A 72089-nucleotide genomic window follows, 5' to 3' on the forward strand; every position below is an offset into this window, starting at 1 on the left:
TGATAATTGATGCACCTATTGATGAAACTGTAAAAACCTTCAGTATTGCTAAGAAGAAGAAGCAAGAGGTTGAAACGGAGTTCAACCGGAAGAAGACAAAAAAGAAGCAAGGCAAGGCAAGCAAGTTTGTGGAACAGGTTTCACAGGACATCAAAGCATTAATTTATGTTGTTCTAAAAAAAGGAAGGAAGAGGAAAGAGCCTAAAATATTCATTGAGCCAATTGCAGTAGAATCTGGATCTGATGATGACACACCCTTAGCATTCAAGAGGGTATTAAGGAAGAAAGGAGAAGAGACTAAGGTAGAAGAAAAGAAGCAACTAGTTAGGAAAGTTACAATCAGGGTACTGACACATAAATGACCTCCAAAGGAAACACCTTCTGCCCCATCCAGTACTGGAAGAAGAAAGAAGAAGGATGACATTGATCTTGCACTTGTATCTAGTAATGTAACTACTATTTCACCCAAGACTTGTGCAGAATTGGTTGATGAAATCACTAAAGATGGTATGCTGAAAAATGTGCAATTTTATTATGAGAATTTAGATGATGATGAACAAATAGCAGTTGAGGAATCAGTTTTGTTGTATTTGGATATTTATAAGAAAGCCTTGTTAGAAATTGAAAACCAAATACCAACATAGTTATATGACATATTAGATACTAGAAGATTATCAGCAATGAAAGAGGACAAGAATATAAAGATTCAGGAGTTGTTATCTATTTATGTTTCTATTACTCTAGAGGAGATGGATAAGACACTTGAGGTTGCAGATAGAAAGATCTTTCACAAAATAGTAAGTCTTATGTTAGGTAGGGTTAATAAGATAGTCAAGGAGACCCACAAGGTACGGGTTCAGTTTTTGGCTACAAACCGTGGTTTTTATACTTCACCAGAACCTAAGACAGATACTAAAGACATCCTGGTTGAAGGGAAAGGTAAAGTTATTGTGGGTACTTCACCCTCAATTTTGAAAAAATATTAAGATATTGGATATAGAGCCCCCAGTAGAAACTAATGTACAGGAAAATGTTGAGATACCAATAAAATACAGAGAGTGTAAAGGTTGCAAGTGTACAGGTTACTAATGTTGAGGACAATAGTCCTTCAGATCAAAATGTATAGGATGAGGACACAATTCCTAAGGAGGAACCGGTAGTAACTATTACTGCACTAAGTGGCAAAGCCACCGATGTAAGTGAGGAAGATATTAAAGTTAAACCATCAGAGGAGAAGAAAGGGGAATCTGGCAAGAAATCGGTAGTGAGCCCATCATTGTTGTCAATTGACACCTCATAGGTTAAAAAGAAAAGCATTACCGAGATGAGTTCTATTGAGGTCATGATGATGGTTGCACATAAAATGATGAAAGAAGGATCTATGGATAAAGGTTTTATTGATCAGTCTATCACTATTTTGCATAGACTTGTCTTGGAGTGCAAATTTGACAAAGAAGCAAGCCCATCCGGCAAGCTTAAAACAATAACAGAGCACATTTCAAAGGAATTTCAGTCTTTACATCAGATATCAAACTGAAAAGAACTGCAAAGGTTTACACAGGCAAAGAGAGCTACATTTGATCAGATGATTGAGTCGAAGAGGAAGGAGATTAACGATAATTTGAAGTTGATTGATAATGCATTAAGGTAATGTACTAATATTTACAGAGTATCTTGTAACACAAGTTTACTTACTGCAGAGACAAACAAAAAGATTAAGGATATTCAGGAGGAGATTGTAGGTATAGTCAATTCTTTTGATGGTTCAAATTCATTGACTACATCTATTGATGGTCAGATTTTGGTTTTGGAAGCCCAAGTTTTAGCTCTTCAAAGGGAAAAAGATAAAATCATAAAGAGAGCCAGAGGTCTTAGAGGATTGGTGAGTCCCTGGTTGGATTCATTAAGTGTACATAAGAAGGAGTGTATAGATATGGTTGGTAAGCCCACTCCGGTAGAGCTTAATGAGAAAGAGTCATTTTTCCATATGCTAAATGGACTTGTGATGCATTCAAATCAGGTTGGGATACCTATATAGAGATTTTGGAGAAGGCTTATCCAGATATTTTTAAATATATTCAGCTCCGATAAGGTATTTTTGGGACATTCATTGTACAGTATTTCATTCTTCATCCCGGTTGTTTGTATTTTTTGGTATTTTTGGCATTGATGTCAAAGGGGGAGGTATAGGTGAAAAATATATTCTTGGCATTGGGAGATATGGATTATTTTGTTCAGATGGATATTTAGCTCAGGGGGAGTAGACTCAGGATGAAACCGATAGACGGAAACCATTATCATTTTTCACATGAGTGTTGCCGTCAATGCCAAAAGGGGGGATGTTGGCAATTGACACTCAATTGGTTGGTTTCAATATGCTGCCATTGATGGAAACATGGCAACATGTTCCGACTTCATATTTTGGTTTAGTAGTGTACCAGCAGACACTTCACTAGCACTGGCATCAGCACCGACACCAACACCGACAGGTTGGAAGGAATTCTTTGGTTACCGGCATTGCAAGCGGATATGGTTTATATTCAGGTTATCGATATTGGAGGCCGACATCATTTGGGAGATCCAGCATTGATAATTGTTTTTGATATTCATGTATTTATGTTATTTAGCCGACATGTATATTCATATTGTAATTATCCTTGTAAGTTGAAATAAGGCATGATGGATTATAAAGGGGTATATAGGTCAGTTGATTAAATCATTTTATAATATGCAAGGATATGGATATGTAAGGTTATGGAATGTAGTGGAGATGCGAAATATATGAGAGAGATCATGTATGTGAGGATATTTATGTAAGAGGGTATTCCAGTAAGGGTTTAGGGTTTCAGACGGAAACAGACAGAGCTTAACCAGAACTGTATTTAGGCATAGAAGATGCTATCATTGCAGTTCAATCATTTCTCCTGATTGTAGTTCAGACTTGTATGTAGTCAATGAGGCTCCTTTTGTGATTGAGCAGTGTGCTCTAGGCTGTAAGCCTTCTTATAAGTGCAGGCTCCTATATTTTGTAATATCTCTTCATATGGCCAATGGATTGATATTGTGGGTCACAAATACCACCATGGTTTTTCCTCTTTGAGGTTTTCCACATATAATTCTCTATGTTATGGTATTTATTTGTGTGATTGGCTTATTGGTTTGTTTACTTATTTCAATTCTATATGTACCAGGTATACCTATTGGTGAATGCATATTTTAATAAGGTTAAAATTGATCATTCCAGTAGAACACTGATTCACCCCCCCCCCTCTCAGTGTTCTTGTATTCCAACACACATCACCTTTGAGCAAATTCTAGGATTGGAAAACAAAGTTTCTAATTCAATGGCCACTATCACCTCACAAATTCCAAATAAACATAATCGTTATGAATTCCTGGTGGAGCAATTGTTTTTCCCAACCTATGATAATTTCGCATCCCAAGTCATCTGTGCCCTAACCGGTTCTTATTCCCCTCTATACGGGAAGATCTATAAATATCTCAAAAACAATACCTTCCACCTGACCTATCTCGCAACAAAAAATGAAGCTTCATACGACAAGTCGCACGCTATACCTTAATTGCTAACACACTTTACTATCGAGGTCTAGATGGTACTATTCTTCAATGCCTTGATCATAATGAATCTGACTCCACCTTATAGGAGATTCACAAAGGTATTTGTGGTACACATTCAAGTGGTCCTACTCTCTCCAAGAAACTTCTGAGAATGGGATATTACTGGCCGACAATGGAAAGAGAGTCATATAAATTTGCTAGAAAATGTCCTAAATTCCAAATTCATGGTAACCTCATACATGCACCAGCATAGGAGCTACAACCATTCACCACATCTTGGCCTTTCTTTCAATGGGGACTTGATCTGGTAGGAAATATTCCATCCTTCCTCTTCAAATGGGCATAAGTTCATTATCACCACCATAGAGTACTTCACTAAGTGGATCAAAGCAGTCCCAATGACCACCATGACTGGAAAGAAGATCTCATCATTCATCCTCAACTATCTCATTTGCAGATGTGGCCTTCCTAGTTCCATCATCACAGATAATGGACGTCCTTTCAATAATCAAGATGTGCAAGAACTATGCGAATGATTCAAATTCCAACATCACTTTTCCACACCATAATACCCACAAGGGAATGGCCAAGCAGAAGAATCAAACAAAACAATCCTAAAAATCCTCAAGAAAATAGTGAATGGTGTTGGAAAGGATTGGCATGTACAACTCAATCCGGCACTTTGGGCCTACAAAATGAGTATCCGCACACCTATAGGGGATACACTATATTCATTGGTGTATGGTTCAAAAGCAATTCTGCCTCTTGAGGTAGAAATCCCATCTCTCTGAGTATCTTTGAAGGGCCTCATACCAGATGAGGAATATCAAGTGAACAAGTTGTTGGAACTAGAGCTTCTTGATGAAAAATGATAACGTTCCTATCAACATCTCAAGGCATATCAACAATGAATGTGCAGAAGCTATAATCACAAAGTTATCCCAAGGGTTTTGATCTAGTCCTAAAAGAAGATCCCAGAAATCAGCAAGATTGAGAAAACAAGGCAAAGTTTGAGCCCAACTCGTTGGGACCATTTGTCATCATATCAACCTATGGATCAAGAGCATATCAGTTGTCAACTTCAGAAGGGGACATGCTCAACGAACCAACCAATAACATCAATCTAAAGAAATTCTACACTTGAGTCGTCCAATGCACGAATTAAGCAAAAAAGCAAAAAAAAAATTTAAAAGTATCAAAAATCGTCACTAAGGTGAAAACCTGGAAAACAGGCACCTTGTGACACAAATTAACCAAACAAACAGAAAAAAACAAAAAAATGAAAAACAAATCAAAAAGTGCAATAAAAACAAGTGGTGAAAACTTGGCAACAAGCACCACTTGTGAGAGAACGGGTCCTCCATCTATCAGTACTTATATCATATCTTTGATCCATCTAATCTAAGCCCATAGTCACCACCAAACACTTATACACACCATATCATCCTGGGCATACTTATCATAGTCACTGTCCCTGATAATCTAAATCATATCCCACCATGGCTTGGTGATCAGTTTAAATATCCATATCGAGTATTGTCTATAATGGGGGCAGGTTTGTGACCTCGCTGGGGGCATTTTGCCTTAAGGGTTTTCAACATCAGATCAAATGTGTAGCAAGACAATAAGGATTAGAACAACTAACAAATGACAATGACAATGCAAGAAGACTGGATATCATAGAATAGAACTGATTGGAATTGACAAAAGATCTATTTGCAAGATATTTTATTTGAGAAGAATACATTCCCAATAGCATGCATGCTTACTTATGGTTGTTTATTTTTGCTTATGATATCTCTTAAGCAACTCAAGGATGTCTTATGAATAGAGAAGCAAGGAATGAATATGATGTTTTCTTTGTCTGGTGTTTGGGAGTGAAGTCTTCTACTATGCAAATTTTGTCTTACAACATGATCAGGCAACATATCATTGAAGACATTTCGGATGTGTATAGGACAAAGATTAACTCTTGTCTATTTTATGCAAGCAACACTCGGGTCATCTTGGTTCAATTATACCTCAACACTTGTGTCATCTTGCAATATCAAAATCCTTGTAATTCATACTCAAGTCGTTATGGTTCAATTATACCATCATGCTTGTATCAATGTTCAACAAATCAAGGCCCGATGATGAAAACAAAGGAAGCACTGGCACTTTGATCAAAACGGATGGCAATATTAAGAACAAGAATACATATTAAAATATTTGAATTAGTATCATATCATTATCATCTTAATCTTGCATTAGGTTTCATATCATTTCATGTTCATCTTGCATTAGTATCATATCATTTTAATATTATAACATGCTAATCTTGAATTAGATTGCATATCATTGTCATTTTTGCTTTGCATGGGGTTGCATACAAATCATTAGGTGCATTCTCATTATCATATTTTGTATTATCATTTATCATTTAGACCATGTTAAAATCTTGCATATAGTTACATTCATTGCATTAGTTCACAATATCATTATCATTTCATACATCTCATTTTCAAGATACATCTCACAATATCATTATCATTTCATACATCTCATTTTCAAGATACATCTCACATTATCATTATAATTTCATACATCTCATTTTCAAGATACATCTCACATTATCATTATCATTTCATACATCTCATTTTCAAGATACATCTCACATTATCATTATATTTCATACATCTCATTTTTAGTATACATTCGCAAATCAAAATCACATGATTATCACAATGCATCCCATACATGAGCATCATCATATCAAGCATGTAATATTCTAGATTGCATTATCCTTGACACACAAAAGCACAAAAATAGGTTAGAAAAATTTTCACAAATTATAAGCATCTTCATATCACCTTCCAAACATATAGTACACTACAATCGTCATATAAAGCATATAAATCACCCACAACACACACATCACATTATCTACATCAGCATCTACAAAAATCATCTAGATCAAAACCATATCATATAGCTCATCAAAATCAAAGTAGTTGCATCCATTACATATCATCATATATATGTGTGACCACATGTTGATCCAAAAGAAAAACAAGGATACACGTCAGAAACATATCATCAGTGAAGTAGTCAAAACACCAAAGTCCCTGGATATATATCAATAACAAATGTCCATCATATGATGTGGCACCAGTATCAAGGAAATCAATAAGATCATCAAAACATCATATGATAACATCGCTGAGTAGCATATCAATAAGATCAAAGTACAACAAAGTACCATATCAGGAGGTCATCAAAATATAAAAATATATGTACATCAAGATACAAATACAAAATCAATGATCATGATCATGGTGCAGGATCAGCTTAACCACCTCCAGGACCTGTCAGCCGAGAGCTCGAGCTACCCGCGCCTATGCTACTTCTAGGAGCATCTCTCCTAGGACCCACAACCACCTCACTGCCTCTCTCTCTCTAAGAACCCCCATGTTGAGAACTAGCAGCATAGGTAGGAGCATGTCGGTTCGATGGCACAACCTAAAAGTATAGAGTCCTGTAATACTCCACCTGCCATGTCTACTCAATGAGACTCCAGATGGTGTCCCTTGTAACACCATGTGTGGCTACCTGTTGCAATGATCGCACTGTCTACTCTGCCTAGCCACGTCGCTCTATCTTTTTATCTCGCTCTAGCAACACTGTCACCACCTGTCTCTGTAGTTGTGCAACCTGTGCCTGGTCCTGTGTAATCTGACCCTATACCCTATGCAACAAGGATTGTAATGTTGCTATATGTGCCTATTGCTGATACGGAGGCACTCTAATCTGCAAACCTTGTGGCTGCAAGGGTTACAAATCTTGCACACCAACCTATAGAGGGGCAGGAGGGGGCATATCAATCCTCCTCCATCAAGCCAATGGTTGCACATCCTCCTCCTCTGACTCCTCCTCCATTTTTGCGTCTGCTAATCCCATCAAACCTACTCCTCCACCAACCACCTCAAACTTTGTATCCTCATCAGAAAAATCACCACTCTTCTCCTCAGATCCATCATTGTCTGATCCCTCATCAACCCCCATGGCAGCAGTATCCTCCGCCTACAACAATCCTCCCTGCCCAATCTGATCCATCCTCCATCCTCCTCCTCTACCTCGCACCACTCCTCCTCTACCCCTCACCACTCCTCCCTCATCAAATCCTCCTACCCCACCACCACCTCCTCCCTGACCATGTCCAACCGCACCACCAAAAACAATCCTACCACCCCTCCTCCCTCTACCCCTCCTCCCACCTTGATGACCTCCACCCTGATCATCATCATCAACCTCCTCCAGTGCAGGAATCAACTCTCCTGGCCCTATCAATCGAGGGAACCTATGTGTCAAAAAGTATTACATATACTTTGTAGTCATCCCTGCATCCACTATATCCTCAAACATACTCTATACATAAAAAGGTAATCAGCCTGGGATGTCACAAAATCCAATGTGGGCCCCCAATCTATCCTCTCCTTGTGTACCCGAGCATACACAATCATCCCCTTTGGCATTGGCTACACGCACCCAAACTATTGGTAAACCTTGTTGGCATATGGACACCCCAATGAGATATTGTGTGTGATTGAAGTTTTTGTCATTGATGGAAACCTTGCAATCCTATGGCACTGGCAAGACATTATACCGGCAAAGCATTACACAGGCATTCCGAGCAAAGAGGCAAAGCACTTCAGCAATCAATCCATCCAAAGGTAGAAAAAGGTATTTATCATCATGGCATCTTCCTCTGCACCTGAATTCATAGCAAACCCTACAATAGTCGAGGTTATAAAATGACCTAGGCCCGTGTTTCAGCTAGTTCCCAAGGTAGCTAAGAAAGATGACAACATAGGTGCTTTTTCAAAAATTCCAAAAGGTGTTGTTTATGCAGAAGACCCTAGAATGTATATTCATTGCAACATAGAGGAATTAGGTGATGAAGAAATCAAAAACATGTATAAATCTGTTATATGTGACAACTCCGAAAATGTGAAACCTAAACATAAAATTGTTGAAACCCTAGGATTCACTAAAATCCTCTGCATTCCTGAATTTCCCAAGGAAGTGGTTAGGATAGTTTTAAGTAGGGTACATGGTTCATCCTTTTGGCTTGACTCAATGCATAAAATTACAAAGGAAGTTGTGAAAGCAGTAACAGGGTTACCTTCCACCGGTAATAGACCTGATAAAACCAAGAAGGTCTCCAATGACTTAGTAACAAACTTAACTGGTGCAACATCCGACAAGAGATCATTGAGGGTTAATGATGTGACCGGTACAAATGTTAGATTTGTTAGCATGATTTTAGATTACAAAGCAACTCATGCTAATAGGCTTAACTCATTTTCCAGTTTATGATAAAGAGTGCTTATGACATGGTTAAGGACAATGTAAAAATTGATATCTATGAATGGTTAAAGGATGAGTTAATTGACAATTTAGCAAAAATCAAGAAGGATAAGAAAGGAACCTTTAGATTTGGAAATTTACTTGTATGCTTAATGCTACATATAACCAAACAGGCTCCCGGTATAGGCAACAAGGATTTTGGATTTGACATACCGGTAGGAAAACAATTATCTGACTTATTCAACAACATGGGTGAAAATAGAGAAAAGAATATCAATGAGTATTTTCAAGCACTAAAGGTTAGAATGAATAAAAGAATCAGACTATCACAGGAAATTGTCAACAAATACAAGGATGATATATGTTTTGTAATCAAAAAGGATGAGATCTGGATGGAAGCAGTCATCCCAAGGACAATCTGGGTAAGAGAGATGGGGTATGAAACAAATGACCACATAGTGGAAACTTATGCCAAAGCACTTCTGGAAGCCCCCAATGAACCAAAGGAAGAAGCATTTGGTAGTGTTGAGACCATCAAAAGTCAAATTCAATCTAAAAAGAGAGTGAAAAAGGTTGAGGCATTTGTGAGAAAAGGAACCAGACAAGAAAAAGCCATAAAGGAAGATGTATTAAAGAAAATCGGCATAACTGAAGATGAGTTGGCAGCCCAACAACCTGAAACTCATCTATCACCGGTATGTACTTCCTCAGAAGGTGATATGCCAGCAACTTTCAAAAGAGTTGTCAGGAAAAGAGACCCCTCACCGGTAACCACTCCTTCACCTAGAAGGACAAGACAAAAGCAACAAGCCGTAAGATCTCCGGTCAAGAAAGTCACACCTAAGAAGAAGTTGACCCCCAAAAAGAAGAAGAAGACAAACACTGACTTGGCCCCTCTTGACATATTACTGAATGAGATCACAGAGGAAGGTAAATTGAAAAACATAGGGAAAATCTATGACACCCTATCAGATGATGAGAAAGGAGAAGTTGAAGAGAGTATCATATTACACATGGACATGTATAAAAAGTTTTTGTTGCAAGTCCTAAATGAAATTCCTGATGACCTATATAAAAGACTTGAGGCCAGAAGGCAAGGAATAATTGAGTTGGATAAGAAAATTAAAATAGAAAAACTACTTGCAGTATACCTAGTTCACTCACCTAAGGAAATTGATGATCTGATTGCTCAGGTCAACCGGACAATTTTTTCCACTGCACACCGGCAAATTTCACTAATGGCAGGTAGAGTTACAGAAGTTTCAAAGGAAACAGAAAATGGTTGGGATACATTCTTGGTTGAAAAAGAAAAACAAGAAGAATATAGGAATCCCAAGCCTATTCTAGTATATCAAAAGGACAAAGGGAAAGGTAAAGTTGGTAGACCACCAAGTATCAAGATTAGAGACAACATACCCCCACCTCCTTTAAATACTCCACCGGTAAAAACAACAACCACTGAAGATCAACCAGCAGCTGAGAGTATGGATACAAAAGATAATAATCCTAATCCTGAAGTCCTATATACTGTGAATGTTGATACTCAAAAGATCAACATAGTGGTAGATAAGGATACACCAGATAAATCAGAAAAGACAGAGCAACCGGCAGTAGATACAAAGAAAAAGATGGAATCTGGAACACAAACAGAGAAACCATCAGAGCTAAAGGCTCCAGAACAGATGCCACCGGTAAGAAATGATGCAGGAAAACCAGTGCTTAAAGAGATGGAGACACAAATAGAACTACCAGAGGTCAATACTAGCATGGTCACTTCCACCAGCACCCAGTTTGTTGGATCACCATCAAATGTAACAGAGGTATTGCTTGAATCTATCAAGAAAATAACTGATTATAGCTCACAAGCTTATAAAGCAATAGATGATTCAATTCCATTTTTTAAATCAATAGCTCCTAATTGTAATACAAACAATATAGATTCTTTAGGCCAGTTGGATACACTTTGTAAATATATTTCTAAAAATTTTGAGCAAACAAAAATAGAATCTGTAAAGGAAAGTGTAGAAAAAGAGAAACAGAAATTCTTTGAGGAGGGAATAAAGAAGTGTAACAGGGAATTTGACACACTTCTACTGGAACTGTGCAATTTATAGAAAGAGCACAAAACTCTATACAAAGACACTTGTAAGATAAAAATTTTGACCATAGATGTAGACAAAAAGATGAGCAAGGTACAGGAAGAGATAAATAAACTTGCAGATAATTTTGTTAACTCACCTGATGCATTATCAGTTTTTGAGGAAAAGCTAACAAATTTTGAGGAAGAATTGCTCAAATTAGAAAGAGAGAAAGAGAAAATAATAAACAAGGCAAAATTCTTGAGATCTAAACTAAGTCCAAGATTGGACTATTTAGCATCTTTGCGGAAGGAAATCTCAGAGGCACTAACTCAGGGAAGAAAAACATCGGCAGAGCACTTGCAGCATCTCACCGGTACAGTATACAGAACTGAGACAGCAATAAAAGATAGCAAGAAGTTTATGGATGGTATAAACTTAATTTTGGGAGATATTCTTCAGATAATAACTACCCAACTACAAGGTTGAGGTTATGAATTGGTACAACTACAAAATCTACTAACCTTTGTCATTGATGCCAAAGGGGGAGTAGCAAAAATTCAAAACACAGGGATCACATGCTCAGGGGGAGCTCTCACATTTTTGGTAACATTTTTTGGTCTACACTTTTTGGATATCTTTTGAAATTTCTCATGAGTGTTGCCATCAATGCCAAAGGGAGAGATTTTTGGCATATGGACACTCCAATGAGACATTGTGTGTGATTGAAGGTTTTGTCATTAATGGCAACCTTGCAATCCTATGGCACCAGCAAGACATTAGACCGGCAAAGCATTAAACAAGCAACCTTGCAAATCCTATGGCACCGGCAAGACATTATACCGGCAAAGCATTATTCAAACAAGACAGTGCACCGGCATCAGCAAGATCACTCTACACCGGCACTGGCACAGAAGATGTACACTGGCATAGAAGAGAACATGTATACTGGCACAGAGGCTGACAAGACTTTTGATATGTAATATTTTGTTTATTATTGTAAGCCGACTTGGAAAATTGTAAAATGACTCTTGTATATAAAAGAAATCATTGTAGACATTTGTAGTATATGGATAGGAAGCATAAATAAATTATAAGGCAGACCTAATGTGCGAATTGTAGGTCAAGGGTATATGTAAAGAACAGAGCAAGAACCGGTACTGAATCTGGCATTGAAGATGCTATTGTAAAGCAGTACAGAATATTGGATTTGTGTAAATCCTCATTGGAAGTCAGTGTGACTTCTTATTGAGTAGTGAGCTCTAGGCAGTTGGCCTTCCTGCATGTGCAGGCCCCTATTGTAAGTAATATTCTCTTATTGACCAGTAAGTGAATATTGTGGGTCACAAATCCCACCGAGGTTTTTCCCACACCGGGTTTCCTCGTGAAACATCTTGTGTTATGGTGTTCTTTTCATGTGGATGTTTTTTATTTTGTTATTTACATTAATTCTTGCATACCGGTATATTGTTACTTTATGTTCTACATATTTAGTTTTAAGAAAATTACATTACCAGTCAGATACTGATTCACCCCCCCCCCCCTCTTAGTATATGTGGGAACCCTAACAAACCCGAGGAAGGATAAATCGCTCTATCACATATGGGGTGCGACCCAAAAGGAATCTACATTATCAGAGAGAGGTTTATGTGCGAACAAGTGATTCATCCTTTGATGTTGTGTTTGAGGAGAGTTTGGTGTTGCAGGGCAGATATTTGTGCTTAACCAAAACTGTAATTAGGCATTTGGAGATGTTATTCTTTCAGTTCATTTCTTCCAGATTGTATTCTTAATCTTGTTGTAAGTCAATAAGACTTCCTTGAGGGTTGTAACCTTTCGGGCCATTATCTTTTGAGCATTGAGCTCTAGGCAATGTTCCTGAATGCATGTGCATTCCCCATTATAATATTTTCACATACTACTGCAGAGTATCATCTTACTATGGGTAGGCTCCCACCATGGTTTTTCCCTTAACCGGGATTTCCACATCAAAATCTCGGTGTTGTGTGTTATGCTTTCAATTTGCTTCTATGTCTTATTACTGTAGTTTATCATATCTATGTTTTGTGTTTAAGTTTAATATTCTGGTGAAGATTGATTCACCCCCCCCCCTCTCAGTATTCCCTCTTGGTTGTTGCTAACAAATTTAACCTCTAAATTAATGTAATTCAATTGCATTTATGATTTATAAGTATAAATATGAGTATTTAAGTGCATACAAATTAGATCTAAGAATGAAAATCATAAATGAGCATGAGGTATATTAGGTTCACCAAAATGTTTGGTGGTAAAAATCAAGATTGTTATTATTGTCATTGATGTCAAACAGTGTGGTTCATATGGCTTCCAGTTTAGACATCGATAGAGTTGAAGTATGTGCAGTTATGCCTTTCAAGCGAAGGTTGATATGAATGGTTATATGGTTTGGACAGGTTGTGTTGGCAGTTGATTCGATTGATATCAGCCTATTTTTATGGCGAGGATAGTTGGAAGGTTAATCTTTGTGGTCTAGGTGTTTCTTGTTTTGGTCCAGACTTTTGAAAGTATGAGATGATATGATTGGTACGTGTGTTAAGCCATGATATTAAAGTTAGATATAACATATATTTCTTGGTTTGATAATTGCATGTGAAGTATTTCATTGGTTTGGTGTTGCTTTTTTAGGTCTGACTTATTCTCAATGTGTCTTACATTTTGGTCCTATGATTTATCTTGGGTCAAAAATATGCATACATGTTATAATCTTTTCTTTTGGCCAACTTGGTGAGGATATTTTGTTTTAGCTTGGTATATATGTGATGATTTGTTGAAAAGAAGAGATATGTGTGAGATATGTGTATGGAATTCAATACTGAGTATATGCTACTTAATGTAAGGATGTCGATGTGTTTGAAGGGTTCGCAATTGTAGAGGTGACAATTGATAGCAGAGGAAAGATCTAGAGATTTGGAGGTATATATATTTGAGTAAGGTCAAAGACTGTGCTATAACAAAGATTGTGATCAACATACTAAGATGCTTTTGTTTATCATTTTTCTATAAGCTGTAATTTTGCATCTTGTGCTATTGCAATTAGCTTCAGGTTTGCAAGTCATATTTTTGTATCTTTCCCCAATAGTAGTTAGCCTTGATCTACAAGTCTGGAGCAGTGAGCTCTCTCTTTTGTAAAGCATTTCTATATAGTGGATTGATTTTATAAGTTGGCTCTCGCTGTGGTTTTTCCCAGTTTCAATTTTCCACATATAAAATTTTGGAGTTCTTGTGTGTATGTTTTATGATGTCTATATGTATTTCTTCTTGATGTGCATATATGGAATGAATTGGTTAATGCAAAATTGGAGTCTGGAATTTTAGTTTATGTTGATTCACCCCCCCTCTTAGCATATGGTGTGTGTTCAACAAGTGGTATCAGAGAAACGTTCCTCTTGAGTAAGCTTATCTACTTAAGGTAGATCCAGAGTCTTGAACACAATGTTTGAAGAAGAGTTGAATGATATGGATGCTTTAGATCAAGGTGATTGGGATGATGTTTAAGGAGTTGTTGATATGGAAGGTGAACTAAGATATACATTGGCTGATATGGATGAGTGCAGGGACAAATATAAGAAGGCAAATGAGAAGATTGCTTTCTTAAAGGGTTTATTAGACAAAGGAAAGAAGGCTATTGATGAATATCAAAAAAACTTGGATGAGAAGACAAGAGAATTATTGAAGTTAGAAGAATAAGTGACAAATGTAAAAAGAGAAGTCAAAGATCTAAAGATCATATTAGTAATGGCTTAAGTCTGAAACATGGAAATGAGATACAGAAATCTCTATTGTAGTTTCATAATAATGGAGAATTCAATGAAATTTCAAAGGTCAAAGAAGGAAAGAACAAAGGAGTGAAGAATGTTACTAATAATAAGAACTTCATGCCTAACTAGAGTTTTAAAATGTATGTGATGAGCCAGAGACCTCCTTCTGGTTCTTCCAAGTATTTATTTTTCACATGAAAATTGTTTTTCATGTAATGCAATAGGGAACAAAGAAAATGTATGTAGAAGTGAAATATGAAATTATTCTTTCAATGGAAATTGGCATTATTGCAACAAGTTTGGACACAAGTGTAGTGAATGTAGAAGGAGAATGAATATGAACATAAATGTTAGATCTTTCAATGGATATTGCTATGTTTGCAATGGATATGGGCAAAAAGTTGTTGAATGCAAGATGAATAAGAAATTAAGAAGGAATGAGAATGGAAGTGCAATGTAGAGTGGTCTGGTGTGCTATAATTATAATGTTGTTGGGCATATTGCAAAATTTTGTAAAAGCGGTAAAGGAAATATTGTTGGTCTGGATAATGTAGTGGAATCTAAAGGAAAAGGAAAGTCGACGTGAGTGAAGAAATATGAATAGAAGATTGAAGGTAATTCTAAAGGTGGTGGATGGCATCTGTTGTGGATGTAGTTCCTTCTTCCAGTTTTTTACTTAGACAATAGGGTTTGAGGGGGAGATTTAATGAAAACATCTTTCAACTCCTCTTGGTTTGATGTTGAGTTTCCTATCAGCATGGTTGATGGGTGTGGTGATTTTCTAGAGGTTCTGATCATATCTCATGGTCTGGAGGTAATTATTGAAGGTTGACCAAACAGTTTATCAACATTTTGAACCTAATTCATCAATATTTATTTTTGTGATTCTGATCATTTGTGCACTGGCAATTGGGAAAGTGAAGGAGAGTGAAGGAGAGAATTCAAGTGAAAGTGTGAGTGAAAGGATTGCAAAGCAATGATTTGGCAATATGGTAAAAATTACAAGTATCAATGATAAACCCAAACCTGACTATGAGTTGAAACCCTTTATTCCATCAAGTGTAGATGAGGTTGGAGATTTTTTTGGAATCGATGATCGTGTTATTCATAAGGAAAATGTTTATCAGTATATTCATGGTTGTCTAGAAGAATATGATAATGAGAAGATTAGGGATTTCAGGCAGAATTACTTGGTTGATGATTTGTAGAGGTTAAAGAATGAATTTGATGGTCTAGGACACAAGGGTTTGGACACATGGAATTATTTTTCAATGATAGACGATGAAGAAGTTATCAGAATTGTTCACAGTAGAATTCATGGTGAATTGTTTTGGCTTGATAAACCATTTTAATTTCAAAAGAAGTGTTGCAAATTGTGACAGGATTGTGCACGAATGGAGAAGTACCTGTGTTGAACTCTATAAATAATGTTGAAGTGAATCATCTGATTGGAGTGATTTCAGATGGAAGAGCTTTAGAAATCGATACCATCATAGATATGGATGTTAGGTATGCAGAAATGGGGATATCTTACAAAGTCTATTATAGAAATAGAGAAGGTTCTTGTGCGTCTACCAAAGTATATGTGGCTTACAAGATGGTTAACAAAAATGTTGAATATGATATGTGTGAGATTATACGACGACATTTGTTAGACAATATCAAGATGACAAAGAGTGAGATGTATCCATTCCAATATGGTTCTCTAATTGTCTATTTAGTTTTCTATTTTTTGAATTCTTTGCCTAGAGTTGAAAATATTGCATGGAGAAACAACATGACCATTGGGTCACAAATTAGGGGTTACTTAGATGGATTGGATGATAGCTCAAAAATGTGTAAAAACTTATTTGAGAAGCTCAAATGTGTTTTGATCTTTAGGAACCAGATTCCTCCTAAGGTTTTAGACTAGTATGAGAATTACATTGTATTCTTGGTAGATAAAGCTAATTGCTTCTTAGAAGTTGTGGCTCTAAGAGTTCCTTGGATAAATTCGTTATCCTATGAATTTTCTGAAGATGAGTGTATGAGGTTAGCAGAAAAACTACTAAAGATGCCAAAGGATCTGAATGCAGAGAAGTTTGGAACAAAGGAAGAGATTATTGGAAGGTTCAAAATGGTGAAACTAGAGAAGAAAGTAAAGAAATATAGAAGACTATTTGTAAGGCCTCTGCCTCTAGTTCTAAAATTTAAAAATATAGAAAAAGAGTTTTGAAGAAGAAGGATATTTAACTGGTGACTATAAATAGTGATGATGAAGAAGAGAAGATAAATCTAGAACAAGAGGTTACTCAGAGTAAGGAAGCGGAAAGGGAGTAGAAGGATTCTGAAGAGATGTATGATGATGATGAGCTTACCAAAGAAAAGGTGCTTGAAATGATTAGGAAGCTTCATGGAGTGGAGTCTATTGGTAATTCATATCATATTAATGTTTCTTATGAGAAAGATGTTATTGAGAAGGAATTTGTAAAGTAATTAGTTCATAATGATTTGGTTGCTACTGATGTTGCTAGTATTCTTTCAGAAGAGCTTGTAGAGATACTTGTAGAATAATGGCTAAAGGAGAAGGCAGTGGTACTAAGGAAGAGCTTACAGAAACAAATTTGTAAGAAAAGTTATTAGAGAAATGCAAAAGAGCACATCAAGTGTTGATTCTTAATTTAATGAGTTTCAATAAGTCTATGGAAGTAGCTAAAATGTTATACAAATTTTGTTTGAGGTGGCATACTGCCACATAGAAGTTCAAAGATGAAATTGATTGAATTGAGTCTCAGCTAGTGGAAATGGCAAATGATTAAAAAATATATGAAGATGTTTATGGCAAGGAAAGAGATAAATCTTGTGGATTGCATGCTCAATTAGCATTGAGAAGGCGTCAAAGAGATGAGTATATAGGATGTTTGGAGATTTGAAAGTTCACATAGAATTAAAACTTTCCTCCTACTCAAAAATGTTGGCTGATGTAGAGAGTGTTAAGAAGGATGCTCAAAAACACACTCTTTTTTATGATGTGGTAAACAAATGTATTCAATATGAATGTAAAAGGAGGATTCTAGATGTTGTTACTTGTGCTTGGAATGCCTTGGTGATCAAGTTGAAGAAATAGTTCAAACATATTTGGCCGAGTAATTCTAAATAATTTATGTATTGTAATTTGGCATTTTCCATTGATGTCAAAGGGGGAGAATATTAATGAAAAATGTTTTCTATTTTCTTTAGAGGATTGTTATATTTAAGGGGGATTTGTCTGATTTGTGAAAAAAAATTGGTTGTTTGCCATCAATGACAAAGGGGGATATTGTTACAGATATACGCTTTATTGTCATTGATGTCAAATAGTGTGGTTTGGATAGGTTCTGGTCTAGGAATTAGTAGATTTGAAGTATGTGTAGTTATGCCTTTGAATCAAAGGTCGATATGGTTGGTTCTAGCTTTTGGACATGGACAATTTGTGTTGGCAATTGATTTGATTGGTATCGGCCTATTTTTTATGGCGGGGATAACTAGAAGGTTAATCTTTGTGGTCTGAGCATTGCCTATTTTGGTCTCGAATTTTGCAATTATTAGATGATACGATTGGTGTGTGTGTTAAGTCATGATATCAAAGTTAGATATAACATAAATTTCTTGGTCCAATAATTGTGTGTGAAGTATTCCATTGGTCTAATGTTTCTTGTTTAGGTTCGGCTTATGCTTTATATGTCTTATATTTTGGTTTGGTGGTTTATCTTGGGTTGGAAATATGCATACATGTTATAATCATTTATTTAGGTCAACTTGGTGAGGATTTTTTGTTTTAGCTTGGTATATATGTAATGATTTGTTGAAAATAAGAGATATATGTGTGAGATATGTGTATGAAATTCAACAATGAGTATATGCAACTTAATGTAATGATGTCGATGTGTTTGTAGGGTTTGTAGTGCAGAGGTGATAGTTGATAGAAGAGTAGAGATCCAGAGACTTTGAGGATCAGATATTTGAGTAAAGTTAGAGACTATGCAATAACAGATATTGTGATCAACATACTAAGATGCTTTTGTTTATACAATTTGTTTTTCTATAAGTTGTAATTTTGTATATTGTCCTACTGCAATTAGCTTTAGGTTTGCAAGTCCTCCTTTTGTATCTTGACCCAAGAGCGGTTACCCTTGGTTTGCAAGTCCAAAGTAGTGAGCTCTCTCTTTTGTAAAGCATTTCTATATAGTGGATTGATTTTGTGAGTTGGCACTCACCGTGATTTTTCCTAGTTTGGGTTTTCCACCTATAAAATCTTTGAGTTCTTGTGTGTATGTTTTATGATGTTTATATGTATTTCTCCTGCATGTGCATATCTAGAATGAATTATTTAATGTGAGATTGGAGTCCAAAATTTTAGTTTATGTTGATTCACCCCCCCCCCCCTCAACATCTAGTGTGTGTTTAACAAGGGTTTCACCAATTAGGATAGTAAAACCACTAACCTCATCAAATCAATCTTACATTTAATAGGGTAGGTGTAAATTCAATATATCTAGCTACAATTTAATTAGGGAGAAGGGTTGAGATACTAATTAAATTTCCTTATTTGTCATTTCCCCTTTTAGAGTAGAAATTGGATTTGAATTGTAAAGTTTTGGGTAAAGCAATGTAGAATTGGAGCAAAATAGTAATAATAGAGTGTTCTATATTTCCAATAGAGTCATACACAAAGATCTTAGAAGGGAAAGTGAATCAAAACATGTAGCTAAAGAATTGGGTTGAATTGTCGAGACTAGGGTGGTAGGGCAACCTGGTCTTACAACTTTTGAGCATGCAAGCGAGATGCTTTCTAGATAAAAAGAGACACACAAGATCCACTGTCAAAATAATGAGTAAAATTCTTGAGACCAAGATGGTGGGACTACTTGGTTCTTTGCTTTTCGCTCCTATAAAAGTTGAACATGTTTGTTGTCATCTATTCTATCAGAATCTTCAATTGCAACACCTGAATCAATTTATTACACAAAGAGAGAGATAAAAAGGGTTATGGACAAGGATTTTCCTTAGGAAAACCCCAATTTAGGAATTAACCTTGAAATTGAAATGAAAATAAAATTGAATTGCAACAAGATGTTTTCTTTTTTAGGGAAATGCTAGATTTGAATTTGAATGCTTGAAGTTGATACCTTAATGAAGCTTGCTTGCATCTTCATGCCAAGGGTTTAGGATGTCATGTAGAATGTCTTCATGAAAGTTTGATCATGAGTGCCATCTTGAATGCTTAAACTTAACTTAATCTCTCCTTCAATACTTGGTGAATGCTTGATTACTTGCTCACTTGAATTGAATTTTCTAGAGTGTAATTGAGAGAGAGATCCAACTTAGACTTATCCTTCGAATGAGAGGGGTAGGCTATTAAAACTAAAGTGGAAATAAGAGGGGGGTGAATCAATCTAAATAAACAATTAGTGTAACACAAACAATTAACAAACAACACATATCAACACATAAACACCAAGATTTTCTATGTGGAAAACCCAAACAGGGAAAAACCACGGTGAGCACCTGCCCACAAAAATATATCCACTATGAATAAAAATTATTACAAAAGGGATCTCATTGCTCCGGACTTGCACACCAAGGCTAACTACTCACGGGGTAAGATACAAAGAGGACTTACAAAACCTGAAGTTAACTGCAATCAAGGAAAGATACAAAAATTATCAAAAAAGAAGGATCTCCTTATCATGAAGTTGTCCTTAAACTTTGCACCAAGAAACCAACATCAACACACAACTCTAATCTCAACTACCAACACACTGGCTCAACTCTTTGTCACATTCTTTGTACAACTTCCATATCATTTTAACACAACTCTTCTTTTTCTCTTCACTGGACCTCTCTGATTATCTTCGCTACACTCTACACGTCATCACATCTCTCTCTCTCTCTCTCTCTCTCTCTCTCTCTCTCTCTCTCTCTCTCTCTCTCTCTCTCTCTCTCTCTCTCTCTCTCTCTCTCTCTCTCTCTCTCTCTCTCTCTCTCTCTCTCTCTCTCACACACACACACACACACACACACTTCTTCTCTTCTCATTACTCAAATACCTCAACATCCTTATATACAAAATAGATCATCAAAGATTAAACCAAGTCAACCTAAATCAAAATATACTCCCGAACCAAAAATACACACATTGATCCACTCCAGGAGAAAGATAGGACCAAAACACATATTGCAAAGATAAATTCACTAGTCCTAAATCACAGAAACATATCCACATGTTATGCATCCATATAAGCAATTAACAATCAAAATATACTCTCCAATGTAAATAACTCTAATCTGGATCTCCACATGCTAGGGTGAGACCCATAACATATCAAACATGCTTCCACAAATCATATCCAAACCTAAGGATAGGTCTAACATAGAATCTCACAACCAACAATGATCAATGCCACAATACCCAGAGAACACAAAGATATTTTTAGACCATAAAACCATCATGACCATGATACCGAAACCATATATAATAAATATAACAACAAAATTCAACATCAGTAATAGATTCTGGACCCATACATTCTGAAACAACCAATAGAACAATTGCACTAACAACACAACATGATAACGTTGCACCACAAACACTCCAAACCAATTTGGAATAACAAGTTTCACATCAATGAAAACCACAACAACACATCAATACATACTTCTAACAATCTCACCCTTTGTCATTGATGGTTACACTTGATAACACTTGATAATACCTACACCTAACAAAAACTCAACCTGCAACCAAAACTCAAAGAAGAAGAATACTGCTCAATATCTCTAAAAAATATACATCTCATTTATGTACTATCTCTTCCAATCTCAATCTCAAAACTCAAACTTCTCAATCTCAAATCCTTTGCTACAACTTAATCTCTTCCCCTTTTCCATCGAGGACAAAGGTCACAGTAACATGACACACACCACTACTCCTCCTAAGAGAAGTCATAGCATCAATCCAAGAAAAAATAAATAGGCATGAAAACTCCCCTTGGAAATATGCATCCCATTATGCACCTAGCTAGAAGAAGGAGAGGCAATCACCCCAAGCTTCTCCAAAAGAAACTCAAATGTATTTTTCACCAATGCCTTAGTGAAAATATCTGCAACTTTCTCCCTTAAGTAATAATGTTTGATTGAAATATGCTTTGTTCTTGAATGCATAACAAGATTACTCGAAATGTTTATTGTGCTTGTATTGTCACACAAAATAGGAATTGCTTCATCATATGTTACCTTGATATCCTTAAGAGCCTATCTCATCCACATCACCTGACTACAACAAGATGTCACTGCAATATACTCTGCTTGAGCAGTAGATAGGAAAACTAACTCTTGTTTCTTGCTGAACCAGGAGACCAATCTGTCCCCCAAAAAGAGTGCACCATCACTAGTACTCTTCCAGTCATCAACACTTTCAGCCCAATCATAATCAGTATAGGCTTTCAACATAAATTCTTTACCTTTTTTATACCAAATTCCAAAGTCCACAATACCTTTCAAGTATCTAAAAATTATTTTCACATCTTGCTCATGTGTCACTTTCAAATTCACCTGAAATATAGCTACTAGACTGACAACCTACATGATATTTGGTCTTGACATAGTCAAATACAACAATCCATCAATCATCAATCTGTACTTCTCTATTCAACTTTTGGAGACTCGTCATCTTTTCTCAACTTGCATCCAATGGTTAAAGGATTTGAAACCAATTTGCAATCATCCAAACCAAACTTCTTTAGCAATTCCTTCACATACTTGCTCTGAGAAATAAAAATTCCATCTTCTGATTGAATAACTTGCAACCTAAGAAAGAAAGACAACTCACCAATCATTGACATCTCAAATTCATTCTACATCTCCTTAGCAAATTCTTTACATAATTTGTCATTTCCTCCAAATATAATATCATCAACATAAACTATAACAATCAACAACTTATCTCCATCAATCTTGAAATAAAGATTAATGTATGTTGTACCTTTCCTAAAATTTTGTTGAAGTAAGTACCTGTCCAATCTTGTATACCAGGCTCTAGGTGCCTATTTAAGTCCATACAATTACTCTTTATTCTGCACACCATATCTAGATGGGTGAACCCACAATAGTGGGTTACACTTTTTTGGATGAAAGAATTCCACTTTTTTTCCAAAATTGATTTTTACCCATGTTCTATCGAAAGTCACTTTCGATTGAAAGCAAAAATCACTTTCAATCGAAAGTATTTTATGGGAAGCTTTCAATTGAATATGTTTCGATTAAAAGTCATTTTCTTTTTATTTTAATTAATATTCAAAGAGGTTCGATTGAACCCCTTTGTTTAGGGTTTTTTTGAATAAAAAGCCCAAAAAATCCCTAACTCTCATTTTCAACAGTTAGGGACGAATTTTTGGTAAAAGTATGGACAGTGATGTCAGTGAACCCCACCACCGAACCATTGAACCAGGTTGGGGTTTTTTGGTGATTTTTTATGTAATATTTCATTCTCTATTAGATTTAAATCAATTTCTCTGGTGTATATACATATATCTACGAGTATATATGTATATATACATGTATACATGTATATATACATATATACCTATATATATACATGTATATGTATATATACATATGTATATCAAATATATATGTATATATATAGGTATATATGTATATATACATGTATATGTGTATGTGTATATATACATATATATATGTAGTTATGTGTGTATATATATGTATATTTATATATTTATATATTTATACACATATGTACATATATGTATATATACATGTATATATATAGTTATGTGTGTGTATACATTTATATATATATATATATGTACATACATATATACATATGTATATATGTACATACATATATACATATGTATATATGTACATACATATATGTCTGTGTATATATGTGCATATATGCATGTACATATATGTGTGTGTGTGTGTTAATGTTTTTTGTTTTATGTTTTATGTTTAATGTTAGGAAAAAATGTATTTACATGTATGTTATACGTTGTTTTATGTTTGATTTAAAATATTATATGTTGGACCCGTTCATGGATTCCCTGGGGTTAATCCTTTGTGTAATGTTTCTGAAATTGAAGAGGTGGGTTGGTCAAAACCTGAGAGGGGCTAGGTGAAGATTAATTTTGATGGGGCGTCAAGGGGGAATCTGAGCACCTCAGGAGCAGGGTGTGTCGTCTATGATGATGATAGGAAGATTCTCTTCAAAGGTGCTAAAAGATTATAGGATGGAACTAACAATGAACTCGAGGTACAATCGGCTTTATTAGCTACTAACTTGGCAATAAATATGAAGGCTTTGAAAGTCCACTTAGAGGGGGACTCCCAAGTGGTGGTTAATGCTCTTATGAAAGGTGACACCCCATGTTGGAGATTAAATAAGTTCATAACCATTATCTATGCAAAATTAAAATATTTCCAAGACATTTGTGTTTCCCATGTAAAAAGAAGCAAAAATGTGTTGGTTGACGGTCTGTCTGACATGGCTTGTGAGTTGTCCAAGGGTGAGGTGAGGTAGTGGGATAGTAATGACTACAATGTGCGATGGAGTTAAGATGTCCTACCAAGGAAAGTACTTTTGCATACTTGATATGTGCGATATGCAGCCTGCATTTTATTCAAGGTGTTGAGTCTGGATCGTGCTTTATGGGCAATTAATGTCGAATGTTTTTGCAATGGTGGCGGTTGTGGTGTGTGCCTTCTTAATTGCTAAAAATGGAATTTACACTCATTCAATATGGTAGTTGAGCATGTATGGTGGGGAAGATTAAGGTTCTTTTGCAGAGCTTGACGGTTTGGAGAGGCCTCCAGCATGAGAGCTAATTTTACACTGAAATCGTTGAAGTTGATGCCTACTTTCTAGGGTCTTGTTCCTACGAGGCTTGAGAACATGTTTTTGGCAAGAGATCCCCTATTTTTGAAAGCGGTTCAACTAGTTCTTGGTGAGGAGGTGGCCGTGATTGGCCACAGATATTGTTTGAGGGTTGATATCTACTCTTTAATCATGGCTTGGGGACTTGACTTGGGTTATTCATGTGAGGAGGTTAGAAAAGTGATGAGGATGATAGTCACTTGTGATTATCTTCTAAACATGGAGTCTCTGCTGGAGTGGGTAGTACCGAGTTGGGGTTTCAATGTCTCTGAAAGCATTCTAGAGGAAAATGTAGAGCTCTGGGATAGACACATGAAGATTCCCTTTTTGTGACGTCGTGAGGAGGTCAAAGCCAGGTTTCGAGATGACGTGAGGAGAGGGTGGGAAGTTATAGTAATCTATGTTCAAATAATGGAGTTGGAAGAAATTATCAGACAAGTGAGAGAGTAGGCTAGGATGGTGGAAAAGGTGTAGAGGAGGTGGTCGATTACCAGACATCTTTCAACAGACTTAGCAAGACAAAACGAGTTGGGCGGTGCAGTTGGTGGATTAAACATGTTGGGGGATGCTTCACATGAAACGAATGTTGATGAGTGAAGACTGATGAAAAATGGCGAACAATGGTACTAAAATATTTCATTTTAGTTTTAGCTACTTTTAGTTTTTCCATTGCACAGTTCTGCCATTTTGGCACAATGTAATTGGACATCTTTTTTATAGTAGTTGTGGGGGAGGGTTTTGTGTTTATGTTTGATGAACAAAATGGTTTTGGAAGGGTGGATTGGTGTACAGAGGGCGGTATTTTGGGTGGATGATGATTTATCATGTACTATTTTAGTTATCTTAATAAAATCATAATATTACCGATCAAAAAAATATATTATATGTTGATTAGAAAAGGTTGAAATTATTACTATATATATGTTAAGGTTTTATGTTTTATATTTTATGTTTAATATTAGAAAAAATTGTATTTACATGTATACATTATATCATGTTGATGTTTTATGTTTGATTTTAAAATGTTATAATATGTTGATTAGAAAAAGTTGAAATTATTAGTTATTTTAAATCAAACATAAAATATTAATTTAATCTCTTTATTAAACTAAATCAAATGAGACATAAAACATTAAAAACATAAAATATATATTTACTTAAGAGACTTAAAAATACATTAAATATAGAGAACTTACCAATGAAAGAACTAATTAACCAAATAGATCTTTGTTAAAATGTGAACTCTTTAAATTTGTATATTTTCATCATATTAGCCTTGATTTAAACCACTTAATACTTAAATATGTCCTTAAAAACTTATGTTTTGATCATTTTCCTTAAATTTGTCAACTCACATGGGTCCTCTCTCTCTCTCTCTCTCTCTCTCTCTCTCTCTCTCTCTCTCTCTCTCTCTCTCTCTCTCTCTCTCTCTCTCTCTCTCTCTCTCTCTCTCTCATGTGCATACATTTAATACTAATGTCACGCATGTTTAAATTTATACATGATTGATGTATTTTTAAGTTTGATGCACGCACATGTACATTTACATATTAAAATATGTCTGCTATGTTCTCACATGTGTACACTTGATGTATTCTTGGTTTCTTTAGAACTTACTAGATCTTATATTTAGAATAAAATTAAATTGTTCATTTTAATGGACCATATAAATTTAAATATTAGATCTTAGAATTAGTTTGAATACATATTTCCAGTAATTTTGTCTAAGTCAATGTTCATGTGACATTAAATTATCCTTTTGGTGTACCAAATCTATATATTATCATCACATTCATCATGGAAAATGATGCAATCCCCCCTCAAGAACTGTTCTCATGAACAAACAGTGATATTGAAAGATTGAGAGCATCCATAAATAGTAGTTGTAACATAAGTGTCTATATAGACACTTGTCAGAAAATTCTTGATAGCCTTGTGAAAACCAAGGATGACATTCAAGGCACTAGTACCTATTATATTGATGCTATACAGGTTGTTATTGCAAAGAAGTGGCAAGAGGTTTGTCATGGTTTGTCCCTCATTGAGGTTCAGAGTTTAGTGCTTAAGGAAAGAGCGTTGTTTCCCATCATACTTGGGGAAAAATGTGGTGAAGGAATATCGAGTCACCAGATGTAAGGATGAGGACAAGGTTATTGTGATATACCCATGTTTCCTTGTTGTGCATGGTCATTATCCAAATAATGACCAAATTCCACTTTAATTTGTGTAGCAGTTGTATGTTGAGGTTCACCTAAATCAAAATGTGAACTACACTAATTTGCCACCATATCTAGGTCAAGGTCATGGTAGGCTTGCTGACAAGGACCCTTATCATCGAGTCATTGACAGATTCCATCACATAGGGCCATTGTTGGTCAAAGGGTACCAACTATTGCACCTTTGTTAGGTCCTGAGGAAGATGAGGTTGTTCGTAGTACCCAACTTTGGGAGGCCATACATAGAGTTGGTGATATTGCAGCTACGACTACTTCAATATCTAGTGATCGAGTCGGCCAATATTCGATAAGTTCTTGATGCTCTAGATCTTCATACAGTGCAGCACACCTTGGTAGTAGCTCAAATGATCCTTATGTTGCAGCAGGCATCCCTTCACACGCTAATTTAGAGGGTCTAACATGAGACATGGCACATGTTACTCTGATGAGTTTAGCTAAGGATCTTTTAGATGCATATGCATTTATTGCATCTGAGCATCATATCCCTATAGAAAACATCATAGGTTGCATGGGATCCATCTTTCATGAGCCACATCCAAGGAATCATGATCATTCTTATCAGTTAGGTGGCCCTGACATTAGTGCACATCAGGATCCACCTACAAATCATTATGTTGCTGGCACAGAGGGAAAGGAATGGGGTATAGATTATTCAGGAAGCGCAGTGCATTGTACATCTGATATTGGCTTGGAGGATGTTGAATTCAGCATAAAGATGGCAGGCTATATGGATTTGTTGACATGTTCAGAGTCATCATCAATGCCATCTCACTTGCATAGTCCCTTACATTCATCATTATTGGGACATGTGATGGCCACTCATGATGCAGATGTACATTTGAGACTAGATGAGGTTGATCAACATCTTGATATTTTAGTGGACATGATTGTGGCTAGAGAGACTGAGTACTATCATATACCACCTTCTACACAGGTAAATTTTATTTAAAACATCATCCTCATTAACTGCAAATTTCCAATTTATAATTTAAATAAGTTTTAACTAAATTCAAATTTGATTTCATGTAAATATATATAAATTTGGTAGATGGAGATGTCTCTTGTTACTCCTTCTTTGAGGTCTGATTGTGTACGTTGGTGAGACTCACTTGATGATGTGACCACTAGTGGACATGTGAATTTTAAATTTTTACATACATACATGGTCAAAAAAAATTAAATGATTATAATTTATGCATATTTATAAGTATATCTTGTTGGAAATTGGCACTCATTGGAATCATATGTTGTCATTGATGGCAACAAGATTCTATTGAAGGCATATACCAGCACTTGGAGGCATACACTGGCGGATACTGACATTGAGTATTCAGGGTCATCATTGGTAGCGGCACTGACATCCAGCATTTCAGTGAAGCCGACATCAGTCTGGATCCAAAAGGTTTTATTGTAAAATCATCTTGTAATTATTGTGTAAGGATGACATAAGGCATATTGTTTGTAAGGGTATATAATTCAATCTGTTAGGTCATTTTGAAAGAGTGGCATAGGAGAATAATAGCAGAACTGTGTGATGTGAAGGATATGTATGTAGATCATTTGTATGTGAATGTAATATCATGCTATGATTAGTAGATAGTTTGATAAATCATTCTTGGAGGAAGAGGAGATACTGGTAGAAGGTTCAAGGTTTATGAACCGGTATAGAACAGAGCTTTAACCGAAACTCTTTTTGGCATTGCAGATGCATTTTGTGAGTTCACCAGTGCAGTTTTATTTCAGGAACTTGTAGTCAGTGAGACTCTTTTGTGTTGAGCAGTGTGCTCTAGGTAGTGTGTCTTCCTGCATGTGTAGGCCCCCATGCTATGTAATATATTTCATATGGCAAGTGAATTGATATTGTGGGTCACAAATTCCACCTTGGTTTTTCCTCTTTGAGTTTTTCCACATATAAATTTTGTGTGTTATGGTGTTCATTCATGTGGCTGGTTTATTTGGTTCATGTTATATGTTTCTTCATTTACCGGTTAATATGTGTATGTTATAAAAGGTTAAAATCTTGTGTTATCAGCAGAACATTGATTCACCCCCCCCACCCTCTCAATGTTCTTGGGTTCATTGTATTCCAACAATTGGTATTAGAGCTTGGTACCTTGGAGGGAGTTTAATAGCTTTAGGAAGATCCTAAAACCAGAATCATTGAACATGGCTATGGAGAAGCAACTTGATATGGAACTTGAGGAGTATGATGCTAAAAGGATGAAGAACCTAAAATTGCAAGATGAACTGAATTCTGCTAATGAATTCATTCTTATTCTGCAAGAAAGGTTATCATCTGCTCAAGATAAGAGAAAGGAACTTTTGCAAAACCAGGATGATGAAGAGAAAAATGCACTTAAGGAACAATATCAGAAGTTGAGTCAAGCAAACATGCTCATGAAGAATGAAATGAAAGACCTGACTATGAGGTTATCAAAAGATATTGAGGACAGAAAGAAAAAGGAAGAAAATCTTGTTATATCTCTGAAGAACAAATTTGATGAATGTGGCAGATTGACTCATGAGAATAATTTGTTGAGAACTAATTTGGTACACTCCCAGAGTAATGAACAAGATCTTGAAAGACAAATAACAACTATGAGAGATGATCTGACTAATGTGAGTGAGTATAAACAAAAATTCAAGATTAGTGCTGCACAGCTGGATGATTTATCAAAAAGACAAAGGCAGAGTGAAGATTCTAGAGGACTTGGATTTGTACAAGGTGAAAGCTTCGGTACTGCAAATGAAGACCAGACAATTGGTATGCAAAACTCATCAGACCAGAGGAAACTGGTAAGGCAATCTAATGCTTACAAATTCAATGGTAGATGTTTTGTTTGTAATTAATTTGGGAATATGGCTAGACAATCTAGAAATAGAGCAAATCAAAACTACAATTCAGTTCTCGGACAATGCACAAATTGCAAGAAATATGGTCATAGGACAGAAGATTGCAGAATGAATGTTAAATGTCATGCATGTGGAAAGTTTGGTCATTTGGCTAATCAATGTAGGTCAAGGAATGACACCAGATATGTCAAAGCAATTCAGAAGAACAATGTTACATGTTATGCATGCAACAAAATAGGTCATATTGCTAAGTACTGCAAAAGCAAGTCTACACCGGTTAGCAATGATAAATCAAATGAGAAAGGATAGCAGAAAGTAGATGAAATACAACAAGATCAAACCAAGAGATGGGTTAAAAAATCTAAAGAACCATGTGGCGATGCAACTACACCGGTAACTGCACCTGTAACTCCACCGGTAGACCAGAGCACTCCTACACCGGCAGGAAATTCAACTGGTAACTAAGGCATACACCTTAGGGGTTGGAAAATTCATTGCAAATCTTGCATATTCCCCAAAAGAGATCTGGAAGAGATCTAAAGAGTGGTATTGATCATCGATGGAGGTTTATCTGGCATGAAACTATGAAACCAACATCTGGTAAGGCACATTGCTGAGCATTTATGACAGTGATGAATTAGGGTTTACTCGCTGATAAAAAGAGAAAATGAACTCATTTTCACTCACCCAGCACTTGAGCAAACTAGAGCAAAGAAAAGGCAAATCATAGGCGATCAAGAGAAAGTAAAGGCATTCCAAAGAATTTTCATCAATCATCTAAGAAGTAATCAAAACCCTTCAACCGGTGACTATTATCCAGGTATTTCTTTGAAATGGCATCTGAATCATCATCTGCTCCTACTTTCATTGTGATTCCCACTATTGATGAGGTCAAGGATAGGCTTAGGCCTATTTTCAAGGAATTTCCCTAGATTACTATGAAGGAAGATTTTACTGGCGCGTTTTCAAGGAAGCTCCCTAGATTACTATGAAGGAAGATTTTACTGGCACGTTTTCAAGGGTTCCCGATGGCATGGTCTACGTAGAAGATGCCAAGACCTATATTCACTACACATTAAAGGATTTGGGCACTGAGGAAATCAATGGGATGTATCAATCTGTGATACTAGGTAGCTCCAGTACTATCAAACTGGAATATCAAATCATTTAGGATCTAGGGTTAACCAAAATCTTGTACATTCTAGAATTCAAGGATGAAATGATCAAATATGTTCTAAGAAGGGTCCATAATGAATTTATCTAGCTGGACCGACCTCATATGATTACCAAAGAATCTATTCAAGCGGTCACTAGCTTACCTAAAGTTGGACAGGAACCAAGAAAGAATATTTCCACCACTGGGGTTGACAATCTCACCAGTGCAACCCATGATGGAAGATCTATGAGAGTTAGTGCCATCAAAGACACTGATGTGAAATTTTCTAGCATGATAATTAGCTACAAGGTAACTCAATAAATTTTATTGAACTTTATTGCTAGTTCCTGCATCCATGTTTCTTATCAGATGATAAAGAATAATGAGAAGTATGATTTGTGTGAATGGTTGAGAAGTGATTTAATGATTAATCTTGGCAAAATTAAAGGGGTTAAGAAAGGAACTTTCAGGTTTGGCAATCTTATTGTCTACTTGATGTTACACTTCATGAATGAGCTATCGGGTTTGGGAAAGAAGCGCTGGGCACATGACATACTGGTAGGTATGCAAATCAAAGAAGCAATCACCAATCTTGGTAGTAATAGGGATGAGAAGTTATGGGGCTATTTCAAAACTTTTCAGGAGAACATGAGATTAAGGGAAAGAATTTCTAAGCACATTGTGGAGAAATACTCCACTGATATCTACTTTATGGTCAAAACTGATGAGACACTGATGGAAGCAGTGGAACCCAGAACTATATGGGTCACTGAATTGGGTTATGAGGTAGATGATATCATTTTGGAGTTGTATGCTAAAATGTTGATTGATTGTCCTTTGGATGATAAGGTTGAACACTTGGACACTACACAGGAAAAGACTTTTAAAGTTAAGACTAGTTTCAACCAGAAAAGAAGAGAAAAGAAGATAGACAAAATGTCTGCATTTGTTCAGGATGTAATGCACATGATAGATACGGAACTAGGTTCTAGATCTAAACTGGTAGATCAACCGACAACAGCAAGTGATCCTAAGGTGAAGAAGCCTGAGACTTTCATTTCTTCTATCACTTCTGATTTTGATCAAGAGGATAATCAAACTCTTGCATTCAGAAGGGTACGAAGGAAGAAAAATGACAAGCCTACGGTAGAGGAGAAGAAGGTGAAATCTAGGAGGAAGCTAGTTAGAAAGGTAACAAATGCACCCCCACCTTCGACAAAGAAGAGGCAGCCTACTCCATCCACTCCTGCAACTCCCAGCAAGAAGAAAAAGAGTGATGAAGCAATTGAATCTGGTAAAATAACTTGTGATGAGTTAATTGATGAGATAACTAAAGATGGAATGTTGAAAAATGTGTCAAAATTCTATGAAGATTTAAAAGATAATAAGAAAAATGAAATAGAAGAAGCAATCTTGTTATATCTAAACATATATAAGAAGGCTTTGGTAGAGATTTTGAAAGAAATTCCTTTATCATTGTACAATAATTTAGATGCAAGGAGATTAGATGCAATTAGAAGGGACAGGGAAATCAAAGAAGTTAAACTTTTGAATATGTGTGGCTCTATAAATAATGAGGAAATGAAAAGATGTATAGATGTTTCTAATAGAATAGTCTTTAGTAGCAAAAACTGGCAAATAGGCCTAATGATGGGTAGAGTAAATGAGATAGTAAATGAGACCAGAGATGGTTGGACCAAATTCTTCCAAAAGAATCCTGATTTTCTCACCTCTCAAGAAGAATTTGCTAAAGCAATAGCTCCCACCATTCCAAACAAATTTAAAGGGAAAGGAATTTTGTGAAGTTCAATTCAAATTTTGAGTGAACTGACAATTAAACCCAAAATTGATGAGAGTGTATAGACTAAACCGGCAGAGACTACATTTGTGCAGTCTAGGTAAGATAATATAGATAATGTATAGGTTACAGATAATATTGTGGACAATACTCCACCGGTAGTAACTGATACTGCACCAAGTGGCAGAGCCACCAGTGCATTAGAGGAGGAGAAAAGAGATTCACCGAAAAATGATAAGGAAGATAAGGAAAAGGAGACCAAACCGGTAGTTGTTTCCCCTATAAAATCTTTGGTAATTGACACTTCTCACATTCAAAAGAAATCAATTATAAAGATGAGTCCCACATAGCTAATAATGATGGCTACTCAAAAACTAATGAAGGAGGGATCTACAGACAAAGAAACAATAGATCAATCAATAACAATTTTTCATAGATTGATTCTTGATTGTATGATTGAAAATGAAGCAAGCCCTTCCGGTAAACTTAAGGTATTAACATAACACATATCTAAAAAACTTCCAGTCATTGCAACAGATTTCAGACAAGAAAACACTTGAAAGATTTACTCTAGCTAAGAAAGAAGCTTTTGACCAGATTATTGAGACAGAGAAGAAGAAGGTTGAAGAGAAACTCGTACTCATTGAAAATTATTTGAAACAGTGTACTAACATATACAGGGTCTATTGTAATATACAAATTCTTACAGCTAATGTAGATCAGAGGTTAATGGAATTACATGAAAAAATAGCTAATATTGTTAATTCTTTTGATGGACTAACTTCACTTACAACTTTCATTGATGGACAAATTTTGACCTTGGAGAACCAAGTTTTTTCTTTTGAAAAGGAAAGAGACAAGATCATTCAAAGAGCAAGGAGTCTTAGAGGTTTGGTGAGTCCAAGATTGGATTCACTTGGTGTACATAAGAGGGAATGTATGGATATGATTGCAAAACCCACACTGGCAGAAGTCACTGAGAAAGAAACACTATCACATTTACTGAGTGGACTTGTATACATATCTAAAACATTCAAAACCAGCTGGGATACCTATGTACAGTTGCTAAAGAAGACTTACCCGAAAATTTTAAGATTGGTCAAGCTCCGGTAATCTGTAATTATTCTTTGAATTCTTTCACTCGTCTTTGGCATTGATGCCAAAGGGGAAGTATATGTATGTGAAAAATATGTATGTAACCCTAAGGGGAGAGTAGGGAGAGTATATTGCTGACAGGGTCAATCAGCTCAGGGGGAGCATAATTCATTTTTCAGTTGAACCAGTAGGGAATCCATTTTTCACATGAGTGTTGCCATCAATGCCAAAGGGGGAGATTGTTGGCAATTGAAACTCATTGGAATCATATGTTGTCATTGATGGCAACAATATTCTATTGAAGGCATATACCGGCACTTGGAGGCATACACCGGCGGATACCGGCATTAAGTATTCAGGGTCATCACTAGCACTGGCACAAACATAAGCATCCAGCATTTCAATGAAGCCGACATCAGTCTGGAACCGAAAGGTTTTATTATAAAATCATCTTGTAATTATTGTGTAAGGCCGACATTGTATATCTTTTGTATTGTAGGCCAACATAAGGCATATTGTTTGTAAGGATATATAAGTCAGTCTGTTAGGTCATTTTGAAAGAGTGATATAGGAGAATAATAGTAGAACTGTGTGATGTGGAGGATATGTATGTAGATCATTTCTATGTCAAATTAATATCATGCTATGATCAGTAGATATTTTGAAAAAGAATTCTTGGAGGAAGAGGAGATACCAGTAGAAGGTTCAGGATTTATGAACCGGTACAGATAGGGCTTTAACCGAAACTTTTTTTGGCATTGCAGATTCATTTTGTGAGTTCACCAGTACTGTTTTATTTCAGAAGAAGCTTGTCGTCAGTGAGACTATTTTGTGTTGAGTAGTGTGTTCTAGACAGTGTGTCTTCCTGCATGTGCAGGCCCCCATGCTATGTAATATCTTTCATATGGCCAATGAATTGATATTGTGGGTCACAAATCCCACCGTGGTTTTTTCTCTTTGAATTTTTCCATGTATAAATTTTGTGTGTTATGGTGTTCATTCATGTGGTTGGTTTATTTGGTCCATGTTATATGTTTCTTCATTTACCAGTTTATATGTGTATGTTATAAAAGGTTAAAATCTTGTGTTCCTGGTAGAACACTGATTCACCCCCCCCCCCCTCTCAGTGTTCTTGGGTTCATTGTATTCCAACATATCTTATTTAACATGTGTATATATTTAAATTGCTTTATATGCAAGTATTGGTTCATCCTTCGAAGCAGGATAGTCATTCACAGGATCACTCTACTAGGAGTAGTCATGATGACCAGTGTGCCAAGCCATTTAACTAGACATTTCATGATCTATATTTTATACACATTGTTGGCATTTTGTTTGATACATGATATTTTTTTTTTACATTTGATAATATATATAGACTTTATATGTATATTTGATACATTGTGTTGTTTGATGTTACATACATTTGACATGATCTAGTTTATATATACATTTGACATGTGTGTTTGATGATATAGATATATGCATTAAATGATTATCTGCTTTATATGTTTGACATGTTGTCCCTGGGTGTTATATTCATGTATATTTTATGATTTGATTTATATACATTTGAAAGATGATCTAATTTGTATGTTTTACATGATCTAGACTTTATATACATTTGACATGTTTGATGATCTAGATATATGCATTAAATGATGATCTACTTTATATGTTTGACACATGTTTTTCAGGTACATTATATATATGTACATTTGATGATCTAATCTATAAATGTTTGACATGTTTTGATGATCTGTATACATTCAAGATGATTTAATTTGTATGTTTGATGTTAAAACTACATACAAATTGAAAGATGGTCAATCGAATATGTAATTTATACATATATACATGTGTATGTGTACATGCATGCATTTACAAACTTATATCTTCTAACCATGTGACCTCTATACATGTGTATATATTTACATATATTATACAATGTTATATGTTCTAGATTAAATGATGAAATTAAATTTCATAAAACTTTAGTTTTGGATTAAGGCAGAAATAGTTTTTGAAGGGGCCCTAAAACCCTTTACATAGAAGATTCTAAAAGACTTAGAATCAAAGCATTAGAAGATCCAAAACAAAACAAGCTACAAAAGATAGGACAATACATAGAGCAGCCAAAAAACCATCAAATGACCAAACAGGAAGACAAAAGACTAGCAAGGAACCAAAACACAAAACAAAAAAACACAAAAAAGATAGCATAATTACATGAGGCTCTTAAGTGTCTCAGCAAACTCAGCCTCCAATAGGCTCATCTTGTTAGCAACCATCCTCACCTCTTTGTAATCCATGATCTAAATTGCATCTTTTTTCATGTTGCCTTGAATCTGCTTGCAAGGGCCTTGATCATCATGAGTCTTCTCATTATCATCACCAATATTGATCAGAACTTTCTCCTGATGCTCTTTGTCCAAATTATTCACCATGGCATCCGTCGTCTGTTTGATAATCTTATGACTGTTTGTTATAATTGTCCTGAGAGTGGCTTGAATTTTCTGATAGTTATCTTTCACATGGATGAGCCTATCCTCAAATCTTTTTTGCATCTGATCAATTCCCTCAACGTCTTTGTTGATGTAGTCCACCACATATTTCTTTTCATCTTTTGTCCAATGCCCATTACATTTCTAAGTTTATTGAGTAGTGACCACAAGAATAGCTTCCATCTTGCTACCTAAGGCCCTTTGGTTGAGTCTGACCTCTTTAAGCTCATGAAAGAGCCACTTGAACATGCTGAAAGTATCAATGGTGTGGTCCCCAGCCATTCCTAGAATATTTTCATAGTCATCCCTCTTATCACTCATCTATGCATTCTTCACATGAGGGTCTTTGGTGGTATTTTACGGAGGTGATGAAGGGGGCGGTGAATGGGGCTTGTCAAGGTTCTGGCTGTCAGGATTCATGCAAGCCCAATTATCATCTGTGAAGCCCTCAAAATAATCCTTATTACCACTAGACACAGGGGGAATCCTTTCCAGCCGAGATGGACAAAGAAGAAACAACCAATTGCTTTTGCACATTCTTACCCTTACCCAAAGAAGGTTTAGCCTTCGGGGAAATCTCAAATTTCTATTTTTTATGAGGTGGAGGAGAATTCTCACTAGAGTCCGAGTTGGACTCCTCGCCTCTTGACTTCCCGGGGCTAGTGTCATTCTTAGAATAAGTAGGGATATAATCAAACGGAGTAGGAAGGGCATGAAAATGGGATTCAATAAGCAACAAAAGCCCTTCATGGAGGATAGGGAGCTTAACAGGGTTCTTTTTATGGTCCCTAAAATTAGCACTCAAGGAAGACATTAGATAAAAAGGAAGGGACACCTTAACACCATGACGAAAGTGATTTAAAAGCATAAAGTGATGTCCATAAACCCTAGTGAAACGACCATCAAGAGTGAAATATTTCATTATTACCTTGAGGATTTTTGCCCAGAATTCCTCTATGATAGAGATGTCATAGTAGCTCACCATTTTATTCACCATCTTGGCCCTCTCATCTTCATTTTTAGGGAATTTTTGCACCTCCATCTCCATATAGTTTTTTTCCCTATAATATTTCATCCCATCTGTCGAGAGGCCAATGACCTATGCAATCAAACACTCATCAATTAGCACCTTGTGCCCATGCAAAGTGATAGTGTCATCTTTCCAATGCTTCTCAAAATAGTTCATCACATCCTTGTTTCTCCCTTTTAATCTCTCAATATATGGGGTGACACCCCTTTTCTCCAGAAGCCTCCATATTTTCTTGTCCTTCTTGAGTTGCACACAGCTTGGAGATTCAATTCTCTTCTTAGCCCCACCCATATTCTCTTCACTCTATGACTGAAGAAACTCGCAACTTTCAAACTAAGAAAGAAAGCCCAAATGAAGCCAATATTGACCCACAAAGCATGCAAATTAAATTTGCAATAATGACACTCACCACTATAAACACATGCCATATGTGGGAAGGGGGCGATCTTTCTGGATATAGTTATGATGGAAAAAGTACTCATAAATTTAGCTACCTCGACTTTTGTCATGAAGAGAAAGCATATAGAGTTCAGTGTCCAAATTATCCTCATTGGTCCAGCTCATTTGACTAGTACTTCTCACTCCCTTATTAGCTAAGTAGTCGACCACATAGTTGGACTCCCTAAAAACATGGGATATGATGCATTGATCAAAAGATTTAATAATTGACCACGCCATCTTAATCCAAACTTTGACATTCCAAGAGGGATTTGATATACCTTAATGATAGTTAATAATATTTTTAGAATCACCCTCCACCCACGCAAGCTTGTAGTTATGTTTTCTAGCTAAATTGAGTCCATGGTATGCTCCTATGGCTTTAGCAAGGTGGTTAATCTGAATTCCCAAGGGGAGCACCACCATTGAAACAAGATTGTCATTATGATCTCGCAACACTCCCTCACATCCTGCCAGCCATGGGTTACCTTTAGCCACCCCATCAAAATTAATTTTGGCCCAACGCTGAGGTGGTCTTCTCCAACCCTAGCTAGTTTTGTTTTTAGAATTGGGCTTTAAAGTTAATGAAACATCAAAATGAATTTCACAGGCCCTTGTAATGAATTTCCCAATTCTATTTTTAGAATTGGGCTTTAAAGTCAACGAAACATCAAAATGAATTCTATTTTTAGAATTGGGCTTCAAATGTTTTTCTGAAGATAATATTCATCTGGAGATATGCTTCCCTGAAAATACAATTGTTTTCCTCCTTCCATATACCCCACGCCACATGGGGAAACATAAAGGACCACAAAATATGTAAAGTGTTGTTTTTAGTAGGTGCCTTCCAATGAAAAATGAACTCTTTAACCGGCCTAGGAAAAACCCAGCATAGATCCCATCGTTGAAGCACTTGTCTCCATAAGTCAACCACAAAGGAGCAATGCAAGAAGAGATGATCAATAGACTCAGCTTCTTTCAAGAAAAGATAGCATCTATTAGGTATGGAAAACCCCCTTGCAACCCTAGAATCATAATCATTACAAGCCACACTGTTATGGGAACTTGGTCTGGGACATGGAATAGAAAGATTATCATTGATAGCCTGGTTAATTTTTCTGAAATAAGATTGTCAGAAAAACATTTAAAGCCCAATTCTAAAAACAAAATTCATTTTGATGTTTCATTGACTTTAAAGCCCAATTCTAAAAATAGAATTGGGAAATTCATTGCAAGGGCCTGGGAAATTCATTTTGATGTTTCGTTGACTTTAAAGCCCAATTCTAAAAAATAGAATTGGGAAACTCATTGCAAGGGCCTGGGAGATATGCTTCCCTGAAAATACGATTGATTTGCTCCTTCCATTTACCCCATGCCACATGGGGAAACACAAAGGACCACAAAATATATAAAGTGTGGTTCTTAGTAGGTGCCTTCCAATGAAAAATGAACTCTTTAACCGACCTAGGAAAAACCCAGCATAGATCCCATCGTTAAAGAACTTGTCTCCATATACCCCACACCACATGGGGAAACACAAAGGACCATGAAATATGTAAAGTGTGGTTCTTAGTAGGTGCCTTCCAATGAATTTCCCAATTCTATTTTTAGAATTGGGCTTTAAAGTCAATGAAACATCAAAATGAATTTCCCAGGCCCTTGCAATGAATTTCCCAATTCTGTTTTTAGAATTGGGCTTTAAAGTCAACGAAACATCAAAATGAATTCTATTTTTAGAATTGGGCTTTAAATTTTTTTCTGAAGACAATATCCGTCTGGAGATATGCTTCCCTAAAAATACGATTGTTTTGCTCCTTCCATATACCCCACGCCACATGGGGAAACACAAAGGACCACCACCACTACTTAATCTATACCAGAAACTTTAATCAAATGGAGGGAACAGCGCAGCTAGAAGGAAATATGAATTTTATGAATGGAGGGAACAGCGCAGCTAATTCCTCTGGTTTTGTTGCCTCTGTAGCACAAGGACCCATGACAGATGATGAGGATGGGAGTCCAGATGGGGACCCACGGCATCAGGACCCTCCTCCTAACCATGAAAACTTGAAAGATTCTTCCAAATCGGGTCCCAAGGGCGTGAAAGCTGACTTGGAAAAGGCGACTGAGGAGAAGGCTCACAAACCCTAGAACCACCTTTTTGCAAACAAACCCATTGGTAAATCGTCCTTCCCCTCTGTGGAAGACTTTTCTAATAGAAAAACTGGTAAATTTGCTATTGCAATTCCTGCTATGGTCATCGATCATAGTATATCTTTAATGGCCTTTTCTCTAGTGGGAAAGTTTGTTGGGCCACAACCTAATATTGAGGATGTTAGATCCTTTGTTAAGAGAAAATGGAGGGTGAAAGGTCGGGTTGATGTTTCTGCCCTATCAAGGGGCTTTTTTGTCTTCTCTTTCTCCTTTGGGGAAGATCTGGAAATGACCTTGAGCGGCGGATCATGGATGTTTGGTGGATCTTCATTATCCTTAAGGAAATGGTCCCCAAATATGGAACTCAATGACTCCTTCTTTGAATCTACACCGGTTTGGGTTAGGCTGCCCGGCTTGCCGCTTGAATTCTGGGTGGAGGCTGTTTTTCAGGTATTGCTAACTCATTCAGGGAGCTTGTTATGATAGATCCTATGTCAGCAACTCATAAGAGACTGGTATATGCGAGAATCTATGTCAATATCTCTCAGAATATGGATCTTCCCAGTTCTATTGATATAAGCTCTAAACTTGGGGTATGGGAATAGACTATAGAGTTTGAGTCCCTCCCCTTTATGTTCTTTTCCTGTAAGAAAGTTGGACACTAGGCTAAGGCTTGCCCTAGTAACCCCAAAAAATCTCTAAAGACTAATAATCTTCACAAACAGGTATGGAGAGAGAAGATTAACATTAAGGATGATAGTAGAGTGGAAGTAGGTAGTGGAAGTCCTAGTAACTCTAAAGACTTAATAGAAGCTGATAGGAAAGCTAGTCCTCTTAAGGTTCCTCTTCTGAAGGAAAATAAAAAGGTTGAAAATAATGGATTTGAGATCAAAACAATTAATGGTTTTGAAGTTTTACAAACTCAGGAGGAAGAGAATGTAGTTATACAAGAGCTCCTTGAAGAAGGTGAGATTGATGATATGAACGAATCCCAATTTGAGGACATTCAAGTTTCAGAAATCCCAAGTAATAAAGTTTGCCTACATGACTTTGAAGGACCTGAAGTTATTTTTGAAGGAAAGAATGAGTTTGGATCGCCTCAGGGTAACCTAAATTCTTTATTTTAGAAGGTTGGAGCTGAAATGCCCACTTCATCCCAGAAAGGAGGAGAACCATGGAATAATATGCAAGCTGAACACAAAGATGAACATGAGGAAGAGAGTATAGGGGTTGGAAAAAAGAAAAATAAGAAGACATGATGCTCTAATGGGGTTAAAACTAGGACCAGATCTAAGGCAGATATTGGTCTTTCCAAATCTCCGCAGGGTCGTAAACCCATGAAATGGCATAGGGACTAGGAGAGTAAACAAAATATAGTTGATGGAAGGCAGTGAACTATATAGGAATCTTTTCATCAAGTTTCCAAATGAAGGTAATCTCCTGGAACATTTGAGGCCTAAATGGTCTCAACAAATAGGATATATTACGGAATCTTATTAGAGACCATAAGTCGGATATCATCCTGGTACAGGAAACCAAAATGAGTAAGGAAAAAGTTGAGAATTTAAATTTCTTCAAACATGTTGGAGTCCATGGCAGTAGTTCGAATGGGGCCTTAGGCGAGGTGGCTATATTTTGGAACAAGAAAACTATTTTAGGAGATATCATTGATGAATATGGTAATATTATATCAATGAAATTTAAAAGTATCACTGAAGGAAAGGAATAGGTGTTTACTAACATTTATGCCCCAAATTCTAAAGTTGCTAGGAGTAAATTCTAGGATAAAATCCAGCTGAAAAGAAGTTTTTTTTTTCCAAGATAGCTAGTTGTTGATGGGAGATTTCAATACTCCATTACAAGGAACTGAAAAATTTGGAGGAACTCAAGCCCAACTGGATAGAAGAACTGACTTGATGGACTTCATCAATACTAATGCCTTGATTGATACTGATCTTACTGGAGCCTCTTACACTTGGTCTAACCAAAGGGATGGAGATGACCTCATTCAGGTAAGGCTTGATAGATCCCTTATCACTCATGATTGGATCCTTTCTCATAGATGTTCTTTGTCAGTTATCAATAGAATTGGCTCGAACCATTATCCCATTTCTTTTGTTGCTGAGTCTGTTAAGAGTAAAAAGTGTTTTCCTTTTCGGTATGAGAAGATGTGGATATCTCATCCATCTTTGGAAAAATCCATTGCCAATTGGTGGAATATTGGTGTGAATGGATCTTCTATGTACAAAGTTGCTAAAAACTTAGAAACATCAAAGATAATATTAAGATCTAGAATAAGAAGGTTTTTGGTGATATTTTTGAATCAAAAAAAAAGTTAAAGGAGGAATTAGAACAGATCCAAAACTCAATACAGAAAGATAGCTATAATAAGTATCCTAAGGTTAAGGATGATGAAATTTTAGTCAAAAGTCACAACATTATTTCTAGGGAGGAAAATTACTAGAGACAAAGATCCAGGGCTATCTGATTGGAAGCTAGGGATAAGAACGCCAATTTTTTTCACATGACCTCCATGAAACATAAAGCTGCTAATAGAATTTCACGTCTAATTGTTGAGGACAAAACTCTTCTTAAAGATGATGACATTGGGGATGAAGTTGTTAGGTTTGTCTCTTATCTCCTTACTGGTAGTAGGGAGATTGGCATTGCTAAGCAACAAGACCTGGTTGATAACATTCCCAAGATTATTGAACCTCACCAGAATAAGGCTCTTTCTGCTATCCCTTCTATTGAGGAAATTAAAAAAGTTGTTTTTTCTTTTCAAGGGGATAAGGCTCCGGGACTGGATGGTTTTCCCATGTTCTTCTTTCAGGAATATTGGCATATTGTGGGGAAAGATACAGTCAATGTTGTTAAAGAATTTTTTGGAGTCAAAAGAATCCTTAAGGAAATCAATTCAACTTTCATTGCCCTTATCCCTAAGGTGGCTGGAGCGGATTCCATGGGAAAAATTCAAGCCAATAAGTCTTTGCAACTCCTTTATAAGATTATCTCTAAAGTTATGACTTCCAGACTTCTGGTTGTCCTCCCCTTCATCATCTCAAAAGAGAAAAAAGGATTTGTCCCTGGTAGGCAAATTCTGGACTCTATTATTCTTGTACATGAGAATATTCATTCTCTTAATGTTGCTAACAGAGAAGGTCTTTTGATAAAGTTGGATTTGGCTAAAGCTTATGATAGAGTGGAATGGCAGGTTTTTCTCAGAATTATGGAGGCCTTTGGTTTTGATGATAAGATAATTAAAATTATCAGAGAACTGATCTCCACCCCAAACTTCTCTATTCTTATCAATGGATCTTCGTCTAGATTTTTTAAATCTTCCAGGGGGCTCAGGCAAGGAGATCCTATCTCTCCTATTCCTTTTACCATCTTGGCAAAGAGTATGAACAGACTGATTCAAAAAATGAAAGTGAATAAACCATCAAAGGTCTTCAACCTTCCTCTACTAATGTGTCTTGCACTCATCAACAGTTTGTTGATGACACTATCTTGATGGGATACTCCTCTATTAGGGAGGTTGTTTCCTTCAAAGGTGCTCTTAGCTCTTACTCTCTAGCGACAGGTTAGCAAGTCAATTGGGAAAATTAATCTATCTACTTCATGAATACTCCTACTTTAAGGCAGCAGAGAATTGCTAATATTATTGGGTGCAAGGTGGAATTGCTTCCCTCCACTTATATGGGTCTGCCTCTGGGTTTGGTCCCCCCAAACTCCTTCTGGAACTTGTTAATTGACAAACTCAACAAGAAATTAGTTGGTTGGAAAGGATCTATGTTATCTCAAGGAGGAAAATTGCAACTTCTTCAAGCTACCCTTCAGAACCTTCTAGTCTATGCTCTCAGTCTATTTGGTATTCTGGCTAAATTTGTTGAATCTCTAGAAAGGATTCAGAAAAGATTTATTTGGTCAGGAGTTGAAGAGAAAAAAAGGATTGCCTTGGTTGCCTCGGATAAAGTGTGTAAGCCTAAGTGCAAGGGGGGTTTAGGTATTAAAGCTCTTAAAAATTTTAGTAAAGCTCTGCTTGGTAAACAGATATGGAGGGCTTATGGCATTAAGAAAGATTGGAATCGGGTGTGGTTTGATAAATATATTCATGACCAACCCCTTCATTCTCTCCTCTACTCTAAAGACATGCCTGTTGGGTCTTTTATATGGAATAGTATAGCCAAATCCATAAAAGTTTCTAAAGCTGGAGTTGGATGGGTCCTTGGCAAAGATAACAAAATCAGGTTCTGGGAGGATGCCTGGATTAAAGATGAACCTATCTTCAACCAAGACTGTAGTCAATTCATTGATGAATGCAAAAGAAGGTATGGGCCTTTGGTTTGTAATTACTGGAAGGAGAATAAATGGGTGAGGCTTGATGCTATTTATGTTGGGTTTTTGGGGATTCAGCAGAATCTGCTATCCTTTTCTGTTAATAAAGATTTTGATGATGTGTTTCTTGGGAAGAGTAATCCTAGGGGTAACTTCACTATTGCTTCTACTTACAATAATACTTTCACTCAGATCAGCAACCCTATATGGACTAAAATCTGGAATATAGTTCTTATTACTAAAGTTAACATGTTTTTTTGGCTTGTAGTTCATAACAGGATTCTGACTATTGACAACCTGACCCGTAGATGCTTCATGCTTCCTAACAGATGTGAGTTGTGTCAAAAAGAGGAAGAATCAGTGGATCATTTGTTCATCCATTGCTCCTTCACTTGGGAAATCTGGAGTAAATTTTGGGAGAAATGGAATTGATTGGGTTATGCATTATACTCTCAAGGAAGTTGTCTGGTAATGGAGCTTTCCCACCAAATACCCTCTCATCAAGATTCTCTGGTCCTTGATCCTTCCCATGACTTGTTGGTATATCTGGAAGGAGAGAAATAATAGAATCTTTAGGGAGGCTAAGTGCACCTCTCAGGTGGTTTTTGAAAAAATTTGTAGGGCGATAAAAGAAAACATTAATATTCCTCATAGAAATAACAAGCAATGGATTTATTCTAATATGAATGACATTGAGAAGGGTATTATTACTAATTGGAATTTTATTAACAAGGTGTGCAAATCTGACATAAGATTAGGAGAGAAAATGTTGTCTGGAGATTTCCATGTTATGATTGGGTCAAGGTGAATTTTGATGGGGCTGCCAAAGGCAATCCTGGGAAGTCTGGAGGGGGAGGAGTTATCAGAAACTCTCATGGTGTTTGTATTGCTGCTATTGCTTCCCCCTTTGGAATTCAAAACAATCATGTTGTTGAAGCTCGGGCTATGTTGAAATTTCTCCAGCTTGCTTAGGGTTTTGAATTTAAAAAAATATGGCTGGAAGGGGATTCCCTCAATATTATTTAGGCTATCAAAGGTTCTAACTCCCCCTCTTGGAACATATTCAACATTATTGAAAATGCCAAAAAGTTATTAAAAGACTATGATAGTATATTCATCTTCCATAAGCTTAGGGAAGGTAATAAGGTTGTTGACCTTCTAGCTAATGAGGGGGTTTATTTAGAGGAGGATGCTAAATATATCAGAGAAGCCAACTACAAAAAAGATGTCAAGGTGCAATTATTATATGATCGTGTCAATGGCTCAAGTTAAGTTTATCATTACCCCTTTTGGTTTGGATACCAAAGGCAGAGATTGGGGTTATGTGAAGTGTCAGTTAATGATTTTGTTAAGGCATCATTATTATGATCAAATGTGTAACGGGGCCAATCATAATAAGTGTTGAAGTGTCGTGACCATCATTAAATACTCCTTCAAAATCAAGGAAAGCACCCCGTTTTTTGAACCCAGCATTATGTTCAAGAGCCCGTGTTTAAGTTTTGGTCTTCAGTTTGTGGGCATTTTGTGCACTGTTGAAAACCTTGAAATGGGAGGTAACCTTAACCAGAATGAGCCCTCTAGTTGCAAAAACTGGAAAAGTGAGCGGAAAGTTTGCAGGAGGCTCCATCTATATGGTTTCACAGACTACATGGAGAAGTTGCATGGCAGCAAAAAGTCGGTTTCATGCAACTTTGTAAAGGGATGACACAATAACAAAGTCACCCTATTTGGTGCGACCTAGAAGGTCGCTGAAGACCTAGTGGCAGAAGTCGCGAGATTATAGAAGGAAGACGCCAAGTTCTACAAAGACCGGAAGTTTGCAGCTGAAGCTATTAAAAATTTCCCTAAAAATGATGATGAGAAGGTTCGACTCATCAAGAAAGACAATGTTTCGTACTACTTCCCTCACCAGGTAAAGTTCTTATGGCAGAAGATGCTAAAGGTTTTGATGGAATTCCTTACTATTGATGGTAGATTCATGAAGGTTTACAACTATCATTTTGCTATTCTTAACCATTTCCGCCATGGGGTTAAGATCTCTTTTCCTTTCTATTTAGCTTCCTCCCTGAATGAGAGTTTAGCTGACCATGCCAAAAATCCCAATTCCTACCCCATAGCACATCAAGGGCTCATTCTTCTTATTTATGAATACTTGAAGAAAAAAGCTAGGGTTAGTAAGGATGACCATTTGGTGACAAATGCACATATTTCAGATAGTCATGTTGATTCTGAGTCTGATGATGGTTTGTCAAATGCTCCTCTCCATAAAAAAGGAAGAGTTGATGATGTGGATAAAGAGGACACGGATGATGAAGCTGGTATGGAGGAGGAACAAGGGAAGGAGGCTGATTATGAAGCAGAGAGTGATAATAAAGAGGAAGTTGGAGAAGAGGAGGAGATGAAGAGAAAAGTCTTTGTTGAAAAGCTAGCCTCAAACCCTATTGCTTTGAATAGTAGGAATGTTGCCCAGAATTCCATGGATGAAGCTAACCCTATTTCTATGAGCTCTGAGCGGGGAAGGGAAACGGCACTCCATTTTAAACGCAGCCAGAAATAGCACATTGGAATCTTTCAATTTCCAGAAATGGATAATTGATAATATTACCAGTATTCAGAGTAAACAAAGGGATTTGGAGTATAAGATTCAGGAGTTGATTAAGGATGCCAATACTAGGAAAAAGGATGCGAAGGTGGATAACAGTGAGGCAGAGGATGAAATTGAAATGCAGGATTGGTCAGAAAAAGATTTGATAAAGGGAGACTTGAAACATCTGGAAGATGTTATCAGAATTGTCAAAGATAAAGTTGAGGTTGAAAATGAAGCCATCATCAATCGGGTTGCTAAAACTAAGAAGGCTTTGAAGAATTTCATGAATCACAATCTTGAGGTCTTGAGGGTTTCATCTCAGAATATGAATGCCCTGATGGATTATCTGGAGAGGAACCAGCAGAACAAAGAAATGGTGATCATTGATGATATGCCAACCTCCAACTCTGATCCCCAAACTTCCAGGCATAGAACTAGGTAGATGACTTGTGATGTGGAGATAAAGATGAAATACATTCATCTGAAGCAGGAGAACAAAGAACTGAGAGAAGCCGCCAAGGCTGTGATGATGCTGGTTAAGGATGCAGAAGAGTCCATAAAAGTTTTTATTTGAAATGTAATCTGGTCTTTGTCTACCAGTCTCTCATTGGCTCTGTGTTGTCCTTTTTCCTAGCTGTTGTGTTTTCTACTGGTCTTTTGTAGCTTTTTTGTTTTTGTCCTTTTTTCTCTTGGTTCTTTCATGCCTATCTTACCATTTTGTAAGTGGGTTTCGGGTCCCTTAAAACCTGATTTTCCTTAATCAAAAACATAAAGGACCATAAAATATGTAAAGTGTGGTTCTTAGTAGGTGCCTTCCAATGAAAAATGAACTCTTTAACCGACCTAGGAAAAAACCAGCATAGATCCCATCATTGAAGCACTTGTCTCCATAAGTCAACCACAAAGGAGCAATGCAAGAAGAGATGATCAACAGACTCAGCTTCCTTCAAGAAAATATAGCATCTGTTAGGTATGGAAAACCCCCTAGCAACCCTAGAATCATAATCATTACAAGCCACACTGCTATGGGAACTTGGTCTAGGACATAGAATAGAAAGATTATCTTTGATGGCTTGGTTAATTTCTCTGAAATATGATTGTCAAAAAAACATTTAAAGCCCAATTCTAAAAACAAAATTCATTTTGATGTTTCATTGACTTTAAAGCCCAATTCTAAAAATAAAATTGGTAAATTCATTGCAAGGGCCTGGGAAATTCATTTTGATGTTTCGTTGACTTTAAAGCCCAATTCTAAAAATAGAATTGGAAAATTCATTGCAAGGACCTGGGAGATATGCTTCCCTGAAAATACGTTTGTTTTGCTCCTTCCATATACCCCACGCCACATGGGGAAACACAAAGGACCACAAAATATGTAAAGTGTGGTTCTTAGTAGGTGCCTTCCAATGAAAAATGAACTCTTTAACCGACCTAGAAAAAACCCAGCATAGATCCCATCGTTGAAGCACTTGTCTCCATAAGTCAACCATAAAGGAGCAATGCAAGAAGAGATGATCAACAAACTCAGCTTCCTTCAAGAAAAGATAGCATCTATTAGGTATGGAAACATCAAAATGAATTTCCCAGGCCCTTGCAACCCTAGAATCATAATCATTACAAGCCACATTGCTATGGGAACTTGGTCTGGGACATAGAATAGAAAGATTATCATTGATAGTCTGGTTAATTTTTCTTAAGACAATATCCGTCTGGAGATGTGCTTCCCTAAAAATATGACTTTTTTGCTCCTTCCATATACCCCACGCTACATGGGGAAACATAAAGGACCACAAAATATGTAAAGTGTGGTTCTTAGTAGGTATTTTGCTCCTTCCATTAGGTCCCACTAAGAGCAACATCCCTGACCTTAATGATATTATTCCAAAGATGAGAAACCGCAGGGAGATGAGGAGATTTAAGGAAGTCCTAAAAAAATTTGAATATTAGAAAGATACTTATTATGCCACAAGGTGTTCCATTCCTGCCTGCATCCATATATTCTCTAAAATTGTTTAGCAAGGAGAGAAGAGTTAAAATATTTGATGTTCCTAAGCCCCAACCCACCTTGTTTCCTTGGTCTACAAACATTCTCCCATGCCACCAAAGGGATTTGATTCCCATCCTCCACTCCCGACCACAGAAATATTTTTTGAATTTTGTCAATCACCTCAGCATACTTTGAAGGGATCTTGCATAGACTAAGGGAATACATAGGTATATTCTGAAGAGTGGACTTTAAAAGTTGGACTTTCCCAGCCTGACTTAAAAGTGCACCCTTCCACCCAGCCAGCTTCCTGTTAAAATGATCAATCAGAGAAAGCCAGAAAGAATCAGACGGTTTAGACCCCAAAGGAAGACCCATATACGTGGAGGGGAGCACACCAATCGGGCATCCAAGAATGTCAACAATCTTCTTATGTCTCACCTTAGGAGTGTTAAAGAAAAAAATGGAACTTTTAGCTCTATTAACCATCTGCTCCGAAGCTCTTTCATATAGATTTAAACCAGACTTTAAAACTCTAGCTTCCCCAACAAACGAACTCCCCATCAAAATAGTATCATCAACAAATTGTTGATGAGAGCATATCAAGCTAGCCAAAGAAGGTTTCAATCCTCTCAAAAGTCCATCCACAACTTGTGGATAAACCTACCCAAGAAAAAAACTTTAGTTTTAACAATATGATTAAATGAAATATAATTCAATCTACAATATATTAAATTAAATTGCACGCAATGAAAATAAATCATGTCACCTTAAGCCATATCATAATTAAACATCCCCTTAAGCCATTTAAAAATAATGGACTCTAGGTAATGACATTCCCAAGATTATATAGTAAAATTAAATCTAATTCAATGAACATCTTATTAAATTAAATTTCACATAATGAAAATAAATCATAACACTTCATTTTTAACATGATAGTACATGCATAAGAATTTAAATCATTCCCTTGAGTCATATCCTAGTACAATTACATGTCCTAGATCTACACTCAGATAAATTAAAGGGAATCTAATTCAATCAACAACATATTAAATTAAATTGCACGCAATGAAAATAAAATCATGTCCCCTTTAGCATATCCTAGTAGTAATTTAAATCATCCCCTTAAGTCGTATCCTAGTAATTGCATCCCCTTAAGACATCTAAAAATCATTTATCTAGTTAATGACATCCTCTTACTCAAGACTTTAACCATTTAAAGTTCAACAAATAAAATTTCATAAAACCTTAAACAATATCATGTCCATACATGTGTAGTGAATAAGAGTTTGAGTTAGACCCTTAAGAACCATGTCCTAACTATGTATCCCCTTAATATATAAATATAAATTTCAAATCAATTGTTCGGTATGTACTCTCTCTCTCTCTCTCTCTCTCTCTCTCTCTCTCTCTCTCTCTCTCTCTCTCTCTCTCTCTCTCTCTCTCTCTCTCTCTCTCTCTCTCTCTCTCTCTCTCTCTCTCTCTCTCTCTCTCTCTCTCTCTCTCTCTCTCTCTCTCTCTCTCTCTCTCTCTCTCTCTCTCTCTCTCTCTCTCTCTCTCTGAGATAACTTGTAATATTCTCTCATGATCATCAGTATCTAGTCTCCACTTACGAATGCCACATCCTACAACTAGATGAAGAGTTAGGGAGATAGAAATTTCAAGGTGGCTAAATTGATAGACCTTGTTGTCATGTTGAAATAAAGGGAATCCCATGTTTAACTAATTTGATTTGCTTCAAATATGTTCCTTGCACAACAATTGAACCTACATGTGCGAGAAAGAACATTTCAAATTAGATTTAAAAAATTCATATTTCAAATAATGTATCAAATAACAAGAGATAAATGTGAATGCAAGATACAACTTTAAGATCTATCAATAAATAGATGTCAATATAAGATTTAAAGTGCATTGAACCTATGGGAAACAACATTTCATCGCTTATTTCTATTTTGTTAACCTCTTCCTCTCCTCTGTGCAGTGTAATAAATAGTAACTAACACCTTCTACATTTCAAGGCACTGCTATGACTGCAAAAACACACTAGTACATTTGGAGCAGTTTTCCAACGATCATTCATCGGAACTCAAACAACTAAACATCAGAATTCTGACGTATTTGTTCATTGCTATTTTTTAGTTGGTGATTCCGACGACAAGATTCACGTTGAAATTTAGACGACGCCACGTCAGAAATTTCTATGTGCCTGTGGTATGTTTTTTTTGACGAGGAGACATCAAAATTCTGACCTCGTTGCATCCTTTATCATCATAACCTCTATTGATGATCCTTTATATATCGTCATAACCTTTTTCGATGCATTTTTACTTTGGCAATGTCCATCGGGATATGTCTTACCGATAGCCTCATCGGCTATCGACAAGACAAGATTTCTCCATTGTCGCTAAGCGGCATGTTTGTTTGACGAGGATACGTCGAAATTTTGACCTCGTTGCATCCTTTATTGTCATGACCTTTTCCGATGACCCTTTAACATCGTAACCTTTGCCGATGCATTTTACTTTTTCCAGTTTCCATCAGGATAAGTCTTGCCGATAGCCTCATCGGCTATTGGCAAGACATGATTTCTCCATTGCCGCTAGTGTGTGTTCTGTCAATGGACCATCTTCAAGGCGATGTCAGAATTTCAATGATTAAGATGACAGATGAGGCTGCATCCTATGACATTTTTGTCATCGTTAGTTATCTTGTGGTGCTCATCGAAATTTTGACCTTCCCCAACATTTTTTTTTAAATCCCGACTTCTTTTGTCTACATCGATGACCCTTTATCATCGTAACCTTTGTCGATGCATTTTACTTTTTGCTAGTGTCCATCATGATAAGTCGTATCGATAGCCTCATTGGCTATCGGCAAGACAATATTTCTTCATTTCCACTCGTGTGTGTTCTATCGATGGACTTAAATGGTGTATGCTATCCTGATCACATGATTCTACTTGTCAGTGTTACCATCGGGTTGACTTTTGTCGATTATAAAGGATTAATATCGATTATAAAGGATTAATATCAGTAGCATTAATATCAGTGAGCTTACAAAGGATTAAGCACAGTAGGTACTTCATTATCAGGAAGATAAAAATGAAATAGCTACAAGAATGCATGAGAAGACTTATCATACGGAATCATAATAGTAAATGACAAAAATGTCTTGCAACCAGTACATAAAGTATTCATAAATAGTAATAAAGATAGTCATATTGTTGTTTAGAAATACTATCAAAGGAGGATATTATAAAGATAGAGACCTAGAACTCAGTATGCAGTCATGGATAACAGTGTAGGGTTAGGTATAGTCCTAGACCTTGTTTAAAGGGTAACATGTGATAGTGCACATGCCTAAGAAAAACTCTACAAAATAGTGAGCAGCAAAACTATCAAGAATAGTATTTCAGTCTTAGGCATACACAGCTCAAGGAGATAATAATTAACAAAGATAGCACTTACAAAGATATATCTAGTCATAAAAGATAATCATCTGAATTGGAGATATGAGAATATTGTAGAACACAAAGTAGACAGTGCCATCATAAGGCATACACTCCATTTCAAGGCCCCAAACTTAGATTTCATCAATGCAAATTGTAGTCCATAAAGGCCTTGTCACAAAGCAAATCAAAGACAAAGTACAGTCATAGAGAGATAAGAAGATCAAGTCTATCAAAGAAAAAAAAGAACTCAAAGGCATTCAAAGATGTAATAGTCATAAGGCATGCACAGAGGCTCGATACAATGGTGATACAGTATTGTAGACCAGTAATGAGGAGCGAAGAATAAGGATTGTGATAGAAACCAAGTTCTAAATGTAGAGGCACATGACAGTAAGTTTGAGATTAGACAATGCAACATGGAGATATGATCACCTTCTATGAGAAATGAAAGTGCAGTCATGATAGTATTTTTTAGTAGATTGGACTACCATAAACATGCACATGGAAATGACTAAAGGCTCAGAGTTTTAGTTAATTGAACTTCAAGTTAGAATGCAAGTTCTTAGTATCATTCATCAGTTCAGGCATTAGTTTTTAGAGAAAATGTGGATTTCTAAGTTCATCATTAGATTGAGGCCTGAAAAGGTGGATTTTTTAGGATAATTTCATTAATTCCACATCAGTTAGAAGCCCCTCATAGGTCATACATGAGACAAGATGGCTTTTAGATAATTTAATAGCTAAATTACCAATTCGGGTAGGCATACAGATACAGAATTAGGTACAGATTCATGGAATCGACAAAAAAAAAATCCTTGGGTATGGGTACGGGTACGTCCGTACACACATGCACACATATATATATGACATAAAATCTACTCCAATGGTATAAAAGCAGCTGAGAGAAAATATAATCTTGAATTTATTTAGTTTATGACAGACTAAAACGAAATCAAAGTAAACACTTATATAGTGAAATGCATAGATGCAAAAACTAATTTGATTAATGATACTCAATTAGGTCTTGAAACCCTCAAAAAATATTGGCAATACTAGATCTAGTCATCAAGATAGTAGGACAACAAAATATAGTGATAAATAATGCCACTATAACTCTTAGAAGATCTCAGAGCTGATTACTAATAAATATGATAACCAGTTGACCAATAAGAAATCACTAATAGCAATTTCACATCCTTATGACAGTATGAAGAAATCAACAAAAAATAGAAATAAAGATCAGATTGCACCAATGGTGACAGGGTGTGTATTTATGACACTTGCAATTTGAATAGAAGTTTGGTTCAAATCACACCCCTTACAAAAGGTTGCGGCATATATGAGATAGAAATTTAAATTGTACACTTTGCAGCTAGCAATAATTTATTAATTTGCCCCAAAACTAGGCACAGCAGATGATGAATAACCACTGAGGAACCAACCACCTAAGAAGGAACTTGGAAGAACCCAAGGGGTATCAGGCTTGGACCAGGACCCAGGCAGAATCAGAATCAGGATCCAGGGGTTTTAGTGAAGAATCAGTAACTTAGTTTAACAGTCAGTTTCCAGCAGTTCCACCTCCTTTTATGCATGTTCTTTCTTCAAATTCGACCCAAAATAAACTCAAACTGAATAATGAATGAACAAAATGAGGCAATGTGTCTATTCTAAAACAAAATGAACAAATGTTAAGGAATGAACAGAGAAAGTATGTCTATTCTAGAACAAAATAAACTCACAAAACCAATGAAGCATGCATTCACTTGTAATGGGGAACTGTCTCGTAGAAGCATGTTCACAACCTGCAACACTGAATATGTAACCTGCAAACAAGATTCTTAGTATCAATAAGATTAACAGTGGAGCATAATGATATATTGAAAAGTGTGTTACTTTATTGAGCTTCTCTTTGTTTCAAGAATAGTTTAATATTCTCTATTTAGCAAGGCCAACCACGCAAAGGTAGAAGCTCATTTGGCAATAATATCACTCGAAATTCCTCATTAACGTCTAACATTCTTTCATCCATTAATGAAACATAACATTCATTCATTATCACATAACATTCATTAACATTCATCAACATTCATTAACACATATCATTCATTAACATTCATTAAAAAGTTAACATTCATCAACATTCATTAACACATATCATTCACATAATTAAATTCATTAACACATAAAATCCAGTTGTTAACATATAATAAGATTATAATCATTTTTTTTTCTTTCTTTTTGAAGCTTGGAGGTAAAGACTAATTGGACCATCGTTGTTGTCATCATTTGTCCCATCTTCAGTTCTTTTTCTTTGTGCTCATGATCTAGTTATTGTATGCCTAGTCTTGTACTCACAATGAGGACACATATGTAAAGGGGGTCCCGCTGCAATAACAAAGAAATTGGCTAAATTCATGAGTTTTATTTTATTGTTACAAATATTCCATTAATTAAAAGAAAATTATAGGGGTGCTCTTTATCTGATGGGACCGCATCATCTTCTTGATCATTTTGTCTAGCCTCATCCTCAACATCCTGAACACCCTCTAAATCCTCTGGAGTTGAAACATGAAAGGTTACATTAATCAATATACCAATTGCAATTAAATTTGTTTAAAGGAATAATAGTGGTCATCTTTAACTGGTGGGGCCCCATCACATTCCTAATGTTGTCTACTTGGATCATGCTCAACTTGCTCACCATAGTCTACATTCTCTAAAATAAAATAAGGGCTAGTCGACACTTTATTTGTCTCCATCTCCTATGAGTGGCATGGTTCTACTATTAGGAAATCATGAATAAATTATGTAATGACATTAGAATTTAAAACCCAATGAATTAATTATGTGACCATATATATAAGTGAATTAAATTTCTATCAAGAAATCAATATCAAATAGATAATATTCTAATCGCATACCAATACAATTCATTCATGTCATTGATCTTCTTCTTCATCCAACTCATCATCATGACCATCATCATCATTGTCGTCATCGTCATCATTGTCTTCATCATCATCATCATCATCATCATCATCATCATCATCATCATCATCATCATCATCATCATCATCATCATCATCTTGTTCTTCTTCATGAACATTTCCATCAGGAACATCATCAACTAACTGTCGATCATCATCATCAACTACATCATCTTCTACTTCTTCAGTATCTTCTTCTTCCATCACATTATACTTTACCAACCTTCCTCTTGGATCATGTCTAACAACAAATGAACAACCTAGTTTATGAGGAACCTCTGAGTAAAATACCTGCTCACATTATCTTGGAAGAACATAGGGCTCATTTCCAACTCACTCAAATGACCTTGTATTAACCATTGTAAATCCATAATCATGTTCAATAATAGTTTTGTCAGGATTATTTTCATTCAATCATAGCCTGTACCATTGGACGACGAAAAGAACTAATTTGAAGGACCTAAAGTCACACTCAAGTATATCATCCAAAATCCCATAGTATCAATTTTTTGAGACTCGGGGATGTATGTCGCTTCTAGACGAAACATTACTCACCTAAAATACTGCACTTATTCTAGAATCACAAGTTTTCTTCGTGTCATCCAAATTTTTGATGCAAAATTTATTACCATTGCACCACATAGCCTTGTGGTGTTTCACCTGCAAAATGTCAAACATATATAATATGCACATCATTACAATTAGAAGAAAATTAAATAATATGGGTGATTAATATATTTATACGTAGATATTTATCTCTTAAAACATATACTAAATCAATTTCTCTTTGTGTAACACTAGAATCTCCATTACTGTGAGCTTCTTTTACCAATGAACCCACACCTTCCCATGTTAATGTGCGACCAAATTGTTGACATCGTTGAATCCATACCATCATCCAATCAAGATTGTTTGCAACATACAAATGTAGTGCATCCCACTCTCGACCAACTATACAAAAAATAACTAGAAATTTATAACTGAAGTATATTGAAGATTATGAATAAATTAACTATAATATATATAAAAATAACTGCAATATTGAATAATTACCTCTCACTTTTCTCATTGTACCTTTCCTCATTAGGTTCTCCACTTCAATTTTTTTAATGGAGTTGGGATCCCAAATACGGTCTACATGGATATTTGTCGCAAACTTAGGAAGGTATTCAGTAATGTACACCATAGTCTCGTATACCATATATCCCTCCACCATAGAACCCTCAGGATGTGCTCTTTGTCGAACCAAAGAGTTCAAAAATTTCAAGTGCCTCTCAACCATCCACATTGAACTTGTGTGTACAAGTCCACACAATTCAATCTCCTAACTTGGTGTATGAGGTAGTGTTCTTATGCATTGAAAAAAGTTGAAGGTTGATACTTTTGCATTTCACACATTAGATGAGGAATTTTTCTCTTCCAATATTGTATATCTTCTTTATGGATTTCTTTAGATGACAACAACCTACAAGAGATTCACGCAAATATATTAATGAGACTTTATAAAATAATATACAATATATTACATAACAAGTAATATCACTACAAATTGAACAAATATCACTACTTACCTCATCTATTTTCCAAGATCATATAGAACTTGCTTGACATTATTGTCGAAGTGGTCTGGGAGAGATAGAGGTAGAACGTATTGTAACAATTATAAAATGATCTTTTTATTGTTTTCTAACATAATACAATAAAAAGTACATGCAGTATACAAATATATAGTAAATACACAACATAAATTACCTTAATGAAGGTATGTCAATCATGCATTTTCATCCTTGGCCCAAATTAACTTTTCTTTGTTATGAGATTGCTTATGTTTGCAGCAAATCTTGTGGGAAATCAAATTTTTCGTATGACTTCTTTTATAGCATTGCTTTGCTACTCCGTTAATAACCAAGGAAGGGCAATTATATTAATCTGGTCTCTATCGCTATTTGATTGAATGACATTTTTCATTGCATGATTGGATTCCTAAATGTCACTACCAATTTTGACATTTATTTCTTTGTCACACCTTCCATCCAATATTTTCCATAATGTCTCTGTTATATTCTTTCCAATATGCATAGTATCAAACAAATACAAAATTTGTAGCTGCTCATAGTAGGGCAACCTACTAAATTGTCTGGGATAACTCTTTAGTCCCTTTGTAAGGTGGTCATTAATTTCTTGACGAACTTCACGAGGCATATAATATGTTAAAAAACTTAACAATGACGATCATCATCAATTACATCATCAGTAAACAAAACACAATATAAAAATATAAATTCCAAACATAAACCATTAGATGGAATGACATTACCTTGACGATTGATTCTGTTATATTCCAACTTCCATAGGCAAGGTGTCATTCTTTGTGGCTTTGATGTAGTCTCTTCTTTCCCATTGAAAAAGTGTTTTTTAATATTTTGATACTTATGATTTTTGTGGAGGAAGTGCCTATACTCATCAAACACCTACTTTCCTAAACTTTTTGAATAACAAGATTTCATCTTTGGACCACAAACCGGACATGCAAATTTTCCCTTTGTTTGAAGACCTACAAGATCATGTATAATTGGATTAAATATGATCATTTTTATATTTATAATTATGTGTAGTTGATCACTATAACATACCAAAAAAATGTGTTAGCCTTGGGGCATCATGAATTGTCCATACAAGCATTGCATGGAATTGAAATTTGTTAGGCCCAATATGGAAAGCTAATTTACTGAGAGGGGAGGGATGAATCAGTACTTCAAAACTTTTCTTCAACAATAACGTTATTGTTATATATAAACCGAATAGCGCAATAACATAATATAAAGCTAAAACAAATAGATAACAATCATACATGATTCACTCCATGACACATATATTTTGGTTATGCAGAAACTCTTGGTTAGAGAGAAAAAATGCAGTGGGGATGGCACCCACAACTTCACTACTGCAATAATAAAGGTTGCTTGGTTAGAGCTACATGTTTAGCTATTTCTGATAGCTTACCCTGTTAGGAGTATCAAGATATGTTAGATATACCTTGCTAAAGGATTTTACAACACTTAAACTAAATGTTGCACCTGGTTAGAGGCTTTACAATTTATAGACTTGATTAGAGTCTTTTACCCTGTTAAAGGTTTCTCTTACAACTTCAAAATATTACAATAAAATCATTACAAATATCTGCAACTTTACATCTGGAATGTTATAGCAGATTCTATGTGCTCAGAATAAGATTACCTTGCTTATAGCATACCTCGATAACCCATATAGTAACTTGGTAAACCCTTCTGTTTACTCTGTTCTTTGACTGTTCTTTGAAATCCTTCTCGGTGACCTCTGTGTCTCTATAACAGTCATAACACTTAGTTCTTTTACATGTCTTGTTTCATATATTTCTGTATCTTCCTTTCTGTCATGCTACATGTATATTTCTAATCTTAATCCATGTTGTATAAATAGATCTCTTATGTCGGTGATCCATTCATTGCTTCGATCTTACAAACATATTTTATCGAATGAATAACCATTCAAAATATTTCATTGGTTAGATGACCTCAAAATCATACACAATCTTTAAGTATAATTTCCAATGTGATAACGGTTCTATGTGCCTCGATCTTGTAACATGTTTTCATATGTATGTCCAGGTTCAATGAATCTGGTAACACATTTCACTCAGTGTATATCAACTTGGTGTGTCATCTTTGCTACTCAATAGACATGGAATGATACTCGGTAGACAGCTCGGTGTATACTACGCTCTGAGACTACTTTCTTCTATAACCGACTAGACTGTACATACCGACTGAATATCTCGGTAGAGATAACTGACTAGAGTATATAGAATAACTTTGAACATAAAACTAATGGCAACTTGATAAGTAGTAACAATCTCCCCTGTTGACATTAGTTGAGATGTTTGACAAAAACTACTTTCAAAGTTATAACTCAATAATCTATATACTTGCAAAATTTGACTATACTAACAGTATATACAATAGTCAATGAAATAGTAAATCCAGATATACTCCCCTTATCAATATACTATACAAAACTCTGATTTTGCATGCTCGGTGATCAATGTTTTGTGTGTTGCACTTGTTCTTTGCTTACTGTTCTATTCACTGTTCTTGGGTACTCTACTTACTCTGCATGATATACTCCCCCCGTATACTACACTCCTTTTGTTTGATGCTATACTTTGATGCTTTGAATACTATATCACTCCCCTAATACTGTATCACTCCCCCTTTTTGACAAACATCAAAACTTAATTACCATTCGGTGGTGGCAACTGGTCAAAAATGGATTTGTACTTGGTTTGTGCTTCGATGAGAGCGACAGAGAGGGCATCCTTTACACTATCCATTAAAGAATTATGTGCTTGAATATCAGCCAATAATGATATTAAGCCATCTAAAGTGCTTCCCTCTTGTGTAGTAGATAAGGATGTGGCTCGGTTGATCTATTCTTTGACGGATGAAAGATGAGGAAGGAATAATGTCTGAAGTGTCATTATGTCCATCCTGATCTTGTGTTCTTCATTTCTTAGGTCCAATTGTTGAGCCATGAGCTGTTGTAACTTTGTATAGAAATTTTGAACTGAATTTGGCTCTATGGTCAACTTATTTGAGAGATCGGTGATCTCTTTCTCAATTGCCTCTGTTTTATTTTTTATGTCTTTAATGAATAAAGAAAATGTACAAAGTTTCTGAAATAAATAAAGAATGTGCTTGAGTTGAGGAGTCAACTCAGCAATAAATTTGACAAGTTTAACTTTGCCAATAGCTATAGCTTTTTGTACCTCTTCTATCATTTTTGCAGTGAGCTCCTTGTCTTTTAGTTTGCTCAAATATTCTGATGCATCTACTCCAGATGTCTCTATCTGTGTTAGGAGTTCATCCAGTTGAATGTGGATGGCTACATCTGTTGACACTATAGCTTCAGGTAGCATATCTATTAAGAGTGCTTTCACCTTCTGAAGTACTTTATTTTTCTTTTGAATCACCTTTTGCTTCTCTTGTTCGGCCTTTGCTTTGCATAGTTCACCGAAATCAATGAGTGCTTGCCCCTTTAATTTTGATATGTCTACATTGGGTAACACTATTGGTTTTGACAAATCAACTTTAAAACTATGTTTTTTTATCTTCTTTTCTTTACCTTTCACCAATTGAACTAAGACAATGGCTTGTGAGGCTTGATGACCCTCGGTAGGTTGCTTGGTAGAGGCAACAATTTGGTCGATTTCTTTACCCTCTGTAGATTCCTTTGGTGTCTCGGTACTCAGTGTCTCAGTTACAACATTTTTAGTGCTAGAAGGTGCTTGAGACGTCTGTTCTTGAGTAGTACCTTCTCCTGTTGTAGACTTGTGACCTTCGATGCCTTGATCCATATCCTGAGGGGCTTCGGTTGAGACAGGTTGATTAACCGGTGGATAAGGCAGAACTTGTTCCAAGATTGATTCACTAGATACAAGTTTTTCATATGCATTACCTTCTATTATTTCCTATTCTGGTACCTTTGTATCCATGATATCTTCATCTATTTGAATGGTGTCAGCAGGGTCTTGCTCAGTAACATCATGATCTTGCTCGGTGACATCAACTATTTCAACTTCAGCTTGCTCACCAGCATCCTTGATTTTAAAGATTTCCTACCACTTTGCTTTTGTCTCATTTTCTACTTCAATATATAGCCCATTCATCAGTTTTAAGGCTCTTTGTTTGACGAGAAACTTTGTGTTGTAGGTAGTCAGATGTTCTTTTATTTCAGCTACTGACATGTCTGGAAAGAGATGTACAAGACTTCTTTCTCTGATCTATTTCTCCAAGTCCATTGCATACTTCCACCTATTGTCAATATGTAAATATAATTCATTTGGAAGTGACTTAGATAGTTCCAATGGAGCCAGCTGGAATTTTAGAAGTGTGCAGATGACAGCTTCTTCAATTTGTCTCTTTTCATCATTATTTCTGGTTTCATACTTAACATATCTAAATCCTCCAAATCCACCATATTCTTTCAGATTAGCACAAAAATTTTCAACACTATGTACATTTACCTTCTTACTCTTGACAATCTGAAATTTGCTTGCATCTTCAGATTCGGTGTCACCTAACTCTTTTGCCAAAATGAGTCTCCGAGTAGATTTCTTGTAGGTCTTTGTTACCTTGGGAACAGTAACACTCTTTGTTTTCTTACTCGGTGAAGCTGCAGATGCTCTAGTGTTAGGTCTCTTTACTGGAGGAGTCGGTGTGGCCTTTGATGAATCATGTTTCTTTCTTTTCAACACTTTTCCCTTAGGCATTTCGGTGCTCAGTGTTATAGCTGCCTCTTGGGCTTCAGATTCCTCTTCGGTAATGGTTATAGTGCCTTTGATAGGTGTGGAGGAAGAATCTTCTCTAAATTTCTCTGATAATGCCTTTATCATCTTTGTTGCCTTTCTTGTAGCTTTGGGTACTACAATGCTCATTTTTCCCTTTTCCTTTACTTCTTCATAGGTTCCATACCTCAGCTTGGTAGCATGCCTCAGCAATGTGAGAAATGCATCAATTTGTTGTTGTGTGATATCAAAATCAATCTCGTAACCCATAGGTGACAAAGATTGAGTTCTCGGTTCCACGACATTCACATAATAGTAATTAGTGTCTACTTCAAAACACATGTAATTTTTGTATTTCTCCACTAGCTAGGGTGGAATTCTATACCTGTTATGCATTTTCTCTTGAAACTTACTGAAGTAATCATCCATAATATCATTAAAATTATCTCCTAGCTTCTTAACAAAGTCATTGATCTGATGGGTGATTGGTCAGTGTAGTTCCCAAACAACTTTACCGACTGATGGAAAGAATTTTTCAAAATAGAAAAACATGCATACAAGTAGTGATCCAAACTTTAGTGTATTAGCCAAGTTGTTCTTCTTCAACTTCCTGATGGTGTTCAGATTCTCAAACAGGTTTTTCAGCAACACCTCACAAAGATCAATTTTCATTCCCTTTTTCACAATTTTATATGCTAGGTCTACTACTGCACAGGGTACACTATTTTCCCTTGTCGATTGGAAGAAACAATAACCTATTACCCTAATGGCAAATTTTGGTTCTGCATCAGTGACATTGTTCAATTTCAATCCTTTGCAATTTGATTCCACTCTGGTTAAACTGATCAATTCCTTCTGTGATATCATCTTTTGGGCTCGGGCATGATCATAAATAGGGTAATCGGTAATCAAATGAATGATTTCCTTGGTAATCTTAAGCGGTTGCTCTTCTAACCACATGAAATCATCATGAACTCTGCTCAGAACAAACTTGACCCACTGGGGTTTGAACACACGGGGATAGGTTAGGGCTTCAGTTAATCCCTTGATCTTAATGTGCTCATACTTGCTATTCAATTTACCATCTGTGCATAATTCATCATAGGTGTCTTTGATTTCAACATGACCGAGTTCCTCAACACAACATTTGGTGAAGAATCTCACATCCTCGACTAATAACACTCTATCCAGGATGAGTGAAAATGCAGTTTTGTCATCCGGTTCAGATGCAACTTTGGGAGTTAAAGAGTATTTTAGTGAGGGCTTTTCTACATTCTTAACAATGATGGGATCTTGGATCTTAGGTGCCATTTGTAGATTTCAGATAAAAACTAACAAAAGATCCTTAGGGTTTGAGTATTTTCAAACGACAGACGTTTTACACTTAGCAGATAAAAGCAACTTGATAAGATCGGTAAACCAGCTTAACAATGCGATGAGATTGATGTAAAAACCTTGAATTTGCTTTGTAGGAGGTTTGATCGCCTTAGATTTTCTTTTCTCTGCTCTCTCAAAAACTTGGTAAGTAAAAATGACCGTGAAAATGCTTTAAGTACATAATATGCCTTATCGAGCTCCATGCGGGTTAGGTCAAAAACTTTAAATGCACTCGGTTCCACTAGACTTTCTTTTCTTTTTCCACTTTAACCGAGTAGTGAGATTTCCTTCATTTACCAACTTGACAAATTTCCTGTATTCACCGACTTGACAGGTTTCCTGTAAAGTGCTCCAAAAGACTTTGATATAATTTCAATACTTACTAATACATCTTTAACTATGCAGATTTTGACTTAAGTACATAATAAAATAGGAACTGTTAAGATTTAACCTTGAGAGAATGCAGTCCCTTCATACCTTTACCGATTAATTTGGAATAGGTGCACCTAACTTGATAGGTAAGGTGCTTTCTTCATTTGACACAATTTACTTCTTTGTCCAAATCATCTTTAATTTGTCTTTTATTTCTTCAGTGTCTTTTCTAGGTTGATCTCTACAATCTCCAGCCAAGTGTCCAACTTTGTGACAATGAAAACATGCCATACTAGGATTTCTCCATGATCTTTGATTGTTCATTCCAAACCTTATAAAGCAGTTGGCACTTATATGTCCATATCTTCCACAACATTCACACCATATCCTTGTATTGTAATCCCATGGTACTGTAGAATACTGTTGGTAAGGATCTATGTGAGCTCGGTAACCTCTAGCATTTGCTCGGTGTGCAAACCACATATAGTTCTTTTGCTTAAGCCAACACTTCTCGGTACTATGTCCATATCTATTGCAGTTTTTACAAAACCCTTTGAATTTTGCCTTTTGATAATTGTTAACAGACTTTGTCCTACATTGATTAGATGTGTGACCATATTTATTGCAATTGTAACAATAACCATTGGACTTAGTGACATTCGGTTGCTTACCTTTTCTAATTTGACACATGTTGACAGTGTGACCTCGATTTCCACAGTAGTTGCAAATCGGCTTCTTTCTTTTGATGTTCTTCTTGATTCTAGCTTGCTTTGATGATTCTCCTCTCTCGGTAGTATGGATTCCCTTCTCGGTAGAGTCTTTTCCTTTGTAACCGAGTCTTGCATCTTTGTTGGGTCTTCTTGAATTTAGTTGCTCATCCAACATCTTTGATGCTTCATAACTCTTCTTCAGTGTTTCTTTGGATTTCTTCTCTGTTTCAAGTTCATCGGTCAACCTTGATACTTCAAGTTTCAATGCTTGATTCTCATCATTTTTCAGATTTGCTTCATGATGTGCATAACCTAGTTGATCTGACAGGTTTTGTTGAATTCCAGTCATCCTTGTGATTTCATCATCCTTATCAGATACTAAGACTTCAAGTTGTTTCTCTCTTTCTAGATCTCTTACTTTATTCTTGGTTGTCCTCAATGCATCAAGATTTTCAGTCATCTGTGTGCTAAAATGTTCATGTTCTCTTTTCATTGCTTTTAGTTGATCAGCCAGTGCTTTGTTCTTTTCTTTCAATACTCCAATCATTTCTTCAGTCTCTTTAGATATACTGTTCTCAGATGATGTCTCAATTTGTTCCACTAACTCTTGAGAGTCCTGCAAATCATCAGATAATCTTCTTCTCACTTTTAGAGATTTTTGCATTTGCCTTTGCATGTCTGCAATCACTTGATTAGCATGATCCAGCTCTTCTTGAAGATACACAATCCTCCAAGATTGTTTATAGCCTTCCATTGATAAGATCTTTCTCTTTAGGCAGTTAAACCCTTTTCCAAGATTGAAGCTCTGATACCAATTGTTAGGCCCAATATGGAAAGCTAATGTACTGAGAGGGGAGGGGTGAATCAGTACTTCAAAAATTTTCTTCAACAATAACTTTATTGTTATATATAAACCAAATAGTGCAGTAACATAATATAAAGCTAAAACAAATAGATAACAATCATACATGATTCACTCCATGACACATATATTTTGGTTACGCAGAAACTCTTGGTTAGAGAGAAAAACTGCGGTGGGATGGCACCCACAACTTCACTACTGCAATAATAAAGGTTGCTCAGTTAGAGCTACATGTTTATCTATTTCAGATAGCTTACCCTATTAGGAGTATCAAGATCTGTTAGATCTACCTTGCTAAAGGATTTTACAACACTTAAACTAAATGCTACACCTGGTTAGAGGCTTTACAATTTATAGACTTGATTAGAGTCTTTTACCCTGTTAAAGGTTTCTCTTACAACTTCAAAATATTACAATAAAATCATTACAAATATCTGCAACTTTACATCTGAAATGTTATAGCAGATTCTATGTGCTCAGAATAAGATTACCTTGCTATAGCATACCTCGGTAACCCATATAGTAACTCGGTAAACCCTTATGTTTACTCTGTTCTTTGGTTGTTCTCTGAAATCCTTCTTGGTGACCTCTATGTCTCTGTAATAGTCATAACACTTAGTGCTTTTACATGTATTGCTTCATATATTTCTATATCTTCCTTTCTGTCATGCTACATGTATATTTCTGATCTTAATCCATGTTGTATAAATAAATCTCTTATGTCGGTGATCCATTCATTGCTTCGATCTTACAAACATGTTTTATCGAATGAATAACCAATCAAAATATTTCATTGGTTAGATGACCTCAAAATCATCCACAATCTTTAAGTACAATTTCCAATGTGATAACGGTTCTATGTGCCTCGATCTTGTAACAAGTTTTCATATGTATGTCCGGGTTCAATGAATCTGGTAACACGTTTCACTCGGTGTGTCATCTTTGTTGCTCGGTAGACATGGAATGATACTCGGTAGACAGCTCGGTGTATACTATGCTCTGAGACTACTTTCTTCTATAACGGACTAGACTGTGCATACCAACTGAATATCTTGGTAGAGATAACCGACTAGAGTATATAGAATAACTTTGAACATAAACCATAATGTCTTTGTTATATTCTTTCCAATATGCATAGTATCAAACAAATACAAAATTTGTAGCTGCTCATAGTAGGGCAACCTACTAAATTGTCTGGGATAACTCTTTAGTCCCTTTGTAAGGTGGTCATTAATTTCTTGATGAACTTCACGAGGCATATAATATGTTAAAAAACTTAACAATGACTATCATCATCAATTACATCATCAGTAAACAAAACACAATATAAAAATATAAATTCCAAACATAAACCATTAGATGGAATGATATTACCTTGACGATTGATTCTGTTATATTCCAACTTCCATAGGCAAGGTGTCATTCTTCGTGGCTTTGATGTAGTCTCTTCTTTCCCATTGAAAAAGTGTTTTTCAGTATTTTGATACTTATGATTTTTGTGGAGGAAGTGCCTATACTCATCAAACACCTACTTTCCTAAACTTTTTGAATAACGAGATTTCATCTTTGGACCACAAACCGGACATGCAAATTTTCCCTTTGCTTGAAGACCTACAAGATCATGTATAATTGGATTAAATATGATAATTTTTTATATTTATAATTATGCGCAAGTTGATCACTATAACATACCACAAAAATGTGTTAGCCTTGGGGCATCATGAATTGTCCATACAAGCATTGCATGGAATTGAAATTGTCTTTGTCCTATTGGTCTAGAGACGTCATACATAGTGACACTTTTCCATAACTCCAACAACTCGTCGATAAGAGGCTCAATATATACATTCATATCTTTGACTTGGTACTTACCTAGTTGAATGAACAAAAACATTACATAATTATTATGACCATTTTGCTGCAATATTTATAATTTAATGTGGATGACTATTAAATGAAAAAATACCTGGAACAATCATTTCCAACATTGTGTGCTCCCTCTTTACTAACATCCATGGAGGAATGTTATTGTTGATAACAAAAACAGGCCACACTGAGTAAGTAGATCTCAGCTCTCCAAATGGATTGACACCGTCCGCTGCCAATGAAAGCCTAAGATTACAAGGTTCTTCTTTAAAGTGTGGCCACTTTTCGTCTCTATCCATAAATGCAAAAATATCCCCAAGCATTTGAATAATGTCATGTTGACTTCTATTATGTGCATGGTAATCCATAAATTGTGCCAAGCTTTCACACCTGAATAATCATTGCAAATGTGGAATAATGGGAATATAACGAACAACCTTGTGAGGTACCTTTTTTGTTAGTTGATCTATTCGATATCTACTCATATGACATTCAAGGCATTATGTTGCAAATTCATGTTGTTTATGATATATAATATGATCATTGGGACATGAATTTATTGCTTGATACTCCATTCCAATATCTTTCATAATGGCAAATAATTCTCGGTATGAGCAAGGTAGAATATTGGATGGTGGTAACAAAAACTCACCTATCAGTCTACAACCAAAAATATAATTTGTTAATATAAAGAATCTTAATGGTGCATGTTTCACCCTTTATTAACTATAATGAAATAACAACAAAAATAGATGAAAAAAGATGACATATATGACATACCTTAACATACGTGAGATTGTTATGTTGGATAAATTGTTCATAACCTTCAAGTTCACCAACAACAATACAATGGAGAGAAGAGTTGTTTGGGAGCCTTCATAAAGGGGCTCGTATGCCTTCTCAAGTAGAGGTACATCATGAACAGCTTTGAAGTCATCTTGATCATCATAATCAATTGTGCTAGCACTAAATGTGTCATGGATCAATGTATTTGTACCATCATCTTCAATTATGTTTTATGGCGCATGATCATCTTCTTCCATAGGATCATTATCTTCAGCTTCAATATTCACACCTCCATGTTCCTCCACTGAGAAAACCACATTCTCCGGGTTGTGGTAGTCGATATCATGTGCCCTAGGGTGCTCCACCTATATAAAGATGTTTGACATAAATAAACCATGATCATGATCTCATCATTAAGTGATTTTTTATGTATATAAATTGTTAAAACAATGTACAACCTAAGTTGGCCTAGTGGTAGAGAGCTTGTGTTCTTAAAAGAGAGGTCGCAAGTTCAAATCCCAAAGGGGGTAAGGTATGTACACCTCATCGGCTTTGGCCCATTACCTATTAAAAAAAAATTTGTTAAAATGATATAATGAACAACTTACCAATGGACGATAATCATGCCCCCCTTCAATTTGACCATGCTGCCTACAATGTTTCTTAGTTGTTGTGATTAGAGGTATTCTAGTCTTTAAGCCCTTACAATTTTTGTAGGGACAATAACATTTTCCATCACCTTTTATTTTCAAGATAGACCACAATCTAGCAATTGTCTCCTTATTTTGTTCTTTGCCAATATTATCTGACATGATCTTTCTTCACGGGCAAAAAAAATCGTAACCTTCACAAACTAAGAAAAAACATGTCGCAAGTACGATGGTCTTCTTGGAACTAGTTATAAAGAACTTGAAATGTTAGTTATGAAATTATGTTTCAGTATAATATACCAAATTGAAATACTTAAACATAGAAAAATTGCAAAACAAACCAAAACCATTGAACATTCAACACAGTAACATCATGAACAACAATCATTGATAGATCACAAGAGCAACAGCTATATTACAACAATGTCCAAGCACTCTAATAAGATCAAAGTAGTGATAAGGTCAGGAAGGTTCACAAAGATTTGAGGGATCCTATAGCCTCTTTGCATCACTAGGATTCTCTAGAGTTTGCAAACTAGGCCAAGCAGTAAGTCAAGAGTAGCTACATTTAAAGTAGCTTGAAGGTGACCAGCTCCCATCCATCTATGATTTGGCTCCTTTAAACCAACTATTAGCTAAGAAGCTTGAAGGTGGCACTAAGATGAGACAAGGCAGACAGAGATCCTCTCAAGGTGCGATTGAAGGATAGAAAGCTTATCAGACATTTCTTGGAGTGATAAAAAATGTAAATGTGATTGTGGCTACTTATCAAATGGATTTCAAGATTACTTTGAAGCAAAAATATGTGTTGTTATCAGATGGTAGATATGGATGAGCTTTCACTTTGACAAATTTTGCCAAAATGTATGCTTCAAAAGTATCTTAAAGAATAACTAGGAATAGTGGAGACCATTTTTGTGTTAGAGGTTTTGTTCAGTTTATATTGAACCCATTAAGAAAATTATAAACATTTGTATTCATAAGGAAAAGAAAAAGTTACAAAAAATTTAAAATTTGTACTATTGGAAAAAGTCAACCCGATGGTAACACTTAAGACAAGTAGAAGCATGTGATCATGATAGAATACACCGATGAAGTCCATCAGAAGAACACACACAAGAGGTAATGGAGAAATCTTGTCTTGCCGATAGTCGATGAGGCTATCGGTAAGACTATTCCCCATGAGAATGTTGGAAAAACTTATGCTGAGGAGACAACATATCGGGAGGAGCTACACCGAGGGAAAAGACATCGGTAATTATGCCCATCACCTGAACACATTTTAAGCTATCATGATGTCTAATGAGAATAGCGGGATAACTCACCCCGATCAACAGGAAGAGAGGTCATCGACTTATGTTATCCCAATGAGTAAGAAGAAATCATGAGGTTGTGAAAATCATCAGATCAACATATGCTAATAAATAGGTAATCTCAATGTATAAGAAAGGGAGAGAGTTATGCCGATGGTGCCAAAATAAAATTACATCGTGGAAACCCGTGCCTATGAGCCATTGTCAAATCAAATTTCAAAACTAAAACAGAGGACTCTTATTAAATGCTTGCATCAGGTTCACAATCAACTAATTTATGGGATGCTAATCATTGTGAGTTTGGCATTGAATACATTTGTTATATAATTGAATTTGCCTGACATAAATCTCACACAGTGAAGGAAATTGGCACAATAGAGACTTCTAATTCAGAAAGGGTAGAGGGAGAAATTGCAGTTGCAGAAATGGAGGTGTCTAGTTATATAGGGAAAAATAGATCAGCCAAGAGTTCGGAGTCAAGAGCCAAGAAATACAAAATAGGAGAAGACACCCCAGTTAGAAAATTAAACCAAGATATGATTGATCAAATGCAAGCAGTTGGCCCTAAGTCTAGAAGTTCAAAACAGCATCTACCTGGTTGGGATTAATTGGAAGATAGATACATGGATGTCAGGGATGTTTGGACTAGGGTAACGGGCTATGAATTTTTTGTATTCCATTAATTGAGGAGAAATAGGGAGGTGTTGCTCTGAAACCCCTGGGTTACAAATCTAGGTAAGCTAATTGTCCCTAATGTTTTTGTAAATTTAAAAGTTTTAGAGATTCTAGTGAGAAATTATAATTTTGCGGACATATGCATTCAAACCCCAAATGGAGAAGCCTTCATAAGGTTTTTAGTAAACACTATAAATGAAGTGTTCAACCTAGATTCTAGTTTTGATAAATCATTGTCTGTTGGGGAATTGAAAGAGGAATATCAAAGAATGGACACTACACACCTTGGGTGGAAACTAGTTGTCCATAAAGAAGAAGCAACAAAACTTACAAAATAGGACGGGCCACCATTTAACATTGATTTGTTCAAACATTACCTTCAATGCACCTATATGTCTTGTGGGCAGTTAGGAGGCGTTGAGGTTCCAAAATTCATGAGTATTGTGCCATTAGTTTTAGCTTTAGACATTCAAATGTATGAACCCAGACCGTTTGATTATGCGCCATATTTGTTGGAGAGATTGCATGAGGGTTTTTTGAAACTCGGGGATAATAATTGCCCTAATTTTAAGTTTTAATCATTATTGATGAATTTAATCTTACTCTATGGGTGTTTTAGGGGTATGTGGCCCGAGGAATTGAGGCTTAACGTCATAAATAGGCAAGGGGAGGAGCAATCTATTCAATTATGGACTTTTGTTTGGGATTCTCATTACACAACATCAAATTATATCAAATTTGAGGAATGTATAGTAAAGCCAATTTATCGGATGTATGGATTCCCTTGTGATGGATCAATCTCAAATGATATTAAAATATTTTTAAGACCTAAAGATTTTGATGACAAAAAGATAGTGAATCTTTACTGGGGAGATTGGTATGTCCATAAGGGCTTCACATGTTTTAGGATATATGGGTTTGAAGGAACTCCCTATATGTTTCCAAAATGTGTTCTTGACCGAATAGCATACTTGGAGATTGTCAGACAATTGAGTGTCTCAAATTCTAAAAACATTGGGGATCTGCGTAAGCAGGCTTTTTTGCCAGGTACTCTTAGCTTTGGAGATTTCACAATTGTTTCAAAAAAATCCTATGATGTAATTGATAAGAAATTGATGGAAGAATTTAATTTATTCAAACATTTTTCAAGAAAGAATTATGATCCAGAAGGATATATCCACAGCTGCAAGAAAAAGAAAAATCTAGGTGATTATTTGCATGTGAGTCTGGAAGTGGAAGATATATCTAGGAACATGGAAGATGTAGAGGCTCAATAAGTGATTGAGAACCTAAATGAACAATTGGAGGAGAAAAGACAAGCGTTAATGGATATGGAGTCAGAAGAAGAAATGTCAGAAAATGAACCAGAAGACACTGAAGCCATTTCTAGGTCATAGGCAAAAGATGTGGAAGAAGAGTTCAATGAAGATGATCAAATTATAACTAAAATAGAAATTTATAAAGATGCAAGATTGGATGGACATGATGCTTTTGTGGCAGATAATGTATTTGTTAAATCCAAAGAATTTAAGTATTTTCTTTATAATTTCAAAGGTAAAAAGCTAAGGGAGTCTATCCCAAATGTGACACCTGAAAACGAGGCAGAATTATTGAAGAAACTATAAGAGGATATAGAATAGAATTCGTGACAATGACTCTATAGGGAGGGAGACAATTACTGATAGAGGCTAGAGTAATTCTTTTTCCAAGATGGGACCTGAGTGCCTATTTTATTTTTGATAGTTTATTGCACTTTGATAATAAGGAATTCAAATTGGACATTCAAGGAGTTAATGACATTTCTATTGGGTCAAGATTT

The sequence above is a fragment of the Cryptomeria japonica genome, chromosome 10 (genome assembly GCF_030272615.1).
Source record: "Cryptomeria japonica chromosome 10, Sugi_1.0, whole genome shotgun sequence".
Taxonomy (NCBI): domain Eukaryota; kingdom Viridiplantae; phylum Streptophyta; class Pinopsida; order Cupressales; family Cupressaceae; genus Cryptomeria; species Cryptomeria japonica.